General features: G+C 41.7%; 1 protein-coding gene across 2 annotated transcripts; it reads right to left on the bottom strand.

Annotated features, from left to right (window-relative positions):
- Positions 1-22,854: 22,854 nt before the first annotated feature.
- Positions 22,855-69,975, bottom strand: BMF (Bcl2 modifying factor). 2 transcript variants are annotated; one of them, XM_063440223.1, is made up of 4 exons: positions 69,922-69,975; positions 54,145-54,440; positions 50,734-50,879; positions 22,855-24,902 (listed from the first exon to the last, which is right to left on the bottom strand). In XM_063440223.1, the coding sequence occupies exons 2-4, from the start codon at positions 54,437-54,439 to the stop codon at positions 24,801-24,803; spliced, it is 543 nt and encodes a 180-aa protein (XP_063296293.1). In that variant the 5' UTR covers position 54,440; positions 69,922-69,975; the 3' UTR covers positions 22,855-24,800. The 2 variants fall into 2 exon arrangements, with proteins under 2 accessions (XP_063296293.1, XP_063296292.1); XM_063440222.1 differs by lacking the exon at positions 69,922-69,975 and adding an exon at positions 69,619-69,848.
- Positions 69,976-72,089: the final 2,114 nt, after the last annotated feature.

Below are 72,089 nucleotides of genomic sequence, written 5' to 3'. Positions count from 1 at the left end.
CTTGCGGATCAGGCTGCTGGCCTTACTGATGTTATTCAAGATAAAGGAGAATCAGTGGAAAGGTTTCATGCAAGACTGTATCAAATGTTTACAGATTTGGGGTTTGATCTTACTGACAAGATTCATTCACAAATGTTGTCTGGTGCGTTTGTCCAAGGTGTTAAAGACTCTATACGCAAGGGAATTATTGCTGCCCGCCCAGAATATAAGGTTGTTCCTCTGGATACCCTGCTCTTAGTTGCCAGAGGGTTAGAATCTGCTCAGACCCCAAGAAGACCCACCTCAGCTCCTCTCATGGTCTCCCGCTCTACCCCTGTTCCCAAGGGCGTCCGACCGGAGGATGGCCATTGCTTTAATTGTAAAGCTAAGGGGCATTTTAAAAGTGATTGCCCAGAACCCAAGAGAGAGCCAAGAAAGCCATCCAGGCCTGCCCCGGCCCCCAAGGCCGAGAAAGAGGTTCCAATAATTGAGGAACCCGATGATTAGGAAATTGGCAAGCCTGTGTCTGTAACCCCTGTAATGGCAGTGTCTACAGGGGATAAGGGGGGGCCACTTGCCACAGTGACTTTGCCCATTGAAGGCCACCCTACCACATTTCTAGTTGACACAGGTGCAGCCCGTAGTGTTCTGCGAGAACAAGACCTGCCAGACCCATCCTTTCTGTCAAATATTGATGTCTCTTGTGTTGGAGTAGATGGCCAGCCAAGACATAGCCCTTTAACAACTCCATTACGAGTTGGCTCTAGCCTGCTTGCTCGCTTTGTGGTATCCTCCACATGCCCAATTAACCTGTTAGGTGCTGATGTTCTCGCACGCCTGCAAGCATCCATCACCTTCACCCCGGATGGGCAGGTAGAAATGTCCACACCTCTATCTGAATCAGACACCTCAGCCTTGTGCTCCTTGCCTCTAATGCTGCATTTAGAAAAGCCCCGTGAGAAAGCAGCAGAATTAAGGTCCAATTTCCCAGAGGCATTAAAAACACAGGTGCCCGCCAAGTTATGGTCCTCAGGCCCAGAGGACATAGGTCACCTAAATGTTCCCCCTGTGGTGGTAAAGCTTATTCCAGGAGCTAAATTACCAAGAAAACCACAATATCCATTAAAACCAGCACAGGCTGCTGCCATTTCTACCCACATCAAGGCACTCTTGGAGAAGGGTGCCCTGGTGAAATGTAAATCTGAATGCAACACCCCATTATTCCCTGTGAAAAAGAAAACTCCAAAAGGTGAGCCAGAGAAGTACAGGATGGTTCAGGATCTCCGTGCTGTCAATGAAGCTACCGTCCTGGACACCCCTCTTGTACCAAATCCCCATACTCTGCTCTCTGGAGTCCCACCATCTGCAAAATTTTTCACAGTCATTGACCTAGCAAATGCTTTTTTCAGTGTCCCACTGGACCCATCCTGCCAATACCTGTTTGCTTTCACCCATGAGATGCAACAGTATACCTGGACTGTCATGCCCCAAGGGGCACAAAATTCACCAAGTCAATTTGCAAAGGCCATGGCCACCATCCTTGACCCATGGCAAGCTGAGCACCCAGAAGTTGTTCTGCTCCAGTATGTGGATGATTTGCTGCTCTGTGGAGATGATATACCCACTACTGAAAAGTGCTCAATTAGTCTGCTTTGTTATTTGGCAGAACAAGGATGCAAAGCTTCGCTCATCAAGCTACAGTTCTGCCAACCCTCAGTAATTTTCCTTGGACATTGCCTATCTCAAGGTACCAGACATCTTACCCGGGACCGGGTAAGAGCTGTACTGGATATTCCAACTCCAAGGACTTCAAAATCTCTCCATGCCTTCCTAGGCCTCATTTCCTACTGCAGAGCATGGATCCCAGAAGCCTCCCTGCTCATGCAACCTCTCTATGACGCACTTAAGTCTGACCCTTTCTGTTTGACTAATGAAGCTCTGGACAATTTCAATGCTCTCAAACGTGCCATTGCTTCTGCTCCTGCCTTGGGCCTACCTGACTACTCAAAACCTTTCAAATTATTTGTCTCTGAAAGACAAGGCCACGCAACAGGAGTTCTCACCCAAACTAATGACTTAAGAGGCCGCCAGAGACCTATTGGATATTTCTCATGTCAACTGGACATTGTGGCCAGAGGGACTCCTTCCTGTCTCAGGGCTGTTTTTGCTGCAAGAGAGCTCATAGAAAGAACCTCAGACCTGGTCCTTGGCCACCCTCTGGTTGTTTTGGCCCCTCATGACATTTCTGCCATCATCAACCAAGTCCAGCTCAAGCACGTGTCTCCAGCCAGACACCTACGCCTCCAGTGCCATCTTCTTCTACCTGACAACATTTCCATCCAAAGATGTCAAGTTCTTAACCCATCCACTCTTCTTCCACTCCCTGAGGGGGGTATCTATTATGGATTTATCACAGATGAAACCTACATTTACCTGCTTTGTGGATGTATCAAGAAAGTCATGCATCCACATTTGACATTTTATGAAGATGAGAAGCCTCTCTGTGAAGGCCCAGATTACGCCTTCTGTACCATGTGGAACAGACCAGACATTACTCCCGAACCTTGCTATGAAGATGAGCTTTACCACTGGACTGATGTGAAGCTCACTGCTCAAGATTTCTATTGTGACTCTGAAGGCAATAGCATGGTCTTGGTCCAACTACCTCAACAACTTAACTACCTCTACCGCCATTGGGATACTGCTATCCCACATATTCCTGTTACCAAATTGAAGACAAGGTCATGGAATGATCTTGGGCCCATGGCAAAGCTATGGGCCACCATGGATGAAGAACAGCTACAGGAAAATGGTATTGTCAAATACCCAACAACTGACCTTCTGGAAGCGTGGCCACGCCACTTCCTAGAAAAAGAATTTCAAGATCTGGTCATAGTGAATGATTATGACCCCGAAACACCTCATGACTGTTTTGAACAGATGAAAATGGAGACAGTGCACCTACCAACTGTGCATGAGAATCCATTACAAGATCCAGATTTTACCCTGTTTGTGGACGGCTCAAGATATGCTGATGAAGAAGGAAGATATCATACAGGATATGCCGTAACCACAACAGACGAAGTTATCAAATCATCATCCTTACCGCCAGCAATGTCTGCGCAAGAAGCTGAATTACAGGCTCTGACTTCAGCATGCAAAATTTCCGAAGGAAAACGTGCCAACATCTATACAGATTCAAGATATGCTCTGGGTGTGGCACATGACTTCGGCCTAATTTGGAAGACAAGAGGATTTCTTACCACCGCCGGTACACCAGTCAAGCATAGTACTGCAATCAAGGAGCTAATGGATGCCCTCCTACTCCCTGAAGAAGTGGCCGTTTTGAAGGTAAAGGCCCATGGGAAATTGGATACAGATGAAGCAAAGGGCAACCATTTGGCTGATCAGGCTGCTAAGCTAGCAGCCAGGGATCTGCAGGAAGTGGATGAAGAAGTGTCCGGACAAGAAGAAGAAGAAGAAGTCCCTATTTTTGCTCTGCAAACTCTTCCTACTGATTTGCGAATTTTGCGAGAACAGCAAGCTGCAGTCACTCCTGAAGAAATCCAAAAATGGAAAAAGAAAGGAGCCGTCCAAAAGGACGGAGTATATTACAACAACTTCAAATTTTGTCTTCCAAAAAATTTATATCCAGCAGTTGTCCAATGGGCACATGGGCCTGCACACCTGTCAAAGGAATTGATGGCCGCCCTCATACAGAAGTATTATGAAGCACCCGGAATCACAACATTGATCAGCAGCTTCTGTAAGGCCTGTGTCATTTGTGCAAAATGCAATCCAGGAAGACCAATCAAGGTGCCTGCAAAACACCTGGCAAAGCCCATGTACCCCTTCCAGCGAATTCAAATTGACCACATCCAAATGCCCAAGAGTGGGCCCCATGAATATGCACTAGTCATAGTGGACATGTTCTCAGGATGGCCAGAGGCCTACCCAGTGGCCAATATCACTGCAAAAACAACCGCAAGACGCCTACTTACAGAGATAGTATGTAGGTTCGGACTCCCAGAAGTCATTGAAAGTGATCAAGGCCCAGCCTTTACAGCAACAGTGACTAAAGAAATTTGGACTGCTCTAGGGGTGACCCTAGCCTTCCACACCCCTTACCACCCACAAAGTAGTGGTAAAGTAGAGCGCATGAATGGCACTCTAAAAGCCAGAATGTTAAAAATGTCACAAGAAACGAAAATGCCCTGGCCAGAAAGCCTGTCAATAGCTTTATTTAGTGTTAGGCACACACCTAGAGGGAAGCATTCACTGTCCCCATATGAGATTCTATTTGGGACAGCACCCAGACTAGGTTGTTATTATCCGCAGCAGTTACAGCTCCAATCAGATGTTTTAGTAGATTATGTAACTGAACTTGCAAGTGCCTTAAACAAAATACATGCCCAAGTTTTCTCTTCAATTCCAGATCCCGAATTGGATACAGGTACCCATAACCTGCTTCCCGGAGATTGGGTTCTGGTCAAGAAGTTTGTGCGGAAAAATACCCTGGAACCAAGATTTGATGGTCCATTCCAAGTTCTCCTGATTACCGCAACCTCTGTCAAACTGGCCGGTAGGCCAAATTGGATCCACGCTTCCCACTGCAAGAAATCTCCAGCCCCCGAGGAAGCAGATACCGCACAAACATGTACCTCTGGTACACCTTCTCCTTAATTAGCCTCATAAAGGCCCAACAAGTAGCCATCACCAAAGATATTAGTGGGTATACCTTCTGGTACAATTCATCATGCACCCATGTGGCAACTTACACCTTTGACTATTGTGATATTGTAGAATGCCCGTTCCCCACATCACAAATCCAGAGTATTTACAGAGATATCCCTCATTCAAAAGACCCATATGTTTGTGTAGTTGACAAGCAATGGGGGCACAATTGTAACCATTGGGGGGCGGCGGGATGGAATGCCGGGCCTGCCTGGGGTTACAAACCAAAAAGTGCCTTATCTAAAGTAGATGATCAAGGTAGATCCCTTCTCCAGAGAATGACTTTGAGAAAGCCTGGGGGAGGTACGCCAATGAAATTAATCCTTAACATTGAGCATCCAAGCCCAACGGATGCAGACCAGTATGTGATGGGAATGTATTGGAAAAAGGGTTCCTACCGTAAATTAGGGCATTTCTTCCTAAAAGATATGTGCAACTCTTCTGAGTGGCAAGGGGCCACCCATATGGTCCCTAACCCATTAAAACCTCATATCCAGACCTTTCAAGACATGATGGCCATTGCTAACCCCACCTTTGAAGATACCATGGCTGCTGAAACAGGTTTTAATGATGTCAATTTATGGTTAGAATGGATGAAATATAATGCTAATAAGCATAATAAGACTGCATGCTATGTGTGTGGTGGTGCCCGGCCTCACCTGGGTACTGTACCTCTAATCCTGCCAGTAGATATAGAGGAATGTTTTTTAAGCCTTTTTGCCTATCACTATGATTTTAACAGGTCCATATGTATTGCATGGACAAAGGAGTATCCTCTCCTAACCAAGGATGTCAAACCCCCAGATGGTATTACCGTGTATAAAGGTAATTACACTTGTTATGCTAATTATGATGGAATTGGTAAATTCTTGGGTAACTTCTCTAAGGGGTATTGTGCTACCTACAGGAGTGTCTCTATGAACTTGTTGCAGTTTCACACCAGGTCATTAGGGGACATCTACTGGTTGTGTGGGGATTTACAGCTAAGATCCAGAATGGACAAGGAGTGGTGGGGGGAGTGTACTTTGGCTAAAGCCATTATGCCTATACATATCATCTCTGATACACACCTCGTCACCCATGAGTCCAGGCACACTAAGGTTAAGCGTGAAGCCCCAGTAAAAGGAAGTTTTGATCCTCATGTTTATATTGATGCCATTGGGGTGCCTAGGGGGGTGCCCAATGAATTTAAAGCAAGAGATGAAGTTGCTGCAGGATTTGAATCACTTTTTGCCATAGTTACCACAAACAAGAATTTAAATTGGATAAATTACATTTATTATAATCAACAGCGTTTTGTTAATTATACCAGAGACGCCCTCCAGGGATTGGCCGAACAATTGCAGGCCACATCCCAAATGGCTTTTCAGAATAGAATGGCCCTAGATATGATCTTAGCCGAAAAAGGAGGGGTTTGTAAAATTTTGCCCGACACCTTGACATGTTGTACCTATATCCCAGAAAACACAGGCCCTAATGGTAAAGTTACATTAGCCATAGAGAAATTAAATGACCTGTCTATAGAGTTGAAAAGGAATTCTGGGATACAAGATCCCTGGGAAAGATGGTTTGGTTGGATGACAGGATGGCAAAAGGCTTTAATGCATATTGGTATGGCTATACTAATTTTTCTTTTTATCTTTGCTCTTCTCTTTTGTTGTATCCTCCCATGTCTGAGAAAATCCCTCATGAAGACTGTTGACCAAGCGGCGCCCACTTTCACCCATCTCGAAGTTGATGACCAAGATTTCCAAGACATCAACTCACCCTGTCTGCCGCTGCAAACAATCCCTTTTGTTGATAAAGTGCAGGAATTCTAGGAAGGGATTAGCTTAGGGACAGCATCTGTCAGTGAATGGTAAAGGCCCCGTGTGGAGAAGTGGTGGGTTAGCCGCCATGGGACACCCATGGGTGTGAAGTGTTCGAGAGCCATACTGACGGATGAGTCAGCCTATCAGGGTCAGATCTAGGGACAGTCTTGCACTTTGCATTAACACCTAGCTAGCGGCCACGGGGTTTCTGTGCCTTTGGGTTAACACGTCTTCCTGGTACTAACTTAATAAAGTTTTATCTCTTAGAATCTAACATTTCATAGGGGGGACTGATGTGGGATTATTTAAAAATCCTTATTGTATGTGTATTCAATTATTGCACTAACTCCATTTTAACTTTATACTGTGACAATCCTCCATTTTGTCCTCCTAACCTGACTTCTTCAATCCTCCATTTTGTCCTCATAACCTAACTTGTTCATTTTAAAACTACCTTACATGACAGAATTTCCCAGCACATCTAATACAATAGACAAAGACTGTATTTTCTATAAAGACATGATTAACACAGGAATTGCTGACTTTTCCTTAGATTTGCAACATAGTATAATTTGAAGGCCATGAGAACACAGTAGTAATGAAATGTTCTATTCATAAGAGACCTTGCACCTGGCCACGAGGCCTGAGATCACCGACCGTGTAAAATGACGCTCAAGACCCCTTGTCCCCCACCCGTGTCCAGAACAATCCCACCTCTTGGTGGGTGGACACGGGACTAACCACTTAGTTTTTGAGCCAATTAATAATATTGATAGGTGGACACCAATCCCGACACTTAACAATTAATCCAATTAATGATGTTTATTTGCTGATATTCTAATAATCAATGATGACGTAAAATGTCTCTTAAAAGGGCCTGCGCGTCCGCTTTTTAATCACTTGCCAATAAATTTTCTCGAAGTTATTTTAACCTGAACCTTGTGTGTCAGACTTAATTACTTCAGCGTATATACGCAATTTAATTTTATTGATTTGGACAGGAACAGATAGACATTTAAACATTTTGGTTTACTGCTAAAAAGTACCATAACACATGCAGCTATGTAAATGCATACAGGGTTGAAGATAATATTAGAAGTGATTAGGGTAATTGAACTTTGGGCTAGAGTTGAGTTAAATGTGGTATTGGGATACATGAGGTGTTTAGTTAAACATAGGTAAGGGTAAAGGGCTTATTCCAGGTTTAAGCTTTGAGAGCTGGGGGTTGAAGGGTTATTTACGAAGTACTCACCCCCTGTGTTTTATGTAGTCCAGTCAGATTGATAATATCAGAGCTGCAGGAGAGGTTATCCCTGCTCCTCCTGCAAAGCACTTCCTGTGTGAGAGGCTGCTAGTGGGCAGATGGGAAGTGATTCCTTCCACTTCCTGTCCAGCCTCACACACAGACACTGGAGGAGCTGGGCCAGTGCTGAGTTTTACACCCTCTATATCTGCTCCTGCAGGTCTGCTATCACAGATAGGAGGCTGGCTGGCCTACAGAGGACACTGGCTAAGGCTCCTGGTATTAAAGGGACACTCCAGTGCCAGGAAACCAATCTGTTTTCCTGGCACTGCAGGTCCCCTCCCACCCCCATCCCAGGTTTCTGAAGGGGTTTAAACCCCTTCAGTGACTTACCGGAGTCCAGTGCCCATGTCCCTTGGCGCTGGTCCAGGGTCCGCCCATGCACCTCCCCCACCGTCATCCGGCGCATGCCTAGCGTGAGGACGTCCAGCGACACTATAGCACAGAAAATCTGTGCTAGAAACTCGGAAGTGCCCTCTAGTGGCTGTCTAGTAGAGGAGGAGTTAACCCTGCAAGGTAAATATTGCAGTTTATGAAAACTGCAATATTTACAGTTGCACGGTTAAGGGTAGTGGGAGTTGGCACCCAGACCACTCCAATGGGCAGAAGTGGTCTGGGTGCCTATGGTGTCCCTTTAAGTCTCCCATCAAAACAGATGCATACTCTGCCTAATGGTTAATCTGGCCATGCCTGTCACCTGTCTAGACTGTTGCATGGCCAATTCACAATCCAGATCATCTGACCGGACTATTGCAGACTACTCACAGTCCAGATCCTCTGCCCAGCCTATCAGTGTAACCTAAATGCAGTTAGCAATGTTGAGTGAAGACGAACAGAGTGTACATTGTGCACACTGACAGATATGGCACAGGATTGTGAACAGCTCAGAGACGGGATTGTGGTGCTGAGTGCACCCCTTTCGGGATGTCATCTGGCATGGCTGACACCACTGCCCCCGTATGCTACTGGATAACATGATGCCAACTTGTTTATTACCTAGGTTTACTCACTTAATTACTGAGCTGAAGATATAGCGAAGTTGGTATTTTTCCACTTTAGTTATTTAGGCTCAAAACAATTGCAGTCCTCCTATCCTATTCTCATCGGTGCTCTATTTACTGTAAAATCCCTTACTATGTATAACAACTCCACATTCTCTATTCACAGACAAGAAGACACAGAAACAAGCTTTTATTTAGAATATTTTATTTTTTCTTAAAAAAAAACATTAACAGTGTCAAATATCAAAAAGAGAACATATGAATAAACATTATATTTCAGATACAGAATGCATCGCATCCCAAGCAGTGGAAGTCCCAATAGCACACAGAATTAACCATTTCAACATGGGGTTTATGAAATACCAGCTTGCATGTGTGACACTTCCATACACAAACACAAAGTGGACACAAATGCAATAATTATACAATATAAAGAAATCTGCAAGACTCGTCTAAATTTAACTATAATGTGCCCTTTGATGCTTAATTATCAAGAATCACCAGTTTGCTTGTATTTTTTTTTATGTTACATAACTCTTAAGGGACAAATCTATTGTTTGCCTAAATCCAATCCTATTAAGCCTTACACTGCAGGGAGGGTTATACAACATTGTATCCCTAGCACTAGAGCAGGCATAGGCAACCTTCGGCACTCCAGATGTTTTGGACTACCCCTCCCATGATGCTTTGCCAGCATCACGAGGGATGTAGTCCACAACATCTGGGGTGCCGAAGGTTACCTATCCCTGCACTAGAGTATAACTTTAGCCCCTTAAGGACACATGACGTGTGTGACTTTTATTCCAGAAGTTTGGTCCTTAAGGGGTTAACACTATATGCCAACATAGCCTGTACTACATTGACAACTCAGTGTGTTGAAGTGGTTAAGGTGCTTCTATTGTCTATTTAAATATACAGGGCATTTCATTCTGGAATACGATCCTTTAAGACGAGATTGTTATGACAGCAAAGGTCATTGGTCCTTCCAGGTTTAATACATTTTTCAATTGTTGCTGGATGAAATGGTTAATACATTTGCTACATTGTCACTGGGTCTCCAATTATGATAGAAAGGGTATGTGCACATATCAAGACTATCCATGGATTAGGACACATTGCTATCTGCTTATAAAACACAAATAACACACTTTGGTACACAAAACTTACAACCTAAGGTCTAATGTCAGAAAATAGAGACTGAGTCTCTTTAACGATTTTCCAATCAGCTTTATAATGATTAAAAGGAAACCTATCATTAAACATTTAGTAAAACCAAATCTACTTCCATAGAGATAACCAAAGAATTTTAAGGCCTACCCACATAGAATTCTAAAAGTCCAACTTTTCATATTAAAGACGATTCTGACCAATATAGAACATGTGATGAGTAGAGAGCATGGGGTAGTGGTGTTGACTTGCATTCAGTAACAGGCCCTTGGTATGAGCTTAATTGCCTGATATACCCCATCTACTCTGCAGACAGGAGAAAGTGTATTTTAAAACATACTTTTATAATTTAATAAAGTGGCAAATGTGGAGAATTGTCAAACTGGATATAAATTTATGAGAGTTTTTATGTTGACGTCATTGGTCCTAGACAGCGATACAAAGATGATAAACAAACAGAGCATCTATATTGATATAGCGCTGTATCGTATATCTAAAAATTTCATATTTAATAATAAATAGGCCAAAAATGAAAAGAATCACAGTGCCTCTTTAAGCATGGTGCCATTATAATATTTGAGGTGTCTTTAAACATCATTTGAAGAGAACAGTTTTGTTAATAATTTCAGATTTTCCCCCAATTTTTAATCTTTTGATTAATAAAATGCTTATTTTGTTTTTGTCCTTACATGGTATTTGATATTTCTAAATAAAATTATATTACATATCAAGCAGCCAATGTTCTGTCTGCCAATTTGTAAAGTGAAGAATTAAATATGTGACCTCATTTGACAAGGTGGCCAGTTAAAAACTGACTCAAGCATATAGGAAGTTAACTGGCAAAGCAGTCTTAAAGGACCACTATAGGCACCCAGACCACTTCAGCTTAATGAAGTGTTCTGGGTGCCAGGTCCAGCTAGGTTTAACCCTTTTTGCTGTAAACATAGCAGTTTCAGAGAAATTGCTATGTTTACATATGGGTTAATCCAGCCTCTAGTGGCTGTCTCATTGACAGCCGCTAGAGGCGCTTCCGCGCTTCTCACTGTGATTTTCACAGTGAGAAGACGCCAGCGTCCATAGGAAAGCATTGAGAATGCTTTCCTATGAGACTGGCTGAATGCGCGCGCGGCTCTTGCCATGCATGCGCATTCAGCCAATGACGGAAGAAGAGGGAGGAGAGTTCCAGTGCCGAGGGAGCCCGGCGCTGGAGAAAAGGTAAGGGATTAACCCCTTTCTCCCCCTTCAGCGCCATGGGAGTGGGACCCCGAGGGTGGGGGCACCCTCAGGGCACTATAGTGCCAGGAAAACGAGTATCTTTTCCTGGCACCATAGTGATCCTTTAACTCTCAGTTTCACAGTCCTGCTTCATGGGTCACTGGCAGGAAACTAGGACTAAGGACGAGAAAGCTAAATCCCCTATCAGTTGTTACTCAATCATGCAAACGCATCTGTATTGCACTATACTATATCTGTTGGGCCTTCCACGGCCATGATACTGATAACTGGCTCCGAGACCTGCGAGTCTCACTCATATTGCAACATATTTTGACTTAAATTATACCTGCATGTATTACTCAATAAAGATTTAATTTTCGTAAAATCCCCCATCAATCACAAAAGAATAGATAATGGCACTTTTTGTAATGAAAAAAAAATAGTCTTCTTTATGGCACCATCCATGTAAAACACCGACCTGTTTAGGCATAGGCATAACAACATCAATTTAAAGTTAATTGTTACCATAAAGAAGACTATCAACTGTTCCAATCCTACTGTTAAGTGGATGGAGGAATTTTCTTCTGCATAGATTTATGTATCCATTATCTCCACATTAGCACAGCAAGATTAATTTAAAAAATAAAATAAAAAAGGAGGGGCATACAGAGGCAAGCAAACATGTAAATACTATATATAAAACATTAAAATGCGTGTTTAAGGTGATTATTGAGAATGCCTGTAAGCCATACATGTGCTATAAATTCTGCTTGTAAGGAACCTTCTTTTGTGTACAATATGGTTTAGAATCCATTGTAATTTTTACATGACTCCACTATTTTTCCAATGGCAATCTATGAGCCAAAACGTTAAATCAATCTGAAATAAAAACGTATTCAATATTATTCACAATTTCATACAAGTATCAGGGTTTTCCTGAAAATCAAGATGCCCTTTAGCTCTTAGAAAATGAGAAATGGGGTGCGGAGCCTAACTGCCAAGCAGGACAGACGTGCTGTGAATCAGCTCCTGCACAAAGCGACAAAATTGGGGCTAAATACCCCAAAAACAGACACGATTCTGAGCCGGAGGGTACACAATGAGTCAAGGGACCCAAGGGGCATCGAATAAACCTACAAACGAGATTTACACTGCCCGGGAACCCGACCAACAGCACATGGGGCCTGCATGCGACCGAGCCAGGGAGAGGCGGCCGATCTCCTGGATGGTAAAGCCGAGTGCAGCACCCTATGCACACTTGCCTCCTTCCCCCCCCCCCCCTCTGGACCGATGGGGGTCATCTCGGTCCTCCACAAGCAAATGGAGAGGCAGACGTAAGCTGAACCCACAGCCCGACAAACCGCAACACCAGGACAGCCTAGCACATGGCACGCCCAAAATGGCGGCAGCGGGCATACCATGCAACCCAACATACCTGCCTGAGCTGGACAGCTACTGCGACATTAAGCTGCGCCTAGATGCTACCTTCGCCCGATTCTGGCACAGGCTTTGGAAACGGCTGCAAGCACCAAAGGCAAACCTGCAAACCCCACCATATAAGCAGACCATGGAACATGGGGAGCAGAGAAAGAGTCTACCGAAAGGGCAGCCAGCACGCAAAACTGGAGCTGGCAATGGGGGGAAGAGGCGCCCTTTTCTGGGCAAAGCGACTACCCCCAAACTAGCCACACGAGCTCACGGCCCGCCCAGGCTGAGGGTTGTAAGGAGGGAGCCTCCGAAGCATCGACCACCCTGCAGGAAGAATGCCCGCCGCGGGCGGCGACGGAACACCGGTAGCTTCCGCTGCACCCACCATGGGAATGCCTCGAACTCACCGAGCTCTCGAGTCAGTGGACCGAAGATGCCACCCTCTCCAAAGGCCTGGGGCTGGAGAGGGACCTCGCCCCACGATTGCCGCTCTGACACTGAATCGCAACCCAAAAGCTCACCCACTATTCCAAGCCGAGGTATTGGCTGATACGGACATGCCACCCCAAGCCCGCCACCCACAGGCCCAGGAACGCTACCCTTTCTACAGAAACCGGCATCGGAGTGGCTCATGAGGCAATCTTAATACACGTTATAATGCTTGTTCCCTTTAAATGCAGGGCCTCCATCTACAGATGAGCACACACTACATTACATTGAGGCACTCCAGGGGTTAACCTCGGAACACACATACACGCAAACAATCCCACGCACAATAGGGGTAATAATCCTGTCCACACCATAGAATTGCCAACATGCCACTATAAATATCAGCCTGTACGGAACCTGACTTAATTGATACCGTGCTCCAGTTCCACAAGCATACCTCACATACATAATAGTGCTCACGGAAGAGGTCCACCTGATATGTTTGGCTTGCTTTTATGTTTAGTTTGCTTTTATGTTTAATTTGCTTTCGCGGGTAACAAGCATCAGACCTCACATTACTATAAAGCCTAAACGTGTCTATGTATATTTGTATGAATATGGGTTTGCATGGCCCGCTTGCCTCCGGTTGACCCTTCTCATTACCACTGAGGCTTTAACGACCAATATACTTATGCATGTTTATATTAATACCTCAGTTGGTGATTTGCATGTCTAAAGCATATAGCCTGTAAATTTACTGCAATGTTTTGCCTGCAGTCACGTATGATTCATAACGTTGGTAACCCAATGTAAGAGGTCCATGCACGCAATGCTTTCAATCTGTGTCTCTCTTCTGACTTTTCCTGCCTACCAGGCCCATCTTGACTCTCAACAAATGCGAGAATTTAAGCAGTAGTAACTGTGGCATAGGTATGAATGTTTATCCTCCTCAGAAATGCAATGCCATGTATATAACAGAATCTTGACAGTAATTCAACCAATCGTAAACGTGTCTAGCTTAGCATGTTTAAAACAATCTATTGATGTTACAAAGCCAGATATTTTCATATTTCTAAAACAAAAATGTGCTGTTTAATCTGCCACACTTTAAAATGTTAAAATGCTATGGAAAAGCCTGCAGCTGCTGTTGTTGCTCTGCATGCCTGTTGTTACTCCACGCACAAGAAAAATAAAGAATGAAAAAAAAAAAATGAGAAATAGGATTCTTGATCAAAACCCAAACTGGGATCACAGTCTCTATCTCTGGCAAATTTTACCTTCCCAACACTGTTCAACAGTCCTCACTGGAGACTGGCTGTGCTTCACTTACTAAAATCAACAGTCAAGTGTCATTGTCAATCCACTTATCTGTTTGAGTCACCAAGAGACCCGGCACACTGTAAGGAAGTGTTAAAAACATTTTACCAGCAGAGGCAGAATCCTTATCTCCAAATACATTGTTAATTTTTACAACATCTCTAGGCCAGTGAACTTTGAAAAACATGAGCCTTCTATTATGGTGGTAAAGAGTGTCTACGTACAGGGTCTCTGTTCGAAACGCTGCACAATCAGAAGTATTTGCACATGTGTGCCAGGCTATGTTCTAAAATGCCAAATGTCAATTCTGTGCAAAAAAATACATCTGCCTCTGCATTCTGTCAATGAATGTAATTAGCTACTCCTCTGTAGACAGATTTTGCAAGGGGAAGCATTTATCTTCGTCCCCTCTCTCGCACCTTCATTGAAGCCCTCCCCACCTCTATAAGTTAAAAACAAAACAATGCACCCATCTCCTTGCTCCCTCCCCTTTATTGGGCTCCGAGCAATTGATTGAACCTTGCGACGGCTGCTATCAAATCAGATGGGGTAGTGGAATGTCACTGGATTTCATGTAATTCATTTTTTTTTTTATTAATTATTGATTATTTATTTTTTGGGGGGTGACCTAAAGAATAATGTCCAATTGGCATATCTAAAAAAATAAGGAGTCAATAAGGTTTGGAGTAACGATTTACATACATAGCAAATAGAATATATGGAAAAAAAGAAAAACAGACAAACAGCGTCAGTGATACTGTCAAATCATTGTCAACATTTCTAGACTTAACCCGTTAACCAATGTGGAATAGAATATGTTTGTAAGCTAACAAAATACATTAGATGTATACAATACACATCTCTTTTCATATATTTAGTTATATAGGAAACTGATAACAATGACAAAAACATAGACCGATTATATATTTACAATTACACACTGTACATATAAACCCAAGGTTAAAGCAACTTTTTCCCATATTTTTCTTGATTCAGAAAAACAAAATGCCCCCTAATTGTTGGAAAATAGGAAGCCATTTTGAATTACAACATGGCTTCCTGCTGATCAGCATTGCATAGTGTTTTATATTATTAAAAATGTCAACATTCATACAAAGTAGGGTCAACATTCATAAAAATCTTGGAAGAACCACCAATTTATATGCAGTAATAATAAAATGGAAACTATGGAAATTTGGTATTATAAAAGAAAAATACTTATTTTTTTTTATCAATGGAATAATCATGGCTATTTACATGGGTTAAAGGACAGCCCAGAGCATGTTACTCTCATATTTGATCCTGGTGCTGTCCAATCAGAGCCGATCTTTGTAGTATGACATTATACATCAACAGCTAAAATTTTACAGAGTCCTTCAAATACATTATGGCATTGAAACAAGTGCATAAGGAGGAAAAAAACAGTAAAAAGGAAACACATCAACAAATCGTATTTGACAGAAAAGCGCGTGGGCTTACAGTACAGTCTCACAGCCCACCATTCTAATGACAAAGGAATAGCAATATATACTGGCTCAGCATTCAACAAATGCAGGAAACAACAGCAGTGGTTACTGCGTACTTTGAAGTATACTAGTAAGGAGAATACAGAATATCTAGGCCAGGGGTGTCCAAAAGGTAGATCCCAAGATGTTTTAAAACTACAGCTTCCATGATGCTTTGTCCTTCTGAAGACATGCAAAGGCATACAAAGCATCATGGGAGCTGTAGTTCTACAACATCTGGAGGTCTACATTTTAAGCACCCCTGATCTAGACTAGTGGTTCCTGAACAGATTTACTGGTCACTAAATTATACACGTGGCATTAGCTTTCCAACCAGTTCTTGTATTGTAAAATCAGTTGGATACCCTTTCTTAAACGTTCTCTGACATTCTATAAAAAACACTTGCATTAGACTCTGCCCATTAGAAAATGAGGGTCTCCACTACACTGGTAAAAACTGTGAGATTGCAATGAACTACATATCATGAACGATTGACTCAAAATATGTAGTTATATCTGCCTTTTCAGATAGTTAGGAAATCATGAATTATTACAATGTTTTATTATCCATCGATTACTTATTATTATTTTTTTATTATTCTTTATTTTTGTTGTGCAAAAATTTGACAGACATGCTTATTTTGTCACGGTAACAATTATTGACATTTCACAAGGCGTTATGCTGTGACATATAAGAGAGCTGCACATTTTTATGTAACTAACAGGTTAATAATACAGGTTGTGTCAGAGAATGGAAAGGCAGTAAACGTGCTTGAAAGTAATGTAGGCTGACATTAACTGCATCAAAGAAAGGAGAGTTATGTAACGTGCTTATCTATGATTAGCTCTGTAGTAACCACTGGGTATTTACATTTATAGAATGTAGAAATAGCTTATTTTTATACATGAATAATTCCTACGCATGGTATTTGCTGGTTACGAACAGTAGGTAACATGCTAAATTATCTTAAGTGACAGAGAAACATATTGGCGAAGACTAAGGCTGGATCAAAGTAATAAAACAGTGAAACCGTAAAACTAATATGGAAAGGAAATAAAATTAAAGCACAGTTTCCACTGGTTGTACATCTGCATTGCCTTAGAGAAATACTGCAGAGGCAAAAAAAAACACAACAACAACATAGCCTTGCATTAAAGCTTTGCATTAAAGGGGCTATATGTCTCTGCCAGTGAATGCTTAACCAATGCCTGCTGATGGTAGACTGTCAGCCTTGGGGGAACTGAGTCCATCGTTCTGCAGGTGAGAGCCCCTCCGGTCCCAGATGCCTGTGTGCTCCTGTTCTGCGCCACTCAACAGTCCATCTAGTCCTGTAGCTGGATCGATTACTTTTTTGATCGTATTTATAGCATGTTTAGGTTCTTCATTTTCCACTACCAAATTTCAGGTATATGAGTGTAACCATGATTTAATGACTAGCTACATCTAATTTGTAACAGATATACAGTAAAAGATAGTCGAGAGTGTGAACTAAATAAAAGTGTATCCTCCATGCATAATAAAAAAAACCATAAAAAAACTTGCCAATAGATAAAAATCTACTGATCATTTAGAACACAACGTTAAGATGACACGTTCGTAGATTGGAGGGTGATTTCAATGAGATGAAGTACAATAAAGCATCATAAACTAACATGTACTATTTTATAAAAGGGCAGACTAGTTAGGATAACTGATTCAAATGAACATAACAGTGTATAGTGACTCAAATAATCCCATCACGAACCCTGTCCATTGCCAAGGTTGATATAGAATATCATTGATGTGGACTTGTCACTGGTGAATTTTTTTTAATAATTTTTTTTTTAATTCTTTAAATTAAATGTTTTTTTGCAGTGCATAGCAAATACACAATAAGAAACAATTGCCAATTAATTGTTATAGAAAAGATATTCCCTAACAATATAATAAGAAAGCATGATAGATAACTTGCTCAAATGTTTTGTACATCATGGGTATAGTAATCATAGGACCCTGGTGAGAGGATCAGGTGGCACACCACCAGAACACCTAAGCCTTGCTTGGGTCCTATTAAGGGAAGAAACTTATTACGCAAACTTATTCATCCCTAAACACAGGAGGGTTCCGCATAACAGTGTTAAAAAATGTTAACATATCGTATAAGAGCAATAAATGCTTAGCCATAAGTCATACATGGTTAAGTGTGCCGTACTAAGTGCCATGTAGTCGGTTGAGGAAGTAAGTGGCATTTGCAGGTGTGGGAAGTAGAATGGCTATGCGTTTTAATAGGATACCCCTAAATAAGGAGGCCCTGGGGGAGGTGGGAGGGGAGAGAGAGTTGGGGGGAGGGGGTTTTACTTCACACTATAACTCAGCAGCCTTGGGTTTCCTATTTGTAGGACACTCTGTTAGCTCGTAGCAGTAGGTCATGGCCCCATGCCATTGTAGAGTGGCCCTAGAGAGGTCTTGGTAAAATGATAAAAGAGTGTCTTCAAATTGTACCTGTGTTTTATCATGTAAGGCTGCCATTATGCAGTTTCTATCCAATGAAGAAAAACAGCTGACACCTTGGTATTGCTTGCAACTCTGTAGACCCTGCCTAGGATCATTTTCTTGACCACGGTGGGTGGTAGATTGCCTAATATAATGAGGCAATTTGTCCGCCTGAATAGCAGTGGTGATGCTGCGGATTTTTACATGATTGCGGCAGTGCCGATCCTCACAGGAAGTCATTTGCAAAGGTAGTGATTGCTGGTTGACCCGTAACTGTTGGACCATGTCATTCAATGTAGCCACAGTGGACTGGCCTCAATGTCCATAACATCTTCTTCTGATGCCTGGATGCAGTCTCTGATCACCTTAACTTCTGTCCATCATTTTGTGCAGGTTGGCAAGAAGGACCTTAAGGTCATCCTTTATTACAAGTGTCGATCAGTCTGTGCCACGGATGAATATTTTGCAGTTTCGAATAAATGTTCTATGAAATGGTCAATGCCACTATGCTTTCTCCACAAATTCTGGCACTTTACTTAGCCAGTAACTGTGTCATTAGTGTATACTTGCAAATGTATGAGAATACAAAAACAGTTTGCTGTCTCCACCCATAAAAAATGAGGGGCTCTGGCATTTATACTTAGTGCTCTCCTTTAATACTCCATGATCCATCATATTACTCAACATTAACTTACAATATTAAAACTTTTTTTATTTTAAAGGGACACTATAGGCACCCAGACCTCTTCAGCTCACTGATGTCTTTTGGATACAATGTCTCTGTTCCCTTAACCCTGCAATGTAAAACATTGCATTTTTAGAGAAACTGCAATGTTTCCTGGTGGTTAATGGGTTTTGCGTGAGGATGTCCAGCATCTTAAAAATCCCTATAGGAAATCATTGAGTACATTTTATTTCTATGGGGGAAGACCTAATTTGGGGGCCGCACTTGCGGCGCATAGCATTATGTCCCCCCCCTATTGCTAAGCCGGAAGACGCAGAGACAGATTCAGCATTCAGGGTCCTCGTTGCTGAAAAGATGTACGTGTTAAAAGTTGTTTTTTTTTTTAACCTTTTAAACACCAGGGGTAAGGGGGGAGAACATTCAGCCATGGGCAGGGAAACACAGTTTTGTATTTCTAATGCTATAGAGTTCCTTTAAAATATCCTGATGGAACAATACGTGCGTGCACACATGCAGAGGGGTTTTTCTTTCTTAAATCCAAACGAACTTCAGTGTTAGGTATCTGTGATATTTTTCATACATAGTTGCCTATGTAAGCTCATGAAAACTCTGATTGCATTCAGGCTCAATTAAAATTCAGGCAACCTTACTCTATCTAGGATACGTGGCCAACCAATAGTCTGTACCCTATAGTAATGGATCTCCTTTATTCTAGACATCTTGAGTTAATCACTCACTCATTTAAAAAGATCTCTAATCATACATTTAGAAAAGGATCATTTAGATAATCTGCCTAAAAACAGTACGGCAAGAAAATAGTTAAATAGCTGAAACCCTTTATCAGCAACTACAAGTAACAGGTGGCCACACAACATATTTAAACAGTCACTGAACAGATGGCGCCATAATGTGGCTTGTGATAATCATGAAAACAACTTTAAAGAGAAACTGCAATATACAACTCTTCACTTATAATTGACGCAAAGCATTCGGAACGCAAAATTTTAATCCCAACTCTATTGTAACCAACACCCCCTGTGTGCAATAAAAATGAAATAAATGTACATTTTTACTTACCTTTATCCAGCGTTGAGTCTCCCTCGACGCTGCTGACCTCTCCGCCTCCTGTGACTTCATGGAGGAGGCGTGTCCTCCTTTGCGAAGATCCAATCCAATTGAGGACCTCATGTGCATGTGTGGCTAGCACTGTGTACCTTCAAGCTCCACTATACCCAGACCACTTAATTGAGTATGGTGTCCCTTTAAATATTTTTAACATTACTTAATGTATATGTCAAATATCCCAAATTTTCTGGACATGTTGCCCGAGTTTCTTTCACAATGCATATGTTGCAGTATTGTTTTTGAAATGATTCGACTTTTTGTTAATATGTGTGTGTGTTTGCATTAGCCGAGCTCTGGGCAGATGTCCCAGTGCACACACCACCTACCAGAATTGACTGGATGTTCATCTTATAAATTATTACATCATTGAGATTACAAGAATGAACATGTGTTAAATGTATCACTAAATATTATAAGATGCTTCTTTTTCCTAGTTAAAATCACATTTAAACTAATATTTTTATTTGTGGATTGCCAATATATTCTTCAGCGCTGTACAGCAATAGCTTTCATTTCTCTAAGAAACACTGTAGAAATAATAATTTGCCATTGATACACATAGTGGTTTGTTTACTAAAAACCACGCTGTAGGAAACTGACAAAATAACTGCTAATTTAACAAAGCAGCGGATTTGAAATATTTTCTAGTTCATCAATAGTTACGCCATCAATATTATAGCCTTAATTTTTTTTCATTAAAATTAGATATTTTCATACTTGCAAAATTCAGTCTAATCAGGTGAAGCCCACATACCCTCAAATTCCATCCAGTGAAAGACTACTTAACAGCCCCCCCCCCCCCCCAAAAAAAAAAAACCCCTTTAAAACCAAGATTAAATATAGAAAAAAAGTGTCTTACACCAGCCAGAAGTCCATAAGAAAAATGAATGTACAGTTCTATTGAAGTGGATTTTATCTGTGTACCTGGCTGTATGCCAATGTCATAGACTGAGCTGCTCCTAATCTCGTTACTCCATTTAAAAAAATAATAAAAAAAATGTATTTACTGTATGGACCATAGAGTGCTGCAAAACACAGATAGAAACAAATAAATATGATAACTGTATCTGCATTGCTTACTAATAGAATGAAGATGCACAGCAAGTCTGTTGGAAGTGGTGAAATTTTGGAGTCATGGTTGATCTTGGGCAAAAGGACAAATTAACAATTAGCCTCTCTGCAGAGCTGAAAGCGTACTTAAAGTGGCACTATAGGCACCCACACCACTTCAGCTCATTGAAGTGGTCTAGGTCCAGTGTTTCAGGGCCCTTAACCCTGCAATGGTAATTATTGCAGTTTTTGATAAACTGCAATAATTACCTTTGAGGGTTAACTCCACCTCTAGTGTCTGTCTACCAGAAAGCCACTAGAAGGACTTCCGGGTTGTTAGGCGACTTTGTTAGGACATCCAGCCTCACCCAAAATCCCTATAGGAGAGCATTATACAATGCTTTCCTATGGGGGAAGTCTTAATGCGAGCGCTGCGCTCGCCCCGCATGCGCATTAGATCACCCTGTGCCGGATGACAACAGAGAAGTGGAGGTGGAGCCTGATCCTGTGCCGAGTGACATTGGCGCTCAAAGCAGATTTAACACCTTCTGCACCACTATCGGGAGGGAGGGGGGCTGGCATAAGGTAAAGGGGCACTATAAGGAGCTATAGTGCCAGGAAAACAACTTTGTTTTTCTCACACTATAGTTTTCCTGTGAATGGTTATTACAGGCACCATGACCACTTCAGTGATTTGAAGTCGCCATTGTGCCTGGAGTCTATATGTGTAGCACTCCGCTTCCACATTGAAAGTATAATCCAGGGACATTGCTATGTGACAGAAAGACACCAGTAGCTTCAGACCAAGTGTAAATGTTAGGGACACGTACAAGCCACACTGTATACTATACTACCGTATGCCTTATTGCCAACCCTAAAATGTGCTATGACACAAATTCTTTACACAATACAACTTGTTTTTTTTTTAAACTCATCACCTGCTGTGTTAACCCCACACCTGCTGTATTAACCCCACACCTGCTGCATTATTCCCAAAATTGTAGCATTAAACCCGCACTCTCTGCATTAAAATCCTGCTCCCAAAGCAATAACCCCGTGTGGCTTCTGTAAAATGAACTTCAAATATGGTGCATTAAAGCAGCACTGTCACTAATTATATATTTGGGCATGTTATTTTTCTCTCAGTGTTCCAGGGGACTTTGGGCTAACAATGAAATATGCCTGAAACTGGCTGGGGGCATTGAAAGACCAAAAATGCCATATGTATAATAACAGTATTCACATATTAAAAAACACATTGAGTGAGGTCTACTGCAGTAAAACTTCTGCAATATGCAGTGTGCAATATCACAGAACTCCACAATAATAAAACTCACAGTAATGTGTGTAGTGAATGTATCACGGTGTGCCACAGCAATGTGGGTTATGAGTGTTTACAGAGCTCCACGGCAATACAACCCACAGTAATATATGTTGTGAGAGCATATCACAGAAATCCACAGCAATAATATCCACTGCAATATACAGTGTACGTTGTTGTATCCCAGAGATTTTCAAAAATTAACCTCACAGGGATAGATGGTGTATATGTACATATCAGTGTTTAATTGCAACCATAACCACAGCTATGAGCACTATGTCCCAGAGCTCCCCCGTAATAAAGCTCACAGATCTATGATGTGTTTAAGATTATCACAAACAAATTTCTCACTCATTAACAAGGAACGGGACAAACTTCTATTTATTATAAGTAAGGTTATAGCTTCCCTTTTTCCTGGACCATTTTTAGTTTTACCTTTGTTCCTTGGAGAAGGGACTCGGCCTAAAAGGAACATGTAAAATCCCCGGATTGATCTGAATTATTTTATTTCTACTCCTTGGGCATGGGTTTAATCAGCAGTATTATGGATCACACACATTTAATTTCAGATTAATGAGAATCAAGCATTAATTTTAAAGTTTAATTAATTTAAAATGCAATTCTAATAATAGAGACTTCAACTAGAGTATTGTAACAGCGACATCGGAACTAAAGGTTAATAGTGACAGAATTTCACGAGTATTTACCTATTTAGTTTTAAATGAGTCACATTCAGTTATCCACTCTTGAAATGTTCAAACGCTTTAAGAAAAACACTTGGCCTAACTTATCTGCCCAGCAAAACACTTCTAATCTCATTTGATTTGTTTATACATGCACATCTTAAAATGGTTTGTTCATAAGCCAAGTACATTCTATCAAAATGTTACTGACGTGCAAATGATAACGTGAATTTACATTATTCTTAACAAATAGCTAGTGAATATGTAATCCTGATAATGACCACAATTGATCACAAAAAAAAAACACTTAGGCCCAGCTAGGGAAGCAAAATCTGCTGGACCCTTCAGCACCATGGACCCTGCTGGATCTCACAAGGACCTATGAAGGTTGACAGTCAGGACACCTGAGTCCTAGGCGGCCACCTAGCGTGGCCTTATGGTTAAACCTGTCCTGCCCAGATCTGTTAAATGTAGGGAAATGTAGGTGATTCAAGCTTCCTCTGGTTAAAGTTTTTGAATTCATCTCTACTAAGGTCAATGTGGGTTTGAGTAAACTCGAGGAACTTCTAGGCTGGGCTTTCAATGTGTCCTTCTCATACATATAATTCAGTTCCCAATTCCAGCCCTAAAAATTTGCCTTTTTTTACTATATAAACTATATATGATGTTACCACAGAAGGCAGAAAACCCATCAGGTATAAAACTTAGGTCACACCTTCACTCTTTCACTGTACACCAAGTAAGAGAACTTATTTGCTAGATAAACTTGAGAATCTTCTGCATTTGACCAGAACATTCTAGGTTCCACAGATAACTGTTAGACCTCTGGAGCTTTGTAGGGTAGCACAGTCTACTCTAGCCTGGAGCCTACCCAGACGGCCAACTTTACGGGTAATCCTACATATTTTTGAGATTAACCTGTTTGCTTTGGGCTGTCCTTTTCACAATTTCATAGAACAAATATAGGGTTAATCTCCAACCCACCATATTTACAAAGTTACAAACAGATACACACAGTATTTATATAGTATTTAAAATAGTGCTACTCTTCAACAAAAAAATTTCAATAGTGCCATTACAATATCAGACAAACAAATGCTTACAATTATCTTTCTATATTTACTTAGTATTTAAATTGTCCTGTCCTGGAAATAATGAAAAACTTTACGCAACACTCAGTTAAACCATGATCTCCATGAAATAATACGTCCAATAACCAAATCAATCCAATTTGAACCAAGGGTGTTAAACATTATTCCCGGAAAGGGAATTCTCGCTCTCACAGTTTTTGACCCCCCCCCTAAAAAAATTGCACAATCCACTAAGGCACGTAACAGGGCTATGTAGATTTGGTTACCTTTCATGTTACTTTTTTGCTGGTTTTAAATGGATTTTACATATTTACAGAAGTTTGTGCAAGCAGTTTACTTAACAGTGTTTGACCACAATTCCCTGACGATACCCTAACGTTCGATTTACAGGAAAATCTTTTGAGCAGAAAGATACAGTAGATAGTTTTCGTGTCTTTTCTTAACGTAACGTATGCATATACTTCAGTGGCTCATAAAGAAATGTCACCGCCAATTTGCGTCACGCCTGTTCCTCTCGTTACGTATTACCAGGTTGCGGAAAAATAGAAAGATCTGCGACCAAACTTGATTTCTGTTCTGTTGACGCTGTGAACAAAACAAAACAAAATACTCAGTAATACTATACAGTACTACATAATAATACCTGCATTTTACTAATACTAATACTAATAATACCTGCATTTTTAAAATAATAAAATTCTACTCGATGGTAGCTATATATTGTGACGTACTTTCTAAAGTGCCATACACTACAATTTAAATAATGATCTTTGTTCATTCATTTACATACCTCGAGTAGAGCTTCCACTATCTCTCAAGAGAGACTAAATTATCGGTACAAATTCCATAACCTACTTGCACATTAGTGACACTAAACCATTCCCATGCATATACGTGGATTTTGTATTTATTGTGAATTCCTCAATTCTCGATCACATTATGCTATGTTGCCTGAGAGAGAGATAATGATTCTCAAATAACCCCCAAGGTTGTATTAATGTGATTCCAGAATGATTAGCCCTATATCTCCTAATCTCATTTAGCCTTGTGTTGGATTAATTGGGGATGGAGTAGCATCTTGTACCATCCTGGCGATTTGTTTGTTGAACCAGTTGTTTCAACGAGCACTGAAGATGGAACACATACATTTGCACATTGTATCCAAGACCACTCTTACATATGTTCTCCAGGGGGCCAATTTGACCTCAAAATACATTTCTAAGCAATTTATTCCTGGCCACTAAAACAATCCCACCCAGGGCCTAGTCATTAACTGTTTAAATGATACCAAACCATAGGTACAACATGCCACTCTATCAAAGACACTGTTAAAACATATGAAAATAGGATTTGCATGTGAAACCCATGGATATCAAGGTTAGATAACATCATATAGCGAATAACAAAACATCCTCCGTTGGTCCTCAACTTTAGTGCAAGACCTGTGCGTTGTAAAATATATGTAAAACTCTCGTTTTAAAAAACATCTGAAAACCAATGTCTGCATTCGCCCCTTCTGTACACAGCATTCTACTGAAAAGCTTGTCCTTGCAAATTCAAACATTGATTAATGTAATTCTCTTCTAATTGGTGTGGTGGAACCAACCTCGCCACTGGAGGAGCCTGGTTGCCCACCTCTTGCCGCTGGACTATGGCCCTGCATTAAAAACCTTTTATTTTCCCTATGTGAGCAGTGTTACCCCAGATAGCTAAGCCATGGAACCCATTCGTATACCGAAAGACTATGGGAAAGACTTTGGCTCCATGTCGATTGAACTGTATGTATGTGATCTGAGCGCCATTCGGTAATAATGTGCGCTCAGATCTAAGCTATCTGGGGATATGTTCAATGTATATGTTTTATGTAGTAATACTGTGTAATTTTATGTATTTTTACTAACATGTTGGCACTATATAAATAATGATGGTGGTGATAGTAATAATAATAATAATAATAATAAAAAAGCAGTTCCAATGTGTACCATGTCCCTTTAAAGATAACATGGGATTTATTTTAAGCATTACATACTGTTTACCATAACTGCCAATTAATTAGATACACATTTCATTACACCTAACTTTTCTCTATGAGCCGCCGTGACGGAGTTTTATATTTAGTATAGATTTGTGGAGTCTCCAAAGTTTAAGGCCCAGATGTATGTAGGACTTTTTTAATACACTTTCCGCTGGTAGAATCCTGCTGTCTGTAGCCAAATGTTTTCACTATCTGATAAATCATTGCATTTGTCAAAACCACAGCTGCACTTGTAGCGAAAAAAAAACGGCCCAGACCTCTCTGCGTGCAAACTCTCCTTAAAATCCCAAGGTGAAATGTTTGGGAGAGAGTGGTGATCCATCTGTAAGTGATTTGACACTGTGAAGGTTCCAAGGTTAATCTTCAATTTAAACCACACTGCTGAGGCAGCAAAAACTGGGATTTTATAGAGTAAAAATAAAAGAAAAAAATTATAGAAAATACAACTATCCCTCCTCTCCCACAAGCATTGCCCAAATCACTTTATAGCTATATCGTACAAAAAGTCATAAATAATGAGCCCTACTGGGCTTTCTTTAAAGCTGGGTCCAGTTAAAACAACAATATATTTTTCAAGCTGAGTAACATTTATTTCTTGCAATAGAAAATAAACATGTACAGTGTAATGTTTTGCGTATCTATTAGTTTCTATAACATAGGCCATCTACTCTGTTAATTTGTACAAATGCACAATTTGAAATAGTAAACTGTTAATAAAGGGATAAACCGAGCACTCACACATTTTTGGTACAATTACGTAGATCAGGTTCGCTATGCTATGTGTGTATTTTTTTAAAATAAGATTTTATCCTTCCCATTCTAATTGCAGTTTTTTGGTTTTTTTTATGCTCCAAACCTACTGCTGTACATAATATATTTAAAAAATATATAAATATAAATAAAAATAAAAATTTTAAATTCCGGATCTTCTCCATATGTTATAAGGAAGACGCCTTTATCCAACGATTAGTATAGATTACAATCACTCCCATAGAAAGGACACTTGGCTAGGATATATGGGGTGGGGGAGGGGGGAACTAAAGGACCACCACTGACGCGTTTTGTGCCTTCCGGTACCTCATCATGAAAGTTTCATGCCATCCATTTTCAAGGATAGAAGGTAGTATGGATCTCACAAAGCCCTGATGCATATCCATCATTACATAAGGGAATGCGGAGGGTACTAATTTATAGAACATCTTTATCCTAGGGAAGCGTGGAGTGCACATGTTCTTCAGTTGTATCCTGTGTACATGAAGTAGAAAGCCACTCAACATGAAGTAGAAAGCCACTCAATTCTGGAGCATGTGTAACTTCAGGGATTGTCAGGAGTGGGATTGTAATAAAGTAGATTTATCATCGTACAAGAGGGAACTATGGAAAGGTAGAACTTGTAATTTATTAGGGAGTTAGGAGTACAAAGGGCATTTCCTTTGTCAAAATTCATTAAAATCTTATTACTAGATTTTTAGAATTTGTTTATTTAAAATAGAAGTATCGGAAGCGAATCCAAAACCATTGGATTGGCTGAGATCGTCAGTTTTGATGATCTCAGCCAAGGAGATGGATCTGGGGCGGGGCCAGCGCCGGCAGACCCACGAGGCACTGTAATAAAAGGTTTCAATATTTTTTTTTTTTTATTCTTTATTTTTATAGTGCAGGTGATTACATACAGCTTGTCGTGCCACAATAGCATTTAACAAGAAAGTCAGGGTACATAGCTTACATGGTATAAGGCATTGAGTTAGTCTTGCACTAATTTTTATAAGGGTATAATAACATATCACAGCCCAGGTGTTCAGCCCAGGTCTCCGTCTCCGCTTTGGGCCTTTGCTAGGCCTCGGTAGCAGTTTCCTTTGTGTTGCCGCCAGAGGTTACAGGCGTGGAGGCATCGCTGTGGTCGGCAGTTCCGGTGTGGGGCTCTGCATTCTGTTGGTCAGCTTGGTCCAGAATTCAGTAAAGAGTCTGTCCAGCCTAGACTCCAGGTCGAGGTCCCAGGAACACGAGGCATCCGCCATTTTAGTAGCGTCGGCATGTCTTGTTTGGCATCTCAGTTCGCTTGTGGAGGCTTTTGTTGATATCCCTCACCGGCAGGGGGGGAGGGGGAGGACGTGTGGAGACCTTCAGTGAGAAGCACCGCGGCCGATGGAGGGATCGGCCGCCTCCCGTGCGCCGTCCGAGCAGGCCCCAGCTTAACCTCGGGCCCATCCCTGCGCTGTTGATGCTTAGAGCGGTCGTTTTCTCGCTTGTGTATCATTGTAGTCGTGGCCCCTTGTCTCCGGGGTAGATATACAGGCATTGTGCAGGGTAAGTGCTTGATTTGTCCTCGTTTTTGCCCGTTTGGCCAGGAGCTCCTCTGGCCTGCGACCACTCAGCTTGGCCGCTTGGCTCCGCCCCGGTTTCACTATTTTTAAGGTTGATAAGAGGGGGGATTAACCTAGTGTTTTAACACTATAAGGTCAGGAATATTCCTGACCCTATAGTGTTCCTTTAAGGGTTCAGGAACATGGTAAACAGAGTGTCAGTGGTTAACTAACCCCAACGCAAGATTAGTGAGAGTTACAGTCCTGTTTGGCATCTATTTCAGCTTTTGCCATTAATTCAGCTCAGAAATTGTGTGTGCATGTATATATGAGTATTTATGTACATCTTCCTGGAACTTAAACGGTTAAGCCCATAGAGTGAAGTGAAAGGAGAAGACAAAACTTGGAGAATGTTCGGATGCCCCCGGGGTGTTCTTTAGTTGGCCTCTTATGAAAACATACAAAAAAAAATGTAAAAAAAAAATGAAGAAGAAAAAAAAAAAATAATAAGCCGGTCAGGTGCTGGAAAAGGATTGTGGGTAATGAAACGTCTCATGACTCACCAGCTAAATATAGAGAGCGATATAAACAGGGGGGAGGAGGGCAGCCACAAAACACACACAGCTATGCTGTCCCTTGTTATAATCACGCAATGCCTTCACCCCCTCCTATTATCTGTATTTTTCGCTCTCCCCCACCCTTTCTTAATTTTCCTCGCACTGACCCTATTCAACCCTTTTCTTGAGTATAGAGCATTGCTGCCAGGAGAGAAACACAGTTTGAGGGTAGATAAAGACCATTTGGGCCTTCTCGTCTGCAGGCTTTATTATTTTTTTTTTTCATGGCCGTCTTTATCAACTTTAGTCTGAAAATAGACTGTTATTTATGACAAACGTTTTTATACTATCTAACTTAATTGTTCATTAAACTCAGATGGATCTGACTTTTTCATAAATCGATCGCTATTTTTCGTGGTATAGCTTGTTTAGTTTTTTTTGTTATTTTTAGCAAACAGACTCGCGGTGCTCGTAAAGAGATCTTTAAGTACGTAAGTGTCAGAGCGATTATGTTTGCACGCCACTATGTGTGTCAACCTGCTGGAGGAAGTAACACTACGGGCTTTATTCACTAAACAGTGAGACGTGGGGAAGCTGACACGTGAGGAAAAAAAAAACGGAGACTGAAATTGAATCTGAAAAAAAATCTTACTAGACCAAGATGAGGATTTTGTTTCCACAAACTCAGAAAATGTGTGTTAGACACTGAAAATCGATTGTCAGCACCAAAAAATAAAACAAAAACAAGGTTATTCAGTAAAGTGTGAATTGTTAGGAATGAATAATAAACAGAGACTATTAGAGCTCAACTGGAAACCTAACTGACCATTCTCACTTGAGTGAATAACTCTGTCTGTTTACTAAACAAAGTACTATCAAATTTATTCACAAAATTAGAAACAGTAAAACTGAAAAAAAATAAAAAAAATCAACATTTTCCAGTTTGGTTATTCTGGAGTAATTTTACAATAAGTGAATTCATGACAATATCCGGTTTAGTGAATATGCCTGAATGAGTCCGGGTTGCCAGATTCATCGTGTTTTCTTGTACAAAATCACTTTCATCTAATTTGCGTTTATATCGCTTCCTGTATTTGAATATCTTTTTATTTTTTTATTTTTTTTTTATTATACTTTGCTCCATTTCAACTTATACATAGTCAAAACACTGCTGTAATGTTGTGCTACATAACATACAATTCTTACGGACATAAGAACCATATAGCAATAAGACTGTTAACGGGACAAGGGTTTTTAAAGAACATGTAGATCTAATGAAGGAACAGTGTTCAGAAAAACATATAAAGATTAACTAGCAATATTCATGCACTAGTTGCAATATATCAGATGATGTATGTAAACCACAAGAGAGCGCCTACTCAAATGTGTGCAAAGAAACTGGGTAAAAGGTAAATCCGTGGGGGGAGATATAAGCACCATAATAAGGGCATATGGTAGAGTGCCCGCTCGCCTTAAATTAAAGAGTCACCCAATCCCCAGAGTAGGAAATGGTAAAAACTTTGGGGAGCCACTTTGATACTGGACATTATACCAGCCCTGGGTTTGGGAAAGAGCAGTCACCGGAACTCTACTGACCAAGCTATTAAGAATGTCAGAGTCAGGGGACAGGGCCTGACAGTCAAGATGGTTGGATGTGTTCTGTGAAGGCTCCAGCACAATAGAGCTATATACAAGCCTGTATTGCACAATCCTGCTCTGGATGCAACTTCCCACAACTAATATCCAACCTAGCTCTGAGCAGGAACACTCAGATACCCGAGTTGACCCGTAAAACTGAGTCGTTGTGGCGTCCCGCTATGAGGCCTAGCTTGGTGTGCAGCCTGGTGCCTGGGGGAGGCGGATGATCTCCCAACAAGGGGCATGCTTCCAACAACACTTGTAATCCAGCACCGCAACCTCCCCTCCCCCCCTCTGGACTGGTGGGGGGATATCCCGGTCCCTGCTGGGTAAACTCACCTATTTACTGCAGCGGAATCCCCCACAGAACAACCGACCACATTGGCAGTCTCAAGATGGCGGACCCATCACAACACTCCCAACATAAAGAGAGCATATCTAACATGACCTGGAGGGAGCACTTTAACATACAACTCGACAAGATCTGCAAGGAGTTTTGGCAACGCATCTCCAACAGATCTCCCACCATTGCATCTGAATCTCCCAGTGGCATTTTATCTCCAGTGTTAATACTAACATGATATTCATAGTATATCTTTTTTTTTTTTTTTTAAACTTAACTCCTACCTAGCATATACCATGCTTTATGCTCTACCTTAATTTTCTTTAAACTTGTACTCTCTCATATCTTATGTTTAGATCTACAGTTCAGCCTGTTTATTATACCCATAAAAATGTGCAATTTACTCATATGCCATGACACTATATCTCGATGTATGTTCATATTATGCATGTTACTGCTGTCGTAGCATCTCAAGCTTGTATGTCATTCTTAGCACACACAAAACAAAAGGATCCGTCTTTGCTTTTGGATGGTCCCCGCACAAGTGTGGTAAACTGGGGACTTCTCCCCCGCCCTCCACTGACTCTCCACCTGGGTAGGCTGGTGAGTAACCCGCTTTATCATGATTGGATGTTGGGATAACCAGGCCTACAATTACATGGAAACCTGATCATATGCTGCCAAAATATCTCCTTGCTTGAGGCAAGATTAAGGGGTGATCCACTTTGTGACCCTGCATTCTCAGTGCTCATTTCTCTGCCATTTTATAGATTAAACAGACTGTGCAATAGAGGAACCTAGAATATTTAGGTTGTTTTTCAGGAAGAGTTTGGGAAGGCTGTCAGGACCGACGCTTCCTATGAGGCAGTCGCCTAGGGTGCAGCTTTGAAGGGGGCGCCCTCCGCTGCCAGCGCAATGCCCCTCATGCTGTAGCTGAGGGAGAGAGAGAGAGACCACCACGGGAGGGGGAGCGAGGAGAGAGAGACCACCAGGGATGGGGGAGAAGGAGACCACCCAGAAAGGGATGGGTAGGGAGACCATCAGGGTGAGTGGGGGGAGGGGGGTGAGGAGAGACAACTCTAAGGGAAAGGAGGGCAGGGGAGATCACTATGAAACAGGGAAGCAGGGGAGAGCACTAAGGGACAGGAGGGGAGGGGAGTTTGCAAAGGAACAGGAAGGAAGTGGAGAGTAGTAAGGTACAGGAGGGAAGTGGAGAGCACTAAGGTACAGGGGAGATCGCTAAGGGACAGTGTAGAGCACTAAGGTACAAGGGGGCAGGGAAGATAACTAAGGGACGGGGGGCAAGGGAGTTCACTAAGGGGTGGAAGAGCACTAAGAGACAGGGGGAGGGGAGATCACTAAGGGACAGGAGGGTATGGGAGAGCACTAATGGACAAGAGGGGATGGGAGAGTACTAAGGGACAGAAGGGGAGAACACTATGGGACAGGAGGGAAGGGGAGAGTTCTCAGGGACAGGATGGGAGAGCACTAAGGGACAGGAGTGGATGGGAGACCACTAAGGGACAGGGGGAGAAAAGGAGACCACTAAGGGACGGGGGAAGTTAAAAAGATCATTAAGGGACGGGAAGAGTGTAAGACACACAGAGAGGCTGAGAAAGGGGTGAAAGAGAAGAAAAATAAAATTATATATATATATATAAACAAAACATATAATAATAAAAATAAAGAGCTGTTCTCCTCTCAGTCCCTATCCTACCCCCACAAAGCCTCTCTTTCACACTACACACATACACAATGCATCCTTACACATACTCTTTCTTTCACACTACATACACAAAGCTTCCCTATACATACACAGAAACACACCATGCTTCCCTTACACACACAGAAACATACAACAATAATAATAATAAAAATAACAACAAAGTCTTTACTCTGCAAAGGTACATTTAGATTACTCTGCATCCATTACACACACACAATGCAACCCTTACACAGAAAGACAATGCATCCCTTGCACACATACACAGAAAACACAATGCATCCCTTACACACACACTGTAACGAGTATATACCCCTACACGCAGGATCCAGCCTAACAGAAGACAGTACAGAGGAGAGATACGTCTACCGGACCTTAGAGTGGCCGGACTCGACGTAATAGGATAAGACAGAGTCAGGAACGATCCGAGGTCAAGGGCACAAAGAGACAGCGTAAACGAAAACTAGCCGGGGACTGGTACACAGGAAACAGCAAGCCGGCAAACAGTACAGAATAGGATAAAGCGAAAACGAAGTCAGAATACAAAGCCAAGGTCAAATACGGAGAAACACAACTGAACACAACAAGCACTAAAGGGAACTGTAGCAGAAACCACGATAGGGCAAGGAACAAAGGGAAGAGGGTAAGTATAAGTAGCCTTCAAACTAATGTGATTGGCTCCTGTCACTTCCACTCCCCCAACAGGTAAGTGTATGGGGTGATTGGCATGACAGGAGCCAATGGGAGCCTTTTTGCAATTTAGGCTCCCACTGTCTCTTTAAGAGCGCGCCCGAGATTCGCGGCGCGCTCTTAGCTGCAGGCGGGACACGTGACCGCTTCTCGCGGTCACTGCCCGCCTTCCTGTCTGAACAGTCGGACGAGCCGCGCGCGGCTCGTGCAGCCGCAGGACCGCGCGCGGCTTGAAGAGAGGACCGCGTCCGGCCCCCGGATAAGGTAAGTACCGCTACAGTACCCCCCCCTGAGGACACGCCCTCCGGGCGGGCAGGACCAGGCCTGGCAGGAAAACGCGAATGGAAAGAACGTACAAGGCGGGGAGCATGAACAGCATCCGCAGAAATCCAACTGCGCTCCTCAGGCCCATAACCCTTCCAATGTACCAAGTACTGAAGCCGACCCCTAAGAAAACGAGAGTCAATAACAGCAGATACTTCGAACTCCTCATGACCCTCCACAGAGACAGGAGGGGGAGGGGGAGTATGCCGGGTATAGCGGTTGCGTACGTAAGGCTTCAACAAAGAGGTGTGAAATACATTGGGTATACGCAGATTCTTAGGCAGACCCAAGGCATACGAAACGGGATTAACCTTATGTATAATGCGATAAGGACCAATGAAGCGGGGAGCCAATTTCATAGAAGGCACCCGGAGGCGAATATTCCGTGTGGAAAGCAAAACCCTGTCCCCCACAACATAGGAAGGAGCCGCTCTGCGATGCTTGTCAGCCTGAGCCTTCTGGCGGGCAGCAGAGTCCACCAAAGAACGCTGAACCTGCTCCCAAGTATTACGCAAACCAGCCAAATGCTCATCCAGAACTGGCATGCCCTGAGAGGAGAATGCAGCCGGAAGAACAACGGGATGCTGGCCATAGACAACGTAAAAAGGGCTTTTGCCGGAAGAATCATGAGTGGCATTATTCCGAGCAAATTCAGCCCAAGGAAGCAGGTCAGACCAATTGTCCTGATGGTGAGACACAAAACAACGGAGGTACTGCTCAAGAGACTGGTTGGCACGTTCAGCAGCTCCATTAGACTGGGGATGGTAAGCGGAAGAAAATGAGAGGGAAATACCCATCTCCGAACAAAAGGCTTTCCAGAACCTGGAAATAAATTGGCTACCCCTATCGGATACAATAGATAAGGGAATACCATGTAATCGAAACACTTCTCTAGCGAAGATAAGAGCCAATTCCTTGGAAGTGGGCAACTTGCGAAGAGACACAAAGTGAGCCATTTTGGAAAACCGATCTACTATCATTAGGATGACTGTGTTACCATTCGAAGGGGGTAATTCAACAATAAAATCCATTGATAGATTAGACCAAGGTCTCTCGGGAACGGGCAACGGATGCAACAGCCCACAAGGAACTCTACGAGAGGTTTTCATACATGCACAAGTAGTACAAGCACTTATATAGTCAGTAACATCCTTACGTAAGGTATCCCACCAGAAATACCGAGAAACGGCTGACACTGTTTTGGAAATACCAGGATGTCCAGCAGTCTTAGTATCGTGATAAAGTGACAGAATATCCCGTCTCTCGGGAATGTCAACGAACAATTTATCATTAGGCCTCTCGCTGGGTGCCATGCCTTGTTTCGCTTGTATGGCCTGCAAGAGGGACGAGGAAATAGACAATATAGTAGTTGCTATTATCCTGTCTGGGGGAATGACAGGAGTGACATCAATCTCCTGTTTGTCAATAGTCTCGAATTGTCTGGACAGAGCGTCCGCTTTGGTGTTCCGGTCACCTGGCCTATAGGTGATTATATAATTAAAATGAGACAAGAACAGTGACCACCTAGCCTGCCTTGAAGACAATCTTTTAGCTTCGCTAAGGTAGGATAGGTTCTTATGATCTGTAAATATGAGAATAGGATCCTTAGTTCCTTCTAGCAAATGTCTCCATTCTTTGAGTGCTAAAATGATAGCAAGGAGTTCGCGATTACCCACATCATAATTCCTCTCTGCCTTGGACATTTGTTTAGAAAAGAAGCCACAAGGATGCAATGGCTTGTCAGGAGACTCTCTTTGGGATAAGACAGCACCTACCCCTATATCGGAAGCATCAACCTCAAGTATATATGGCAATGAGGGGACAGGATGCTGTAAAATAGGGGCAGAGGCGAACGTAGTTTTAAGAAAGTCAAAAGCCTGAAGTGCCTCAGTAGACCAGACACGTGTATTGCCATCCTTTTTAGTCATACGAGTAATAGGCGCTACTATAGACGAAAAACCTTTGATAAAACGTCTATAATAATTAGAGAAACCCAGAAAACGCTGGATGGCTTTCAGACCTTGCGGCAGAGGCCATTCTATGACTGCAGCGAGCTTCTGGGGATCCATCCGAAAACCCTCGGCGGAAATCAAATACCCTAAAAACTGGACCTCGGACTGGTCGAATAGACATTTTTCTAATTTGCAATAAAGACCATTAGCAAGAAGGGTCTTCAGAACTGTTGTAACATGTCTGTGATGAGCGTGAATGTCAGTAGAATATATTAAAATGTCATCCAAGTACACAATAACAAATGAGTGAATAAAGTCCCTTAAGACATCATTAATAAATTCTTGGAACACTGCTGGGGCATTGCAAAGCCCAAATGGCATGACGGTATACTCATAATGACCTGACCGAGTGTTAAAGGCTGTCTTCCATTCGTGGTCCTTTTTAATACGTATCAAATTGTATGCTCCTCTAAGATCTAGTTTGGTGAATACCGTAGCATGTTTGAGCCTGTCAAACAATTCTGTTATTAGAGGTATAGGGTAAGCATTTTTGATGGTGATCTTGTTAAGACCTCTATAATCAATGCAAGGTCTTAAATCACCTTCTTTCTTTGATACAAAGAAGAACCCCGCTCCAGCCGGAGAAGAGGATCTTCTAATAAATCCCTTGTCTAATGACTCTTTAATGTACTCCTCCATGACACGGTTTTCTTGAATCGATAGGGGGTACACCCTGCCCTTAGGAGGTATAGTACCAGGCAACAAATCAATAGCACAATCGTAGGGTCTGTGAGGCGGTAATTTGTCAGCCTCTCTTTTATCAAAGACAGTCTTTAAAGTTAAATACTGAGAGGGTATTGTCGTAGATAAAGGAGGAACAGTAGGAACGTTAATAGAATTCACAGGCGTGACTTCAATAGTACATGACTCATGGCAGGCTTCACTCCATGATTTTATCTGCCCTGTCTCCCAGTCAAAAATGGGATTGTGGGCACGTAACCATGGATACCCTAACACCAACTGTGAAGAGGGAGAGGTGATGACCTGGAACCGAATGGTTTCATAGTGTAGAACCCCTGTGTACATGTGTAGCGGTGCAGTCTCGTGAGTAACAACAGGAGATATCAATGGTCTACCATCTATGGCCTCAACGGCCAAGGGTATCTCCTTCTCTCTGATGGGAATATTGTTTCTCTTTACAAAACCAGAGTCTATAAAGTTCTCGGCTGCCCCAGAATCAACCAGGGCGTCTATGTTTTCAACTATACAACTCTCTCCCATATGTAAAGAAACAGGGAGAAGCAGTCGGTTAGGAGGCAATGTAGGAGACTTAGAAATCACACCCAAGGCCAGTCCCCTATAAGGTCTTAGGTGCGAGAGTTTTCCGGGAGCAGAGGACACTCCTTTACCATATGGTCTCTCTTACCACAATATAGGCAGAGTCCCTCCCTTCTCCTATGTAATTTCTCAGTATCTGAGAGTTTGGCAACCCCTAATTGCATAGGTTCCTCTTCAGATACTTTAACACTCTCCGGTATATTAACTCTGGGTTGAATAGGTGTAACAAAACGTCTATTCCTGTTCTTAGTATAGAGCCTGTCACGAATCCTGTTTAACCCTCATTAATGCTCTAGCGGCATTCTTAGACCTTTTCATAGTATCAAAAGTTCTGCGAAAAGCTGTTAGGAAACTGTGAAAGTTATGCACCATAGGTCCATTAGCCTCCCAAATAGGGTTTGCCCATTCAAGTGCTTTGTCGGTAAGTTGGTGCATAAAGAACCCAACTTTAGACCTCTCTGTGGGAAATGAACGTGGATACATTTCAAAATGAAACTCTATTTGGTTAATGAACCCTCTGCATGTCTTAGAATCCCCTCCATACCTAGGAGGAGGCGTTAAATGTGCTGTAGCGTTAGGCATAGTCGATACTTCAGGAAGCAGGGGTGCAGGAGGGTTAGGTGCGGTTGCTGGAATGGTTCTAGCTAAGAGCGTCTGGAGAGCCTGAGCTATTTGATCCATACGGTGATCCTGCTCTACAAATCTAGCCTCATGGGTCGCCATCTGTTGAGCTAAATCTGCGGGGTCCATGGCCCTATCGTAATGTAACGAGTATATACCCCTACACGCAGGATCCAGCCTAACAGAAGACAGTACAGAGGAGAGATACGTCTACCGGACCTTAGAGTGGCCGGACTCGACGTAATAGGATAAGACAGAGTCAGGAACGATCCGAGGTCAAGGGCACAAAGAGACAGCGTAAACGAAAACTAGCCGGGGACTGGTACACAGGAAACAGCAAGCCGGCAAACAGTACAGAATAGGATAAAGCGAAAACGAAGTCAGAATACAAAGCCAAGGTCAAATACGGAGAAACACAACTGAACACAACAAGCACTAAAGGGAACTGTAGCAGAAACCACGATAGGGCAAGGAACAAAGGGAAGAGGGTAAGTATAAGTAGCCTTCAAACTAATGTGATTGGCTCCTGTCACTTCCACTCCCCCAACAGGTAAGTGTATGGGGTGATTGGCATGACAGGAGCCAATGGGAGCCTTTTTGCAATTTAGGCTCCCACTGTCTCTTTAAGAGCGCGCCCGAGATTCGCGGCGCGCTCTTAGCTGCAGGCGGGACACGTGACCGCTTCTCGCGGTCACTGCCCGCCTTCCTGTCTGAACAGTCGGACGAGCCGCGCGCGGCTCGTGCAGCCGCAGGACCGCGCGCGGCTTGAAGAGAGGACCGCGTCCGGCCCCCGGATAAGGTAAGTACCGCTACACACACTCAATGCACCCCTTACAGACACACACACACACACACACTGCATCCCTTACACATACAAACATAGATTCACACAATGCATCCCTTAAACACAACCAGAAACATACAATACATCCCTTACACACAAGCACACACTGCTTTCTATCCCTTACAAAAAACACACTGCATCCACTACATACACACTGCATCACCTACACAAACCGGTACCCCTATACACTACATTCCATAAGTACACACATTTGATCCTCTACACCAGGGGTTCTCAACCCAGTCCTCAGGACCCCCTACCAGTCCAGGATTTGGGGATTACCTGGGTGTGTCTAAGGTGTTTAGAAAAAGGGGGGGAAAACACCTTAGACTCTAAGGTGTTTTTTTTCTTTTTCTAAACACCTTACACACACCCAGGTAATCCCTAAACCCTGGACTGGTAGGGGGTCCTTGAGGACACGGTTGAGAACCCCTGCTCTACACTAACACGTAACACATCCCCTACACACTCCACTCCCTGTCAGCGAACGCATGGGTGAAACATGTAGTTGGACTTATTGGTGGGCCTTATGGGCATACTCACCGTCAGGCATGGGGTCCAGACCTTGAGCTGTGTACGGGGCCCCCAAAAATGGAGCTGCTTCCCGTTCTCCCAGAACATTGAATTTTGTGACCACAGTTACAAACAGCCGCCAGAGAGCCTGTTCTACACCAGAACAGTGCAGCCAGATTGCAGCCAGAGCCCATCATCATCCTCATCTGGTAGTAAGTAGGCAATCTAGTATATTATTCGTGGCATGAATATCTAATTTACCTCACATTAAAGGGACACTAGAGTCCTCAGAACCATTGCAGCTTCATGTCTATAGCCTGTCTCTGTAGGTTTTTTAATGTAAATACACACTGTGTGCAGCACTGGTGTTGGTTCATATGGCAGATCATTTGGGTTGGGCAATTTTTCTTTTGCCTAGGACGGCAAAAATCCTTGCATCGGCCCTGCTAGGACTGCATAGTGATACTGCAGGAGAATAATCTATAAACCAAAACTCCTTCATTAAACTAAAGTTGTTTTGGTGCCTATAGTGTCCCTATAATTGTCCTAACAGAGGTTTAATGTCATACATGTAGCTGAAACCTTAATTCAATGGGTTGAAGGTTAAATTCTATCGAGTTATGGAGACCTCTTTAAGCTAGCAGTGCCCAAAGCATTTGATCTGAAGACTTGATGTCTTTGTGTAACAGAGTAAGATGGAGGACTACAGGTGTAATGTGTAAACAAAGCACACATTTCCTATCCAAATCCTAACTAAAATAAATAAATAAAAGAAACCGATATATGGCTTCATTATAGAAGTCTAAAAATGCAGGTGAGATTAAGAGTAGCTAGTAGATGGATAGGACTTTTGATTTAAAGGGACACTATAGTCACCCAGACCACTTCAGCTCAATGAAGTGGTCTGGGTGCCAGGTTTCTCAGGTTTTAACCCTTCAGATGCAAACATAGCAGTTTCAGAAAAAAATGCTATGTTTACATTTGGGGTTAAGCCAGCCTCTAGTGGCTGTCTTCTGGACAGCCACTAGAGGCGCATCTGCGACGCTGGAGGCATATAATGCCTCCATCGCGCAGAGAGTCCATAGGAAAGCATTGAGAAATGCTTTCCTATTGACAGCTTGAATGCGCGCGCGGCACCTGCCGCACATGCGCATTCGGCTCCGTTGACGTCGGCAGAGGGAGCTGATGTCGGCGAGGGAGGAGAGGTCACCAGCGCCGAGGGAGCCCGGCGCTGCTATAAGGTAAGCTGCTGAAAGGGTTTTATCAGGAGGGGGACCCTGAGGGTGGGGGCACCCTCAGAGCACTAGTGTCAGGAAAACCGTTTTGTTTTTCTGACACTATAGTGATCCTTTAATTATTTTTCTCATGGGGTGATGCAATAGAAAGCCTTTGATTTTGGCCCAACCGGTTTACCTGTATCTGATGGGCATCTGTTTAGCTTATAATATTCTCCAAATATTCCAACAGTTGCCTTCTCTTTCTTTTCTATACACATTTGTTCTGTATTTAACCATACCCAAATTAGCCATAAGGTGTCCCTATACAGTTTAATTAGAGAGGGGGGCCTGGCACCATGAAAAGACGTGTCCTGATTCACCATTCCAGTGCTCCGAGTAAAGAGAGGGCCTCAAACTGCTAACTTGCCGAGGATCCCATGGGAGCTTAATCCCTCTCTGTATGTCACCATAATTAGTCTGATGTTTTTAGTTTCTCGAGTCAATAAGACGCATTGTCTCAGTATTCTCTTGAGAGGTATTCTTACATATCTGATCTCTACCCTGTCAGCTGGAGAAAGACATTTTCTCTTCCCCAGGAGTCCACTATCAGTTGCCAAACGGAAAAAAGGATGGGGGAGTTATGACTGGATTTGCCTTCACATGCTCAATGTTTTCTTTTTATTTATTTTTGAGACTGTTGGATATATTTCACCTTTTGACACACACACACACACACACACACATACACACCGTCTACCCGGTCATAAAATATTGTATTCAAAGAAAATGGAATCAGATTTCAGCAAAACAAGTTCTACAACTGCTTGTTCTTGACAGCCGTTGAACCTTTTTTTCCTAGTAGAAAAGAATACAGTATCACAAAAGTGTGCTCTGCGCGTGACACATTAACCCTTTATAGAAGACATGTCGTAGAATTTTTTGCAAATGTCAAAATCTTTTCTTGACTTTTTAAAAAACATCATCTTACATTTCCAGGACATAAATTGACAGCATTCACTAAATTCAAATAAACTTTTTAATTTTTTTTGGTGTCTAGAGTGTTGCTTCAATGTCCTGGGGATTTTGTTATACACTGTTACAAAATAGTAAACTTAAATATAATCAAAATAACAAAGTTAATTTATTCTGCAGTTGTATTATTTTATTCGTTTACCATTTTTCTTTTTGGATACAAAGTACCTGTGTTCAAAATGCATCAGGTACACGGTTTGTGGGGGGAGGGGCAAGAATGCAAGAGAGGCAACCCAGGACTCCTACTAACCTGATCAGACTAACCCTAATTAGGGAAGTTAATACGGCAAGCAGGAACTGATGCATTGTCCTTTTAATGGACAACTGTCAGCTCAAACATATTTTTGAATATAATAATCTTTTCATCAAGTTTTTAAAGCAAATTGATATTTCAACTATGGTGAAAAAAAAACTGAAAAAAAACTCATTCCTACCTTCAAGGGACATGTAGGCACCCAGACCACTTCAGCTCATTGAAGTGGTCTGGGTGCAATGCCCCATGTCCCTTAACCCTGCAATAGTAATTATTGCAGTTATTCACCGCAAGAAACCGCAATAATAACTACCCATACAGCCACTAGAGAGGGACTTCCTGGATTGAAACAGACCTTTGGTCCTGTATCTGACACTGGTCGTTATGCTCTGCATGAGGACCTCCAGCGTCAGATTTTTTCCCCATAGGAAAGCAGTGAATAATGCTTTCCTATGGGGAACTCCTAATGCGAGCGCAGCCATTGCCGCGCATGCACATCAGGTCTCCCCCGCCGGCTCAGGTCAGTGGGGGAGGAGCATGGGCAGAGCCTGACTGAGCATGGGCAGAGCGCTGAGGGACATTAGCGCTGGATTCAGGTAAGTGGCTAAAGGAGTTTTAACCCCTTCCACATTGCGGGAGGGGGGGGAGGGGCGCTTTTAAACCTACGGCTTTGTTTTCCTGGCACTATATGATCCCTTATGTTAATTAACCCACAACCTTTAAAAAAAAAAATCCCACAAAAGATCAAACTTTAGACATCATGAATAGGGAAGAACAAAAATGAAGGCACCCAGGTATTAATAAAAGCTAATGAATAAAAAGAAAGGAAGGGAACAAAGAAGGGACTGTGAAAAAAAATGATTTAAAAAACACCAAACATGACACAGTACCACTTTAGGATTTCAGAAGCCCGTTAGATTCCAACTTTTGTATACATACACAACAAGCAAAAAAGCCAAACATTTCTTATTGAATGTTAGGGTCTTATGGTCCTATGTATTTATTATTGACAATGTTTTATTTAACATTCCATGAAAGAAGAACACAGAACATAGTACAGCTATACACTGCACAAGTCAATGGGTTAATCTGATTGGCGCCAGTCGTTTAGCGAGACATGACACTTGGTATCATTAGGCATATCAATCATGCCAACAAAAACTTGGCTAATTTAAAGTTTATCCACTTTACTTTTGAGTGATTTCACTCTGGTTGGAAACTTGTTTTGGCGTGACGGTTAAATTGTGGCTGCCAGTAAGTGGCGTTTGGACATAACTTTGAGGTCATACCATAAAAATACAGGCAGACTTTAGTAAAATCGATGTGATCATCAACATAAAAGTTTTTATACCTACCCCAGTGCTTCTGCATAGGATAAACAAATAAATAAAAACTTTTTGCGTGATACTGCAGTTGTACTCTGTATAAATACAATATTTTTGTGATACAAAAACGCAAAACAATTTTAAAGTTCAATATAATTTTTAATATTAAGACAAAATATACAAATATTTCACAAATTAAAATACAAGTATTAATAAATCCAACATAATAAATTACCGTGAACAATTATAACCAATATACTATCTTTTTAATAATCTTGATTTTTATGTTTAAAGGAACACTTTAGCGTTAGGAACACAAACCTGTATGCTATAGTGTTCTCCTCTGCATTTAGTTTATGTCCCCCCCTTAACCTAAATAAAAAAGTTTTACTTACCTTTTTTTCCCCCAGTGCTAATATTCAGTCCCTGCAGCCGCTCATTCTGCCTCCTGCGATGTCACATTGACCCTTCTCTCGTCCAATCAAATACTTCTAATAAAGGAACATTAAGGACGAAAAGCACATGCACCACTAGCACTGTGCCCCTCCAATCATATGGAGGTTAGCTGTGAGAATTAATCTAGAAGGGCCTCTATTGGCTGTCAAGTAGACAGCCACTAAAGACGTAGCCAACCCTGCTATGCAAGCATTTCTGTATCTACTAAAAGGCCATGTTTTACATTAGAGGGTTAAAAGCAAAGGACCACTACAGTGTGTAGGAGATTGGGAGATTTCCTCCTGCAGTTAGATTGTTTGAGAATGTTCTGAGATGGTTTTCTATGCTACTTGGCTAATAACGAGAGCTTGTATTGCCTCTGGCTCTTTAATGCCAGGCTCTAATGAGATCCAGAGTACATTATACATCACCATAGCTACATCCGAACCAATGCTGCATACTTGAAGGGACACTATAAGCACCCAGACCTCTTCAGCTCATTGAAGTGGTCTGGGTGCACTGTCCCAGGACCCTTTACCCTGCAAGCATTAATTCCACCTCTAGTGGTTGTCTACCAGACAGACACTAGAGGTACTTCCGGGTCAGTAACTGACTCTAGACGTCCTCACACTAAGGATATCCAGCATCACCCAAAACCTCATAGGAAAGCATTACACAATGCATTCCTATAGGGGAAGTCCTATTTGCGAGTGTGTCTTTCGCTACGCATGCCCATTAGGTCGCCCATGCCGGCTGATTTTGGTTGCCTAATTCACGATGGATGTCCTCACACTTTCCATTAACCCCTTCTGCAGCAACGAGGGGGGGTACGAGGGAGGGGGTCACTATAGTTTTTATGCCTTAATGTTGGTAGCGGGGCAGAGAGCTGGCATTCACCTTAAATCATGTTAGGATGAGGCTAGGTGTGATTGTTGACCTGGCTTCCTTATGACCGACAATGAATTAAGGCTTCGATGTAATAGTTTTGGCTAAGCATTCTTATAAGATTGAAATATTTTTGGATAAACGTTTGAAAGTTATTTAATGTTTTGAAAATGTTTTTAAGAGTTTGCTTGTTTTATATGCTATATTTTGTTTATATTGCATATTTTTAAAAAATAGTTCTAAACGTTTAATTAAAATTGATTATTAAATCATTTGAAAAGCTTGCCCAAAATTATTAAATCAAGGCCTTTGTATGTTATATTATAAATAGTAGTAAATACACATGAATTATACTACCAAACAGTTAAATATTCTATATACCCATTTCTGCATTGTCTTTCTTTAAAGTGAACTTCAAGTATGATGTAAAACTGAAGTGCTTTGAGTTTGATTAGGAGAAAATAAATTGCAAATCAGTTCCTACTATGATTGACATTAAAGGGTTAAAACCACATCAGTGGATATAAAGTTGTCAAGGTGCCTGGAGTCTGTATGTGAGTGTTTCGCCATGTAATGCTGCACAGAGATTAGCCCCATAGCTACCACCACCTCCGGGAGCGCAATAGGGGTGTCCGGGCTGGCTAATGTCAATTCTGTGCAGCTTGCCAGTAATTGGCTGAGAGCGGTCAACTTACGCTCTTAGCCAATAAATGTCAATCGTTGCGGCTTCTAGCTTCGGCAGAGTCTGGAAGTGCGTAACTGTACCACAGGAAGTATTGGAGCCCAGTGGACACCCAGGTAAGTGAGCAAACCATTGCGAAATGGTTTGCCCCATTAACGGGGAACTGAGCCAGGATATTCATGGCATCATAACCACTACATCGGGCTTTAGTGGTTATGATTATTGGACTAACCCTTTAATCTAGAATTGTGGCAATCTTCGCTGAAAGTAGACTTTCGTCTAACATTGACAATCTGAAAGATAAAGAAAAATATAACTTACAAAGGCATGAAGTTTAAAGTAAATTGTCTACTATTTAATTATTTGTATATACATTTAACATGCCGGCATTTTGGAAATTGTGAATTTGAATTTTGCAATGGTTACTCATTCAATGTAACGGACATATTGCTTATTATAACAATAAATTAAATCAGACCATTTTATAGATAACTTCTGCTGCAAATGTTTATTTAAAAAGCCATATAGTAACTTTAATAATATAACAGTATAACAGAACATATATAGTTCTACTAAGTGGTCAAAGTTCTCAGGAAGGGAGACTGTATGATACAAGAAAGCCAAGCTGATGGGTAAAGGAACACACACCTTTCATCCATTAGCACCCCAAGAGGAGTCCTTGGCTTTAAAGGAACACTATAGTCACCAAACAAACTTTAGCTCAATGAAGCAGTTTTAGTGTTATAGCTCATAATCCTGCAGTCTAACTGCTCAAGTGTTGGTACATATTTACCCCCATTCAAATGGGAGGTTACTGCCTAATAATGGTTAGTACAATTCCGTTGAGTAGAAGATAGTAGATACAGAACAGTTTAACCCCTTAAGGACCACACTTCTGGAATAAAAGGGAATCATGACATGTCACATGTCATGTGTCCTTAAGGGGTTAAGACAAACACATCATCACAAACTGATCATTTTATTTTAATGTAACAAGTGTGTAGGCAGCAGAACATCACAGGTCTGGGAGAGTGGAGACAGAACCAGGATAGCGATGGAAAGAACAGTCCTAACTGTGGGGTTAGCCTCACTGCCTCTTACCCAGAGATGGTTCTCCAAAGCTCTCTATGAGCAGGATTTTCACAAATTGAGAAAACAACTATAGCAGGGGATCCACTGGTGCTCTACAAGTTCTGAAATGATGTGGGTACAGTTGGCTAAGGACTCAACAGCAAGACACCTATCCACAGTAGATCCTACACATAACATCATCTATCACCAATGCAACCATGGAGGTCTGTGTCACGGTTCTCCCTGTGCCATCCAGACGGCTAGACGTTGCCACCCCACAGGTGTCGGTTATTGTTCCTGTCAAGCACAGATTCACAGCCCAGGTGGCTTCTTACCTGGTTACCGTGGGCTGTGATTATCTGCAATCATGTACATTATGGTCGTTGCTGCCGCCAAAGAGTAGTGGGAGCATAGGCGTGCGCAGCCTATTGCATTAGGGTGTGCACCCTAAAGCACAAGCACACGCCGCGTATATATATGTATGTATGTATGTATGTGTATATATATATGTGTATATATACATATACACATATATACACACACACACATACACTGCTGTGTGTGTGTGTGTGTGCTGTTAGTGTGATGTGTGTGTGAGGGTGCTGGTAGTGTACTATGTGGGTGAGGGTGTTTGTGTGTGCGCGCTTGTGAGGGTGCTGTTAATGTACTGTGTGTGAGGGTGCTGTTTGTGTGTGTGTGTGCACTTGTGAGGGTGCTGTTAATGTACTGTGTGTAAGGGTACTGGTAGTGTGCTGTGTGTGTTTGTTAGGGTCCCGTTTGTGTTTGTGAGGGTACTGTTTGTGTGCTGTGTGTTAGGGTGTTGTTTGTATAATGTGTGTAAGGGTGCTGTGTGTTTTTGTGAGGGTGCTGTATGTGTGGGTGCTGTATGTGTGTAGGTGTTGTGTATGTCTGTGGGTGCTGTATGTCTGTAGGTGCTGTGTATGTCTGCGGGTGCTGTATGTGCTGTGTATGTCTGTGGGTGCTGTATGTGTGTTGGTGCTGTGTATGTGTGTTGGTGCTGTGTATGTGTGTGGGTGCTGTGTATGTGTGTAGGTGCTGTGTATGTGTGGGTGCTGTATGTGTGTAGGTGCTGTGTATGTCTGGGTGCTGTATGTGTGTAGGTGCTGTGTATGTCTGTGGGTGCTGTATGTGTGTTGGTGCTGTGTATGTGTGTGGGTGCTGTGTATGTGTGTGGGTGCTGTGTATGTGTGTGGGTGCTGTATGTGTGTGGGTGCTGTGTATGTGTGTATGTGCTGTGTATGTCTGTGGGTGCTGTGTATGTCTGTGGGTGCTGTATGTCTGTGGGTGCTGTGTATGTCTGTGGGTGCTGTGTATGTCTGTGGGTGCTGTATGTGTGTGGGTGCTGTATGTGTGTGTGCTGTATGTGTGTGTGGATGCTGTGTATGTCTGTGGGTGCTGTATGTCTGTAGGTGCTGTATGTGTGTAGATGCTTTAAGTGTGTGGGTGCTGTATGTGTGTGGGTGATTGTGGGGGGTGGAGGTGGGGGTACATTACTCAATATCCCCCCTCCCTTCTTACTTTATGTGGGGAGGGGGGATTCTTGTTCCTTGCTACATTCCCTGGTGGTCCAGAGGAGGTGGGGGCAGATCAGTTAATATCCCCCCTCCCTTGCTACCTTATGCCTGGGAGGGGGGATCCTTGTTCTGCCATCCTTCCCTGGTGGTCCAGTGGTGAGTGAACTCTAGCCTGCAGGGCTAGAGTTCACTCTCGCGAGATCTGAGCGTTGCCGCGGCAACGCTCAGATCTCGCGAGAGGAACCCGGCGGAGCTGCTGGCAAGAGCTCCGCCGGTCCTCTCCTGCCTCCCTCACTGCCTGTGGGTCGGTGGGGAGGGAGGCTGAGAGCAGAGCCGGCTCTGCATGAGCCGGCTCTGCATGAGCCGACAGGGGGGATCCTGAGATCTCCCCTGCCGGTCTCAATACACAGGCGTGCCGCGAGGATTAGGGTGTGCCCCGGCACGCCTATGAGTGGGAGTTTGAGCGCAGGACTTGTTTTTTTGTATTTGTATTCACTTTTGTATCACACAGCAATGTTACAATGCTGCCGTCCATCCAATGTGTTCCAATAAGCATTTAGGGGTGTATATAAAAAATCCCCCTCTCTGTCTCATTAGAGATATCTTGGTTTTTACAGTATGTATTGGGGCTGATGTGTACTATGGTACTGCGTAACTCCCCTCTCTCTTCTGAGACGACCTACCCCACCTTATTGTCCCCCTGGTTCATTTTGTTTTTCTTAAAGTATTCTGGGCTATTGAGATTAGAGTAATATCCTGGCCAGCTAGTGAGGATCAGGCCCCAGGGAGAGTGAGCAGCTTAGCGGACAGGGGCACATGTATGAGTGTGGGATGGATAAAGCATGATTGGCTATATGCTACATGTGGGAGTGTGAGATGGGAGGAAGTGGGTTGTGACAGATTAGACTGACCTCAGTGCCACTTAGGAGCCGGGCCAGCAACAAGTTTCCCGCCCACCCTTCCTTTGCTGTTTTAGGCCCGGGGGGTTGTCACAGCGAGGCGGGGGGGTGTCCTTGCCAAATAAGGGATGGTTTGGTAGATTAGATGAAAAAGGGGGATAATGGCCGGGTCTCATCCTCCCCCTGTCTCTTATGGTGAACCTGGAGGAGGTACCAGGTTGGACGTGTCCCCACTGGGTTGTAAGTTGACCAGTGGGGAGCATTATGGTTGGGCCCCACCGAGTGGGTGGGGAGCCCTGAAAAGGAAGATGTTTTTATTCTGCCGAAGGGGGGAGGTGAGAGCCTTGGGGAAGTTAGATTGGCAAGGACGGTTTCTTTGGTTACTGTATGACTATATGCAAATTGTTTATGTTAATTTATGATAATTATTATTTCGTTATATGTTAAAAGGAGTTATACAGTATTTGGTTGTGTTAATAAATGCTGTGGCCTGTTTTCTCCAAGAAGTTGTCTGTCGTTATTTGAAGGGGTAAGTTATGGTTTTATGGGGGATGAAGGGAATGCTATCCAATGCCCACTACGTACATACAAGCATTTACTACTGAGGTTGCCAGGCCTGCAAGTTTACAATATAACAATATGACAACTAGCCAAGTTTGACTGTTATACATGGAAACTGCATGTCCCAGTTTCTGTTATCACTGCATAATGCTATTCAGTTCTGTGATACCAATCTATACCTGCATTTGTGGACCTCTGTGTCTAATGGTGTACCTTTTATAGCATGTTTTTACTTGAATTCACAAGAATAAGAACAACAGGTTTCCTACCGCACATCACAAAATACAATGTTAATGCAAATTATTATTACAGAAAGTGTGTCCTTCCTACCTGCAATGTGTAAGCTCCACGTATTGTGTGTCCACTCGTTGTTTCCTCGGCAGCAGTAGTAAAGCATCTCAAAACTTCAGGGTCTTGCTTATATGTTCCAGTCCATCTCACTCTTCTTCCACTTGACCAAAAGTTTGAAGTCCTTGTATAAGTTTTCATATATCATAAGAAATCATTAAAATGTCCCCAAACAGTGGTAAGTTGCACTTGTTGCTTGGCTGGATCATTTCTCTTTTGCGATTTATGCATTTAAAAGGGAACACTATAGGTACCAAAATGAACTTTAGTTAATGAAGCAGTTTTGGTGTACAGATCATGTCCCTGCAGTCTCACTGCTCAATTATCTGCCATTTAGTAGTTCAATCACTTTGTTTATACAGCCCTAGTCACACCTCCCTGCATGTGACTTGCACAGCCTTCCTAAACACTTCCTGCAAAGAGTTTTCTAATGTTTACACTTCCTTTATTGCACATTCTGTTTAATTCAGAATTTCTCGTCTCCTGCTCTGTTAATAGGTTGCTAGATCCCGCAGGAACCTCATATTTGTTATTAAAGCTATTAAAGAAAATAAAAACCTTTTTTTTTCATGCAGGCAGTATGAGTCACAGCCAGGGGAGGTTTGGCTGGGGCTGCACAGACAGAAAGAAAAGTGATTGAACTCCTAAATGGCAAAAAATTGAGCAGTAAAACTTCAGAGGCATTATCTATATACAAAAACTGCTTAATTTAGATTAAGTTGTTTTGGTGACTGTAGTGCCCCTTTAATACTCTTTAGTGAATCAGAGTTCTTAGAGAATTTTTTATTTTTGAGTTTTAACCATTCCTCTTGTTTTAGCGTCTTATGGTTTAAAATATGTCGTTTTGCTTTTATTCCTTATATCCTAAGCAAATGAATCTTCTTCCCAGGATTACTTGCACATGCTTTACAAGTGTAAATGAGAATAAGATGCCCAGAGTACATATGCATGACCTTCCTTACACACAGCAACTACGATGGATTAAAGAATTCCATGAAAACATTTAAATGAGAACACTGGGATTTACATACTGAAATTCTGGAAATGCTATAATTGATATAGGACACAATAATTGTGTGGGGGCAGGATTTACGTTTAGTTTAAATAATGTTGTACAATTAAAGATTTACTTTTTAAAAAAAAAAAGGGTAATTTTTGCTACGCAACATTTCTCACAATTTTAGAATTTACATTTTTGTAGTGTTGTAATTGTTCCACTATAGCACTGTCGCCTTAAAAATAACATTGATAGTTATTGGCAATACATTGCGTTCCACAATATTTTTTTTTACCTTTTGTAAATGATGTCTGTGAAACTGATCTCCGATGCATTGTAGTTTGCGTCCAATTCGACGCTCTGTGCTCTGTTCCTGCCTCCTGTAAGCCAAATGGTCTCCAAGCGAGTACGTAGGATGCTGTAATATGAACCCAGCATTTCCTGCAAGACACAAATATTGGCCCCATTGTATTATTCCAGCTTTTACAACATAATATTTAGGACAAAGCTCATGTTAATTTTTGGAGCATTTAATAGATTTTTATATTGTCTACTTACCCACTATATTGAACAAAAATGTGTTTGAGAGATCAGTAAAAATGAAATGCAGAGATTCTCACCACAGTATTTTCAGAACCATTACAAACACCCAGACCACTTCATCTCAGTGAGACACTTTCATCACCATAACTGAGTAAAACTATGTCCTGCAATCATACTCTTCTGATAAAATTTGTTTGGAGGAGCACAGTGTTTGACTGCATGCACACTCTCCAATTCAATGTTTCTCTAGGAGAAGCACTTGATGACGAAATTGTGGGTGACATCAACATGTTTGCTGACATCACCGGAGGGAAGCTGGAGGCACCAACTAAGGAGTTCTGCCACTGGAAACGTGGTGATATTTAGATTACTTTTTACAGGACAAAATGGGGATGGACACTGTGCACATTGCAAGAAGGGAGCCTATCGTCCCGAAATAACGATTGTTATTTTCAGAACCATAGGATCTCTTTAAAAAAAAAAAAATTGAATCTACGAGTGCCAATCATTGTTAGAAGCTCTTCCATTTACACCTGACAGTCAGGATAGAGAGAGCACAAGAAAGAAGGACAAGCAGAAACAATGCTTCTGTTTCTTCTCCTTCAATGTAACGTGTGCCTTACTGTGCCAGGATCAAACTGCATTGTTACGTCAAATGCTACATGTTTACAATATACGTTTAAAAAGAAAACAGAGCAATGTGTGAATCACGTTTTATTTCAGAAACAAGAGCAGTGCATTACTAAAACAACATGTGTCGTCTTGACTTTGGCTAAAGGATCTAGTTACATTGTTCATTATAAAAATGCCTGCTTATTATGGCTGAATCATCCACAATGCCGGTAGTCTGACTCCCATATTGCACAGCAAAAACATATAAGAACTTTGACAGATAGTGACAGCTTTCTCATTATTATGTCTCAACACAAGGGGTTTTCATAAGAGGTTTCTCTAGGTTTTTGTTAAACTGATTGAAAATAGTTTGCCTTAAAGGTGTAAACACACACACACACTTTAATCACTACAATAGGCTGTAGTGGTTATGGTGTATATAGGGTTCCTTTAAAATATGGTAAAGTTGGGTAGCTTCACACAGAGCTTTTTCACAGCTGAGCAGTTAAGAGTGTACTATATTATTTTAACATATTTTGGCAGTGATGTTTGCCCTGTGTTCTAGAAGCTACATCTCAAATAATCACTGAGGCCCCAAGCCAACGTACCTAATTAAAGCCACATTATTTTCCATTTTAGTTTATAGTCATACAGCAGATATCTTTTTTGATTATGGTAATTTTGTTGGCGTTTTTAGTGTAATCTGCAGAAGGCTGGTGTCCAGAATGGGCAATCGTTGTTCAAAAGGTTTATTGGGGTGTTGAATGTCATTTTGTCAGACGTTTAAATTCTGATTCCCTTTAATGGGTTATGCTGACATGTTATGCCAGTTACGAGTGCACAGACACAGACTGCAAGAAACATGCATCATTTAGGGCTTGACACAACTTATTAACAAGTTAAGAAAATATCCCAGACTCCAAAACCCTTGGGTCATATCAGCTGCAATTCATCAACTTCAACTCTCAAATTTAGATACTGGTAACTTAACAAGGACAAAAACCAAAGTTGACAAAAAAAATTGCTACTTCAGCTTGGTTACTCACAAGCTGCTGCAAGGCAACTCATAAACCATTCCATAAGAAATAAAATAAAAGAAGAGTTAATTTTAAAGGGACACAATAGTCACCAAAACTACTACAGCTTAATGTATTAGTTCTGGTGAGTATATTCATTCCCTGCAGGTATTTTCATGTAAACACTGCCCTTTTCAGAGAAAAGGTAGTGTTTACATTGCCCCCTAGGGACACTTCCAGTGGCCACTCCTCAGACGGCCACTGGAGGTGCTTCCTGGAGCAGTGCTGCACAGACTACAGCACTGCCATTGAGCATCTCTGCGCTCTGCATGGAGAAGCTGAATTTTTCTCAAAGAGATGTATTGATGCCATACATCTCTATGAGGAGGTGCTGATTGGCCAAGCTGGCATTGGACCAGTTCCCGTCCTGCCTCCTTGTCGATTTCAGCCAATCCAATGTTTTTCCTAGGGGGGGCAAGCCACCTAAATGGTGGTTTTAGCACTATAGGGTCAGGAATGCATGTTTGTGTTCCTGACCCTATAGTATTCCTTTAAGTGTGCTATTTGTATTTATATAACACCGGCATATTCACTGGGTTTGGTAACATGTAGCACTGGCAAATTACTTTGTTATGAGTGTGATGGGGTTATTTTTTTAAAACTTTTTTTAAGGCTAATCTTTTTGTATCCAGTCATTTACACTCAGCTTTGAGAGAAGGGTCAATCCTCAACTTGGGAGATGAAAGAATGAAAAATGTTGTCAAATCCAGAGTTATGTAGACGTAGAATGCACTGTGTTTAGGCACCTATGGATTGTGAACTGAGCCTCCAAACTTAGGCACCAATTCAGCACTACTTAATGGGGATCAACTTGTTGCAGGTACCAAGAACCTCAAAGAATGAATCCGTTATGTGGAGGTATAATATGTTATTTAACCTTACATACCTGCTAAAGAGAGGTGGATGTATACCTAGAGATTTCAGCATAGCGTGTATGCATACCTTGTTGTGACTCCTGGCCACCTCAACTGTTTGTCTGCGGCCCATGTGGACTTTATACCATCCCCACCACTACCTTATTTTTGTTCCCACTATACATCATCTCCTTTGTGACTTCTATACAACGTTTTCACTAAAAATTCCATTACCTCTTATTATATATTATATATGTTCCAGTTTATTAGGTGCCAATGTTTTAAGCAACCATTTATCAAACTGCAGGCTCCCCTTTATCATTTTAAGCATTATTTATATTTCACTCCAATCAGCAGAGTGTTTACTGGGACGTTATCTACATAGTTCTACCGAGTTTACTTTTATTAATAAAAATTAACAAAGCACATAAGCAATTTCTTGGATATCTTTTCTTTGTCCTCCACTAGCATCCCGGAGGAAGGAGAAGCCCATAGGGCCTTGGACCCTAAAAGGTACCTTCAGAAAACAGTATCCCAAGGGTTCATTGGGATATAATGTCCTTGGAGGCTAGGGAGTAGTGCACTAGGTTTCGACTGAGTAAAAGAATGCCTGATTCTTACCATAGAAAAGTCTCTGTGGACATTCTGTGACCCCGCAAGGCAACATGGTGTCAATGCTAACAGATGGTGGCCCAAGTGTCTGTGTGGCCTTATCTTCATAGTCTGTGTTCCTACATCCTGGTCCACAGCAATGAGACAGTGGGAAAATCTGGAACCTCCCAAGGAGACAAGTGTAGGACTGGCTCTGCGTGAATGCTGAAGGTGGGGTCAAAGGTGGGATCGGGAAATCACAGTCATCAGGGTAAAACACGTCATCGTCCAGCTCATCTGAATTTGGATAGCTCTCTTGATCCATCCTAATAGGTAAAAAAGTATAGGTTAGAACACCTATTACACAATACATACTCATAGTTGAAATTGTAGAATTCAAGAACTATTATGATCATCTTTCAATAAGCATGTCCATAATCCCCAGGTAAAAAAAAATCCATCCAGCTCTCCCAAATTTAGGGAGGCTGAGTGGATTTAAATTAAAATAAAAAATAATCTGTGAGTTGGGGGGCGGGGGGAGAAATGAGTGTGTGTATGTATGTCTGTTAGTGTGTGTGTATGTCAGTGTGTCTGGTGTGTGTCTGGCTGTCAGTGAGTCTGTGTGTGTATCTCTGTCAGTGTGTGTCTGTGAGTGAATGTCTGTCAGTGTGTGTCTGAGTGATTGTGTGTGTCTGTGAGTGAGTGTATATGTCTGTGAGTGTGTATCTGTGAGGGAGCCTGTGTGTCTGTCAGTGTGTGTCTGTGAGTGAGTGTGTGTCTGTCAGTGAATGTGTGTTTGTGTCTGAGTGATTGTGTGTGTCTGTGAGTGTGTGTGTGTCTGTGAGGTAGCCTGTGTGATTGTGATTATGTGTGTCTGTGAGTGAATGAGTGTGTGTGTGTCTGTCAGTGAATGTGTATGTGTGTGTGTGTCTGAGTAATTGTGTATGCCTGTCAGTGTGTGTGTGTCTGCGGGTGGGTGTGAGTCTGTCAGTGAGTGAGTGTGTGTCTGCGTCATTGTTTGTGTATGTCAGTGAGTGCGTGTGTCTGTCAGTGATTGTGTATGTCAGTGTGTGTCTGTGAGTGAGTCAGTGATTGTGTGTGTCTGTCAGATTGTGTCTAATCAGTGAGTATGTGTGGCAGTGTATCTGAGAGTATGTTTCGGTCAGTCAAAGTGTGTGTTAGTCTTTAACAGGAAGAGGTGTGGCCTCGATGGGAAGGGGTGGGGCAAATGTAAATTACGGGGTTCCCGAGTTCCGTCATGCCTAGGGCAGCACAGATTCAAAATACACCACTGCTGATAATGTGTGAATCTAAATAAAGTACCAACAATGTATATTTAGGTCATTCAAATTATTTCAGAGGTTTTGGCTCATTATAACTCATATACTTCAAGGGACACTGTAGTCACCAAAACAGATTTAGCTTAATCAAGTAGTTTTGGTGTATATATCATACAAGTCTCACTGCTCAATTCACTGCCATTGAGAAGTTAAACCACTTTCTTTATGCAGTCCTAGTCACACATGCATGCAACATGCATTGCCTTCCTAAACACTTCCTGTAAAGTGAGATCTAATGTTTACACTTCCTTTATGTGTAGACCTTGTAGGAACCTCCTGTCTGTGGTTAAATTTCAATTTAAAGAGCAGGAGATAAAAACTTCTAAAGCTAGTTTATGACATCTTTCATCTCCCCAGCCAGTTCTTGGCATGTGAACATTAGTGTCCAGTGGGCATTTGCCAGGCTTCCCTAATGGCCCATCCATACCTGAGCATGGATGAGATAGAATTGCCCTTATTTGGCTTATGTGTATTCTTTAAAATTGCATTGTTGATGCACTTTCGTAAAGATTCTGGTTTATCCATGGAATACTCAGAAGTAACAGGATCTTTTTAATATCCTTGGTATAGACCCAATTATAGAAAGATTCTACGCCAACAATTTCTCAGTGTTGTACATATGATTTATTATTGGACAATTTGAAACACACAACAAAATTCCTGCCAGTAATTAATAGAAGTCAAGTTGATGCCCCACGGTAGGCTTAGAGCACTATAAATGTACAATACTGTAATTTCCAGTTACATGAATAATTTCTATAAACTATTCCTTAAACAAACTACAAGGTTTGAGCATGAGTGGAGATCTATAATACATCGATATACCCCAAGCCCAAATCAGAATTGTAGCTTTTCACAGTCTAGACAAATACAAGTGAAGCCTGGTCCGAACAGGAAACAGTCTTCTGACCAGCCATAATTACAGGAAGGAGTTTGCAACCAGATTTCCAAGTAGAGTTTCCTCTCTAGAGGCTTAAAATTATTACTTGAGACAAATTATATAATTTTAAGTCCACAATTGTTCTATTATAGTCCATTGAAGAAGACATATTAGGTTATCTAAAAATGTAGATTTATCCCTTCAATGATCCTTTTAGACAGCCTGTTTACAAGAACGTTTAATAAATGTGTATATGTACAATGGGACAATAGGGAGCAGGGCCGGCCAAAGGTAAATCCCCAAATGTAGTAGTACAAGACGTCCCGTGATGCTTTGTGATACTAAAAGGGTTATTCACTTACGTGAGAATTTAAAGTAAATTTAAAAATTCAAAATGGCAGATCTGGAAACATTCCCTAAGTCAGGTATGCTTTACGTTAAGCCTTAAATTTGAAATTCACTTTGAATTCAACATGAATTCTCACTTCCGTGAATAACCCTGTAAGTCTAGCATAGCATCATGGATGCAGTAGTTCTGCAAGGGGATGTCCCCTTTGTATCCCCTAGTAATACGTATCTGCTCTTAGAGTTCCAGGATGATTAATTTGGATTTCAACCAAGTTTAAACGTTCCCCCGTTTCCTGTGATGAGAAATGAAAATCTAATCTGTGTCATTATTCATAGGTTTCTAGATGTGTAGTTGGTAGTTATGTAACTTATAAAGCCTAGTTAACGAATATCTATTTTTATTACAGTGAACTATTATCTGAACTTGGTTACCTTTATTTAAAATTATCTTTATGTATACATTTATGAGTTTATGGTCTGCTGTGTATATTGGGCCCTGAACCTCTGTACATCTCAATTTACTCTAGATCTGAGTAACGTTTAAAGTGGTTCATCTTCTCAGGTATTGTGAATTGTACCTTTGTTCAATTATGAAAATTTTCAGTCAGTGAATATTACGCACTTAAGATCTCCAAACTCCTCCAATTACATGTCACGAGTAAAGGGCAGGTGTACCAACCAAACCAGGTGGTTAAGTCAATAACTTGTGAGTTTGTTGTGCTGTTGACAAGTTTACTTACCTGATGACATCCTCTTGTAACCAAGATGGCACAACAGGCATTGCTCGCTCCCATGCCATCTCTTCCAAGAGCTGGTCCACCTTTCTCCAAATTGGCTGCACTCAAATAAAGATCAATATGCACAGATGCTTTTTTTGGTGAAGCCCAATTGATGCCAAGTACATTTTTACATAAATACAGAAAAAGCAGGAACTCATTTCCCTTTCTTGGTTCTTGCAGCCAAATAGTGCTACTGTGATTTCAGCTAATGTGATCTGGGCCATCTTCTACCACCATAATACTTGGCTTAGCTATCCACAATCAAAAATTTATAGTACCCTGATCCTTGGATTAGTTGTCAAAGTAAGTGAACTGGTACCCTGACTATCAGTTTAGTAATCCAGATATTCTGGTGTTCTGACCTTTGGTTAGAAATGGTGTGTTTCGTGCTTAACCTCCTTGGAGGTCTTTTGCTCAGCCATTCTAAAAACCTATTCTTCCATTCTGTTTCTGGGTGCATTAGAGGGCTGTTTGAATGTATACCATGTGACAGCACAAAGGGTTTGCATATTTCTATCTACATTATGGGCAGACATGTACACTGACAGCTCAACGTCTGAAAAAGAAGACAGGCTTGGACGGTGGGTGCCGTATGCAATCATTGCCATACAAAATCTTGGACAGCACAATAGGGGAAACTAGGCCTTGTCGTCTAAGGTTTGTGGGAAGTACAGTGGATCTTAGGGGCAGTAAGTCAACATAACCATTAAAAAAGATTAATGATTTGGTGTCGAATTCTTAGCACCATGACCACCGCAATTCACTGTAGTGGTTAATATGTTTGGAGTTTCCTTTTTAAAATGCTCAGCAGAAAAAAGGCAATCAGGAAGGTGGATTGCCCTAAGCGGCACCCAGTTTTGGCAAATCTGTAACTCAGTGGCCAGTAGATAAACCACATAACTACAGTGTTATGAATCTGCTATTTATTTAGAAGAAAGGAAACCAACATTTCCAAGGACAATAATCCATTTAAACATTTTATTGACCAGTTCAAGACAGAAAGGATTTGTATAAGATTCTTTATAACAACAACAGCCTGCCTTGTGCAGTGAGAAACTAAAAACGAGTACTTGCCGGAAGGATTAGGTATTTTAATTTCTTAACTGATTCATTGCTGGAGTGATTAGGAAAGAGTGCTTAAAGGGAACGCTCTACAAGACAAACATATCGTGTTAGATGATGGATGTAGGCTATGAAGAGTCATAAAGTCACTTTCTTGCCCAAGGGGATAGCATTTAGATCAGGGGTGCCCAAAAGGCAAGTCCCAAGATATTGTAGAACTACAATTCCCATGATGCTTTTGAATGCCTTTGGAATGCCTTTAGAATTGCAAAGCTGCATGGAAGCTGTGGTTTTAGAACATCTGGGGATCTACCTTTGGGCACCCCTGATTTAGATGAAGGGTCATTGTTTATAACATCAGAAACCAGAGTGCTTAATGCTGCAGTTATGCAGAGTGAGATGAGAAGATCTGCCCTTGCATAAATTGCCAGAAAACTGCCAGACACAATAAGGCAGGAAAGTGAGACTAGGCTCGTGTTTATGTAACTAATATTTAACACTACAATAGACTATCTGGTGTCAGGGGAATTTTCAACAATGCCTGAATTACCAAAAGTAAGCCAAGTCCAGTTTGGAATAAGAAAAAACAAAGTAAAATAGAAAAAAAATGATGGGTGAAAACCCAAGGGAAAAATAAGAAGGATAAGTGGAGTTTGGGCACACTGTGATTGGAAATTAGATTTTATGGAAGTAGAAAAGGGAGATTTATAGGATTGAGAAGATGTGTAAAAAAAAAGTAGGTTGAAGAGTGGGTACAAAATGCATGATTGGATTTTAGGGGGAAAAGACGACAAATTACGATGTATGCAGATTAAAAAATACAAATGATTAAGTAGGAAGAAATGGTTGATGGTTCCCTAACATATTTCATCTTTGCCACATATCTTCCTACAAATGGTGTGAACAAGAGCAATGTGGCTGGCACAGACCTATACACTACTACCGCTCTCTCAGTTTATAGACAATCCAAAATGCAGAGTGGTCAGGTAGGACACAATAGTCCATCTCCTGCATCACAAGGGCCTTAGCAGCACATATTGTTCCCTTCTTCCCAGGACTGATAGGGATGAGTGGCTCGAATACCAGAAAAGGAACTAAAATGAGGCTGTATGGACCTTATTATTTATTGAGGGACAGCAGTATCTACATGGACAAAAGTATTGGGACACCTGACCATTACACCAGCAGAGACATTTATGACATTGATTTCACATATGTTTGTAAATGCAGACTGCCTAGCTACGTGCTTGATTTTATACACCTGTGGCAATGGGTCTGACTGACACACCTGAATTCAGTAATTAACAGGTGTGTCACAATACTACATATGGCTCATGGTGATTTCATTGCTGGAGGCTGTTGTATCCAATTTTAGTAAAACTCATGTTACTACATCTATTCAACAACACAGAGGTCGCTTGGGACAGCTACAAAATATACAATAACATTGATTACTTCAGTGCACTGATTGCTAATCTAGGGCCTTTGTTTGCCAAAACAGTCAAGAAGCAACAAAGTATACAGCAGCTTGAGTTAGTTATCAAATAATTAATATTTCCAGTTAAATTTGGTGGAAATAGCGAGTAGATTGAACTGTGAAAAGCAACTGGAAATAGGGCAGGTGGTGATATAACACATAAGTAACAGTTATAAATACCAACACGTTAGGCCAAAACTAGCCCCTGGACAGGAAATGTTTAATTATGTGATTTAATAAAATCACACACTGTTTAAATATGTCAGCTCTCACATCCTCTTATGTTTTCATTACTATCTGGTGTTTTCTGTACTCCCATCACACTTAGGTATCAAGGTGATGGCTATCTGTAGCCAGGGCTGGGTAGCCAATATATAGTGGAATGTGGGAGACTATCAAAGCATTATTCTTGCCCCGATTAAAATCTGCTTGGAGATACACTGGGCTGATTGTTGGCGAACTACTGCAGGAACTTTGCTAGCCCTGTGCTTGGGCTTGTGACCTACAATCTCAATGCCCTCGAGGGCTGCTCTGGCCCGCTGCCCCCGAGCTGTAAACTGTAAGTTAGCAAGTAGAATGTACCAAATCCTCATATACACCACAAACCCTTTGAGATTGAAGCATATTGCATCAGAAAACTGAATTAAGAGACACTTGGCTAAGATTTTCTAAATCGCCTTATAGTATCTCTAAAACAGGATATAACCTTCTGATTGAAACCATAACACAAGTTTCCTTCTGCTAGCCTTTCATGATACACAACACAATAAACATACCTATATATAATTGGGAGTCTGATGCTTCCACACAGAACTGTGAGAAAGTGGTGTGTGCAGGCCTCGATCACACGCTGCCTGGTTTAGTAACCTCACATGACCGGCAAAGTATATTTACAACAGTAACAAGAGAGGAAGTGATCGTCAGATTAATATCTCTTTACTGTATTCTGCATCAAACTATAGTGTGCTCCTCAACTTGGGGTTGTTTCCTGGGAAAATAAGTGAATAACCGCACACTTCTGCAAATTTTATTGGAAGTAATTATAGAAAACATGGTGTATGTGTTTATCTGTGTAGTAATATGAGGCTGCTTAGCTGGGCTCAGTTTTATGCTTGATTATATAACTTTACTAAACAAAGGTTTGAATTTTCTATACTTTTTTTTAATACACAATAAATCAGATTACATATTTACAAGTAAGATTTCTAAAACACTATTACATTGGACAGCCAACTAGATTTTAAAGGTACGGACACCCTAGGGAGTTAATTTTCTGAAAGTGGCTCTGTCACCAACAATAAACGTCATCTTATCTGTTTCTGTCATCTTATCTGTTGGACTCTGTTTTTATTGGGTTGCTGAGCACTTTAACGTTGACAATGGTTTCAGTTACCAATCAAATGTACCCACATTCCACCAGTACAATCAATCCCACAATGAGCAAACTGCAGACATCATGGACAGAGGAGAACAAAATGGCTGCTCCCAGATATTGAGATCCGGCACAAGGAAGAAAAGATAAATATAAACACAGGCAAGTGGTAAGGAGGGGAGTTTAATCATTAAGATTTTTTAAAAAGACAGCTTCGCTTTAATGAGTTGCGGTGAATTAAAGAGACAGTTTAGGCACCATAACAACTTCATCTAAATGCAGTTGTTATGGTGTCAGCAGGCTTTAAAGCGCCGATCCTCAGGTGCACCAGGTGGCGTCCTGCTTCTCAATCTAAGTTTCAGGAAGTGGGAGTGCCACCGGGCAGGGGCATCGCTGATTGGCTGAGAGCAATCAGCTGATGCTCTCAGCTGACTCCCCATTCATAAAACTGACTTGAAAAGAAATGTACCTTTATAAAGCCAGTTTTATGAATAGTGAGTCATTGTTGGCTGGGAGTGTGAGCTGACCCCTCTCAGCCAATCAACGGTGACCCTGAAACGGAGCTTGAGAAGCCGGATGCCGCCTAAGGATCGATGGTGAAGGCTTAGGTTTAACTCCTTAAGGCAAGAGTAGGCCCAGGAGCCTTGTGGCACCATAAAGACTTTTTTTTATTAAGTTGTTATGGTGACTGGAGTACCCCTTTAACAACCAGCTTTTGTTTATACAAGACAGCTACAAACAAAACCAACCCCGTTGAAAATTACATTTATTAACAGAATATATCCCCTCAGCAGGGTCTCATGGGATAAACTTAGCTCTGCCATAAAGGCCTGGCTAGGATTGGCTGAAAAGTGTCAGCTACTTTTTAGACTGGGCAAAGCTTGCGGTGGGAAGCTGCAAATCCTGAGAAATTCCAGTAAACACTGGATCTTCCAGAGGAAAGATTTTCCCTTTAATAATTTAACATGTGTAAAATGTATTTCTTTGCATACTGTTTGATACATTAACTAGTAGTTAATGAATAGCCTGAGCTGTCCCTTTAAGCCTCGAAAATGTTGCAAATGTTTTTCTTGCAGTTTGTGTTGCCAAACTGCACGTTGTTAAATATTTTACAAACACTGTAGTGCCCTTTGCTAGTTTTAATTGATGTGCATGCAATAAATAGTTTTTATACATTTTGATACATGTGCCTAGACGTCACCAGAAGATATCCAAGCAGCACACAGTGTAATATATTTAGATTTTTATGTAGTGTTGTGGTGAGATTATGATGATGATGAGATTATCCGATTAAGTGTACTAAAAAAAGAATTCTATATATGTTTATTCACTAAATCATGATTCATGGTGCGTTGGCAAACAAACTGCAAAATTAAGGCCCAAACTGACAAGTTGGAAAATGGTTTGCAGTTCTGCTAGTACAAATATTTCCGTTAACGATGAAGTGGCATATAAAATGGAGATAATAAAACAATAATGGAATAGCTCAATAAAATCTCAGTGTTCCTTACGTTTAGCTTGAGAAGGATCCTGCTGCCCCCTCCACACTGTTACTCTAGGCCTATTCTGCCTGTGGCTAATACAATACTGGTTCACCCGCAAAAAATGGGTCAAAGAAACCACTATGCAGGTCCCCCTACATATCGCAGATCCTCAGCACCTTTTATTATACTTACGTCTAAGAGGATGGGGTTACTTGCAAGTTGACTCTCTCCCTGGATCCCAATTCGGGTTTAGATTCTAAAGGAATAGGACACCAATCCTTTTTTAAAATGTATTTTATTTAACTGTAGTGCGTAACCAAAAGGGTTTCCCCTCCCAATTGGAATATTAAAGCGGCTCTGTCACTTCTGAGTTTTTCCTAAAGATATAATCATTACAAAATACTGATGTTGAAATGCGTTGGGATATCATTGAAATTCCAAAGCAATCCGAAGATTCCATAAGTTAAAGTATAGACTACTTTGTCTCATAGTAAAGTCTAAGGTTGACAAAAGATGGAACTCTGCCAACAATATTCGTCCGTCACAAGTGACTGCTGTGGGATTCAGGCATGGTTTCGCTCATCACGAGGCATTAACTATAGAGGCTTCTGTGATCTCACAGGAACCTCTGTAGACCTTGGTGTTGTAGTTTTGCGCATGAGCAAGAGTAAAGCACTGACGCTATTCTACATGAAGCCCCAGGAGCTAAAGAGGGTCCCCAGGACAAGAATGGGGGCAGCTGCAAAGGAACAGCATTGATAAGCAAACTTATCCATGATTGTACCCTACGGCCACTGGACCATAATCGAAGAGATCACCTTTGCGGCCTTGGCAAAATATATAAAGACACACGATAGTGACAGATCTGCTTTAAGTGCACTTGAATCGTGCAGTGAGGCAATTATGAGGACAGCTTCATTACAGCATGATGAGATGGGCACATTGACGCACCTCCGCATCTGCAAAGAAATGCAGTACGAGCGCATGTGTGCTGAAACATTCCTTCCAAAGCACTATATGCGAGCATGCACTCGCACGGTGACTGGAAAAAACAATATGTTGGAGGTAAATTTAAATGACATTCTGTTTGCTGTGCCATGAGTGCCAGGCACACAATTGTAATTTCAAAAAGAAAAAGAAAGAAAAGCGACTATGGAGTCTCCTATGGTCTTTGCATATTTTTCCAAGAACACAGATGAAGACATTGCTGTTTTGTGTGTGGTGGTCCAGGGCTAGATATACTTACCTCATGATGTCCCACATAGATGTCACCATCTTCTTCCTTCAGCTATTGGGGATTTAACCACCGGGAGCCCACATCCGTCTCTGCGAGAGTACAGCAAAAACACTGCAGGTACGCCACCATTGTTATTGTCACACATAGAGTGAGAAAATGCCTTATTCCCCCAGCTATAACTACTTGACAGAGGAAGGTCCACTTCTTGTGAGGTGGAAGAAAAATACAGAAGGAAAAGTAGTCCCTATTATATGGGAAGACGATCGAAAAGAAAAAAGAAAACAGTTTAGGAGTGAGGAACAGAAACAGATTTAAAAAAAAACAAAAAAGTTATGTTTAGGGTGACATAACTGTTTTGACCCCTCCTGTGTCATTGGAGTCCAGAGAATTCTGGGTTGCTGTCATGTTAAACCATTCATAAAGAACTCACTAAAATGGGGATTGTCGAAAATATACAAGGGAAGTGCAAATTTGTAACCAAAAAAGATAGAACAGGACAATTTCTAATCAAAAAGACAACAGGAAGATCCCGGTCCAAGCAGAGACAAGCCTCAACTCCCTGCACAGAGTAGCCTGGCTGAAGCAGCACCCACGCAGCTCAAGATGGCGGCCAACTACCCAGTCACGAAGCATGATACAGGGGTACTCGCCCCAGACTGGGAAACCAGATTCCTGGAAAAGTTCAACGACATCTGCCAGCGGTTTTGGAGGAGAGTGGAGGCACGGAAGCAGCAGCGACCATATTCGCCCCTGAGTCACACCCGACAGGCGGAGCTCTGGCGCGGCGACCTACTCCCAAACGGAGGATCAAGCGGCCCCAAACACAAGCCTACAGACCATGTAAGCGGAGGAACTACCGCCACCCGAGATCACGGTACTTCCACCTTACAGCGCCAAGCCAGCGGACCCCTCCTCATCAAGCACGGGACCCCTACACGACCCAGGCTGGTAAGGGTGAGAAGGCATGGAATAACCTAAGAGTATTGGGACTGTCAACCACACCCCTCCCCGCTGCCTACTACCGCCACACCTAAGGGTAACCATGCCTCCTCCTGTAGGAATCGACTAAAGCACCCAGCAGCCAGACGGCAGGAACTCCACAGACTTACCGGTCTCCCGAGACAATACCCTGCCAGCTCTAAACGCTGGGTCGAACTATGACTCCAACTCTCATGACTCTTAACAAGTGGCCAACACACAGAGTATTGGTTGCCCCCTAGCCACCACAGGGTTGCCCCCTACACAGTTGTCTATAATACCCTATGTTTTCCCCTACCTAGAGTAACTAATGTCAATCCATGTACCATCTTATCTAACCTACCTGCTTAGACTAGTCTGCTACCTATGTTATATTCATAAACTGCAACTCCAGTAGTGAATGGGTTAGTAGGGATACAGTGGTTTATATAGCTAGTATGTTTTGTTCTTGATTTTCACTCACTACTGTAGAGCAGGATCTATTACAAGCCCTAGCTTACTTAGTCATATGCCTAAATGCCTAAATATTCAAACCTAACTGCAGCACTAATACAAATTTGACTTGTAAGCCCTGAGATAGTTAGGGCAGGCTAGCTTTGCATCTAATAGCGGGGTATGCCAGTATAGCCGACAACCATAACCTAATGTATATTATGCTATTGTGTACTCAGGAGATGTACCTAGCTTGCTAAGTCCAACCTGCTATAACCATACAAGGAGATGTCAATATTATCATATAATGCACATCTTCAAATGTACGTCCCACTGAGCACCGTTTGCTATCACTCTTGTGGAAGGTTTACTGTATGCCTATATGCCACTTAATACCTGACTACTCTCGCATGGGTTAATCTAACATGTCATTAAGCAAGCAAGCATACAATTAAGCCATCAGTAAGTTAAATTATATACGCCTGTCTCTCAACCTGTCACATACTCTGAATTTTAACAAAAAATGTGCACTGAATTTCTATGCCATATGACTGTTAAAATATGTCAGTGTGTCTGCCTGCACCAGCTGCTGTGGCGGTGCCGGCTTGTTCGTTCTATTGTTGTGTCCTTGGGCCCAGTGGTCTAAATATTCTGAAGTTTATCTATAGTTCTATACCTAAACATGTCTTTTTCTGTCACTCTGCACATAGAACTATGACCCTGAAACATTTCTACTTAATTATAAAAAGTGCAGCAACTCTGACATTTTATGATACTTCTTACTGTTGTTTCTGTCATTTGAGAAATGTCTATGTAACCATGCTTTGTTACTCAATGCACTACAAAAATAAAGAATTAAAAAAAAAAAAAAAAGACAACAGGAAAATCTTCGCTTGGCAACTTTACCCTAAAATTTCAATTCACGTAACAGTGAGATAATTATAAGGAACAGGAGCAAATCCTTCTTGTTCAGCTTGGCTGCTATTACGAAAAAATGGAAACAAATTGCAGAAATGATGTTTCTGAAAGTTGTGGTTCACAAAAAGTACCTTTTTTGGTGTTGTGCAACAAAAAGGCAGGTCCATACGTCTTTGACATTTTGTTTATGCATCCCAGAATGCAATACTGTATACATCCAATTATACACTGAGACCTTGGCAGTCGGGAAAAAAAAACAAAACAAAAACACAACTCAAACAGCAGTGTGTTTATTGTGAAAGGGTTTCTGTGAGCAGCACATGAGTGGCGGCCAGAGGACAACTGTGTGTGAATGCTGAGTCATGTTTGGAAGCTGAGAACAGCAAATCGAACACATGGTGATATGCGCAGCTGGTCATCGCTACTAACTCCTCCCCTAGAACAAAACCAAAACAAACACAAACTCCGACAGTCACTATGTAGCAACTGCCTTTACAGCCAGGCCTATATTAACTCCTTGATGTTTAAATATCAGCAGTGTCGCGGTGCAGTTGCCGCAGTGGTTACAACACAGATGAAGGAACAGCGCACACAAAAATACAGTTTTAAATTGTACAAAGTTACTTAAAATCATCTATCTCAGCAAACAAATATGGAGATTCAGTTCCAGCATATCGAATCCCATATGAATCCCCATATGTCTCTGCTGTGATAGGTGGTTTTAAGCAGCCTTGTAAAAGTTAAAACTGTATTTGTTTTGTGTGTGCGCTGTTCCTTAATCTAAATTTCAAGGGTGCCCAAAAGGTAGATATGTTAAAACTACGGCTTCCAAAGGCATGGAAGGCAAGCAAAGTTCCTCAACATCTGGGAATCTACCTATTTGGCACCCCTGCTTTATTGTATCATACATTTTGGTCTCTACAGCAGCACTCATCCTGAGAAATGCATGTTCTGGGTGTGCCCCCAATTCCCTTTTTTATGTCTTGCCAACAAAACAGTCTGTTCTTTCTTTTAGCACTATACTTGTCAGTGTGATCAGCAACAAGTTGCAAACCAAACATTATTAGCATTATTTTTTATAGAGCCCCAACAATCAGCAGAGCAGTACAACAGCAAAAAATAATAATTATTACGTAGGGTTTAGGCCCACATATGGTTCTCTGGATTTTGTTGGACGAAACCTCCATTAATCTCAGTTATAGAGACAGCCGATTATTAATGAAAATGGCAATATCACAAGCTAGTCTTGAAAAATACACACATCACAATGTTATAACTGGCCCCTTGGTTCCAAGGCACGGCACAAGAGAGCCAAATAGGGAAATGTATCCGACAGGGTAGCATTGATTAAACTCAAATATTACGTTTTCAATTTTATTGTCTATACTGAAATATTAAGTCAATATTTATTGACTTTATTGAAATAAAGTTAGCCAATCACAAGGGATTGGTAGTACGGCATCCCCTAGTGGTAACGAAGCAAGGTGCACTGGTAAGCAGAACTCTTTGTGGCAAAGGTCTTCTCCATTAATTGTCCAGTGCTTTCAACAACCATGTATGTGCTAGTTGGGGACATCATACTCTGCGGGAGGGATACCCAAGATTCGTTTTATAATCCAATTTGAACTCCAAGACATCTAACCGGTATTATAATTCTATGATATTCTTTTGTTACCCTCCCCTTCCCACTCCCCTGATTGTCATTTAGGATTCTCAGACAGTCACAGAGATCATATAATCCCTGCTGGATTCGTACTTTGGCTCAAAGGTTATACATCAGCAGAATCTCTTTATAAAAATTCAAAACAGATGTGCTGTTTACAGCTGGCGAGTCTGGTTCTCAGATACAGCCAATACAGCTTGACATCTGCGCTCTGTTTATCCTAACCCAACCCGAGGCACAAGATCTTCCTATAAAGGAACCAGTCAAAGTGGCACCATCTAAACATACAATAATGACCAAAACACCCATCGCCTGCAAACAGTAGAATTCTATTTAGCAACACAATATTTACATAATGCTATGTATCAGTGACACAATATCAACTCTTATGACATTTAATGCAAATAATACAATATTCCCTATAACATATCTCAGTGTTTGTAGGTTGTTGGTTTTTTTAACGATCTTCAAATTTGGGTTGCCAGATCTACCTTATATTCCTGGACATCTATCTTTTTAACAAACAGTATGACAGTGCATGAAAAGTGCTGGTCTTCTGATATGTGGAATCCATATGCTGCAGGAGGACACCCCCCTCCCATTCAGCATATTAATTCCACAATGGGTCAGCTCTTTTCATATAATTCCCAACAGCAAGTGTCATACAGAGCTGACAACTTTAGAGCAACTGCTACTGACAATAATAGATTTGCTGCATCCCATCTGTCAATCCCTGAATACAATATCAAATTTTATTGGTGGTCATCTGAAATTAAATTGGTACTGAACATATCCTATACCAGTTTAAAGTGAGCAGCGCCTTATATGCCACAAGTTTTGAAGTTGAGCTATACACTTTTAAAAACCATCTGAAAAACTTTGACAAAGAAATCACAGAAAGTCAATAACTATAAAAGACAGGATAGTGCTGTGTAGAGAATAGAGAGGGAGGGTGGGGGGAGGGGGGGAGAGAGAAAATAATGACTCATTTTAGATGTGCATTGAACTACTTGGCACCCTTAACAAGGAACTAATGTATCTAGTGAACAACACTAAAAATCACCCATAATCTCACCATTTCCATAATTAGTAAACAATACAAAGTAAAACGTTCTGACTGTACTTATAAATGCTCCACATCCAATAGTTAAACATCTCCAACTTTTTTAATATTGTTTTGTTTTTCCCTTATAAAGATTACCTTAATCAAGAAGTATTAATATCAATATTTAATGGATTTACTTAAAGTCATCTGGATTGTCCATAGTGTCTCACTGCAGATCTTTTGCTGAGTGAGGGTCTATTTATCCAATTGTCTACAGGTATCCCCCTTAGTACATCTCTCATCACCTGTAACCAGGATTTGGATGGGCTTGATGAGAGTTGTATTCCAACAGTAGCAATACAGTGAGTTAGAGGTCCCATGATTTCATGCCAGTTAACCTGATGAGCCCCAGGACAATATAGAGTTTAACCCACGTTGTGCTCACAGCCACCTATCTCCCTATCCAAACAAGCCAATGTGAGTACTTACGTTAGTCGTGGGGTCCAGACAGGGGCTGAGCAAGGTACCCTCTCACCTGCTGAGTTCCAGAACTGTGCCCGGTATCTGTGAGTTCCTCTCATTGAGCTATATTGAAGGGAGCAGAGCAGGCTGGGGAGGGACTGGCTGTGATTGGCAGAAGGAGCAGTGACTGGCTCCCATCCACTCATCTCCTACACAATGTATCCACTGCCTATTGTCCAGTCAATGTATCCAGCACTGAGTGTTCTAGAATCCTTATCGCTGTGTTTACACTGCCACCTCTCACGGGCTCACAATACACACCATACTCACACAATTCACTTACAGGATGCTGCTGCCTTGTGCCTCCTCTAATTAGCTTTGTCCTGTCTGCACTCCCTGACTCGTGATCTGCTGTACTCAGTCTTGTTTTATTTACTTCACCATCAGCACTTCAAGCCTTCCCTCCCGTGACTGCAAGGTACCTGCAGTCACACCTGCCAGGCATTAAATCCTCAGACACTGACATTCCTGCTCAGTTTGGCTTCTGCTGTAAGGGGCTTATTCACTAAACAGCGATTTGGAGTGTGCTAACATATACCTACTCATAGTGGCAGTCTCAGCAGCATCTGGGACTTGTGGTTTTGGTGCCACAAATCTGAGTGCTCTGTTTTCAGGATTATTTTGTCAAACTGTTTTGGAACTACCCATAGAGCCCATTAGTCCAGTCCCTCTACAGTTGCATTTTAAATGTAGAAAGTAATCCAGGCACTCCAAAGTGTTCCAAAAGATCGGAAATTATTGGACCCGAGGACCAAAACACAACGTTTCGACCGCTTGAGGTCTTTTTCAAGGGGTCGAAACTTTGTATTTTGGTTCTTGGGTCCAATAAAAATTGCCTATATTTTGGAACACTTTGGAGTGCCTGGATTACTTTCTCCATTTCAAATTTTACATTTGGTCCTTTTGGTACTGGGACTGATCTGGTCAGCACCCAAGGATTCCAGGGTGAAGGGTTTGAGTGCAGTTCCACAACCTCTACAGTTGCAGTGATGAAGAGGGGATTACATTTTCATATTAGCTCCAACATAATATATTTAAACCTGAGAGACAGTCCCTTGCACCCACAGACTGCTTTTTATATAAACATCCATCCTGAATGGCAATTATAGGATGAGAGGAGGTAGGTTAGCAAAAAGTGTGTAAGTTGTCAATGGATGGATCACCCCTACAGTGGTACTTCGGTTTACAAACGCCTCGGTTAACATCATTTTTGGTTTACAAATGAAAATCCATTGAAAATAATACCTCCGTTTACACATTTTTTTCGCAATCCAAAGGAAGTTTCCCCAGGATGCATTGCACCTAGGAGGTTTATAGCGCCACCCCCGTGCAAGCTGGAGTCTGTGGGTAGCACGTGGCGTCGAGTGTGGAGGTGTTGGAGCGGCTTTTGCATCGAGTTATGGAGCCATTCTGGAAATTGTTTGCAACGGTTTTGAGACTTTTGGGAACTTTTTTGGTGCATTTCTCAAGCTGTGGAAAGGTAGGGAGCTGATCTTCGACGTTTGCATGCCTTTTAATGTGTGTTCTGCATTGTGTGTTGGTTTCCATGCCAGCTCATTTTGACTTGTTTCTGACCTCCTGAACGGATTAATTGGTTTTCAATGCATTCCTATGGGAAACTGCGTTTCGGTTTACACATTTTTCGCAATACAAAACGTCCCGGAGAACGCATTAAATTCATAAACCGAGGTACCACTGTATATCGTTTACTGTGCAAATATACCCCTTTAATAATTAGTCGATTTTTACCACATAGGATGGAGAGTATGCACTCAATCTGACATTATGGAAAACTAACAAAAGTGTTGGAAAATTCAAGCTGAAAAGATGATTTGGGTGGAGAAGTTATTAATTTAATTTAGTTTTAGCCCAACATTTGCAATATCCTTGTGAATTGTCCATATTATTATTATTAGTTTTTTTTTAATTAAACAACCAGTTCTTTGCACTTGTCAGATTCCTGGTTATATTTTCTATTTTGTAAGACCTATTTTTGCAGCAGCAAAGTTAGACATTAAATGCCAGAACCTCCACAGACCATCAGTAGATACAGATCAGGAATTATAAAGGAAGTAAACTGCCCACTAAGTCTATAGGCCCAGGCCCAGCTATCTACAATTTCCTATTGGCCAGCACCCACGAGGAGCCATATTTGTTGAAATGTGTCTAATAAGGTAATGGGCAATTTTCCAACAAAATGGCATACCGAGCAATTTTGAAGTTTGGGTACCACTATAAATCAAATTTTTTTCACTTTTTTTTAGCATTAGCTAGTCAACCAAGTTAATAGATATTTCTACCGCGCTGTGGTTTAGCAGGGAACCTTTCATTTCAAGATTCTGAGCTGGGAAATTCTCTAAGTCATCTCCGCTCTCAGTTTGGCTTTAAATTTGAAATTCACTTTAAAGTCTTACTTTAGTTACTAACCATGTCTGACT

The sequence above is a fragment of the Pelobates fuscus genome, chromosome 13, assembly GCF_036172605.1.
Source record: "Pelobates fuscus isolate aPelFus1 chromosome 13, aPelFus1.pri, whole genome shotgun sequence".
NCBI classification, from domain to species: Eukaryota; Metazoa; Chordata; class Amphibia; order Anura; family Pelobatidae; genus Pelobates; species Pelobates fuscus.
Note: the sequence above shows the minus strand (reverse complement) of the source record. Positions and strands in the feature narration are given on the sequence as shown.

Bases quoted from the DNA above. Each gene is read 5' to 3' on its own strand.
- BMF (XM_063440222.1), bottom strand. From the start codon at position 69,797: ATGAGTGGATGGGAGCCAGTCACTGCTCCTTCTGCCAATCACAGCCAG. The intron at 50,880-54,144 runs GTAAGAATCAGG...TGTGTCTTGCAG, and splicing joins TCCACAGAGACTTTTCTATG to GAAATGCTGGGTTCATATTA. The intron at 24,903-50,733 runs GTAAAAAAAAAT...TTTTGTTCACAG, and splicing joins ACAGACATCATTTACAAAAG to CGTCAACAGAACAGAAATCA.